The sequence below is a fragment of the Ovis aries genome, chromosome 17, assembly GCF_016772045.2.
Source record: "Ovis aries strain OAR_USU_Benz2616 breed Rambouillet chromosome 17, ARS-UI_Ramb_v3.0, whole genome shotgun sequence".
Classification (NCBI taxonomy): domain Eukaryota; kingdom Metazoa; phylum Chordata; class Mammalia; order Artiodactyla; family Bovidae; genus Ovis; species Ovis aries.
This window is the reverse complement of record NC_056070.1, coordinates 35153962-35226050: the sequence shown is the minus strand read 5'-3', so window position 1 is coordinate 35226050 and position 72089 is coordinate 35153962. Positions and strand designations below refer to the sequence as shown.

Genomic DNA, 72089 nt, shown 5'->3' with positions numbered 1-72089 from the left:
TCCAAGCACAAATGTCATCAGTCTTACCACTACTGCCTCCTTCTTCTCTCCTTTTCTTCCCCTTTTCTTCCTAGATTACCTCTCCTTTCTCTCCCTGCTCTTTTTCATTCTCCTCTTTCTCCTTGTACTTCCATCTTTGACCTCCCCCTTTTCCAGGCAGTTCACAGTAAGGCAAATTGCTGTGTATACATGAGAAAAATAATATGGAAATGGACTAGCCTTCCATCTCAGAGCATTTTACATCCCTAGGTGTTAAAACACTGGGTCCTCTGGCTGGGCACAGGCACATCTGTGACTCTTTTTGAGTGTATCATACACTCTGAAAAATCTTATATTAACTTTTTGTGGAAGTAAAAGAATAATCCTGATACTTTGTACATCTTTAAATTCAACAGTCTTACTTTTCCTATACCCTCCCTCATGTGCCAGAAAGAATCCCAAGTGTTTAGCAAATCTTGTTTCATTTTCCTCTTCCCAGACATGAAAAGTGAAAGTGAAAGTATTAGTCACTTCAGTCTTGTCTGATTCTTTGTGACCTCATATACTATACCCCACCAGACTCCTCTGTTTCATAGAATTCTCCAGGCAAGAACACTGGAGTGGATAGCCATTCCTCTCTCCAAGGAATCGTCCTGACCCAGTTACAGGCAGATTCTTTAGCACCTGAGACACAAGGGAAGCCCCTTCCCAGGCATATAGGGCTGTATTTCCCACCTCTCTTAAAGTTTGGTTGAAGCCACATGATTGGGCTTTTGCCCAGTTCAGTTCAGTCCCTCAGTTGTGTCTGATTCTTTGCGACATCATGAACTGCAGCATGCCAGACTTCCCTGTCCTTCACCAACTCCCAGAGTTTGCTCGAACTCATGTGCATAGAGTTGGTGATGCCATCCAATCATCTCATCCTCTGTCATCCCTTTCTCCCCCTGCCTTCAATCTGTCTTAGCATCAGAGTCTTTTCTAATGAGCCAATTCTTCGCATCAGGTGGCCAAAGGATTGGAGCTTCAGCTTCAGCATCAGTCCTTCCAATGAATATTCAGGACTGATTTCCTTTAGGATTGACTGGTTGGATCTCCTTGCAGTCCAAGGGACTCTCAAGAGTCTTCTCCAACACCACAGTTTAAAAGCATCAGTTCTTTGGGGCTCAGCTTTCTTTATGGTCCAAATCTCATATCTGTACCTGACTACTGGAAAAACCATAGCTTTGACTAGCTTTGTCTAGTCATTGGGTTTTTGCCGAGTGAAAAAGAAAATTTGACCACTCAATGTCTAAGACTAACCATGTTCTCTGCCTCTTTTCATTTGCCATCACTTGCTTAAAATGGCAGTGTTCAGGATGCTACAAGGTGCTAAATCACTGAATCACTGCTTGGAGGAGAGTCCTGAAGGGGAGCCTCCAACCCCATATCAGACTGTGACTTGAGCAAGAAAAGAAACATATTGGGTTAAGCCACTGAAATTTGACAATTTTTATTGCAGCCTACTCAGTCCTATCCTGGATTTCTTCTCAGGGGTACCCTCACAAGTCCTAGGATTCATTCTGTTACTACTTGAACATACATGGGTCATATATCCATCTCCAAAACAATTATTATGGCCAAAGAGGAGCTGGCACATTGATTGTTCAAGTTTGTGTCACATGTGCTATTCCTGGAATTAGACATAGAACCTTGGCAAACAAATGGATTGATATTGAGGTAAGAGTTGATATAGCAGAAAGAAATCATGAAATCTATTTGTCTTTTTTCTCTCTTTTAAGTGAAGGAGGCAGAGAAAGACAGAGAGTAGAAGCTGGAATCTAAAAACATCATTGGCTTTTAGGAATTATGAGTAGGATATTTTATTTTAATAAATATTAATGTCAAGATTTAGTTGTAGACAAGTCTAAACTGACAAATTAAATTCAATTTTGGAAATTCTAACTCTGGAATATCAAGGTAAGTTGTCTATTCTACAAAATTTAATGAGTCATGAATGTTTTTGAGGAGGGCAGTTATGACATTCAGTGAGAGCAGTTTTTTAAAGAATAATAACTTGGCAGCAGAATGCAGACTAGGTTAAGGTCAAACAAAACTAGAGTTGAGAAGATGATAATAATCCAAGACTGCAATGGAACGAGTTCCCTGGCAGTCCGGTGGTTAAGACTCCACACTTCCACTGCAGGAGGGCACGGGTTCAGTCCCTGGTCAGGGAACAAAAATCCCCCAAGCTGTGTGGCACAGCCAAAAAAAAAAAAAGAAGACCAAACAATAGGTGATATTAGCAGTGGTAGAGGGAGTAAAAAGGAATTGATACTTTGAGATCAGAGATGAGATGAAATGAGAAAGGAAGAATTGACATTTCTTCATGTCTGACTTGATATGGGGAGATAAGAGGGAATTAAAGATGATTTAGAGGTTTGAAGAGACTGTATTTGGGGAAGTTGGTATGCTTCATTCAGTGCAGTCTGAGATGCCTAATAGATATTTAAATGGAAATTAAACAGTTTTACAGCTGAAATCTGGGGAACAATCTGGTCTAGAAAGAAAAATTGGAGAGGCATCTATATAAAGATGTTTGCTGATGAAATTAGTCAGTGATAGTGGAGATTATGTGAAGCAGAGGTCTGAGGACAACTCCTTGGGTGATAACCACCATTAGGACAGAGTTGAGGTAGGAGAAATTGAATGAAGAAAGAGAGGAGTAGGAGGAGGAAAGTAGAGTGACAGGGAAGGGGAAATCTCAACGTCTCTTAAAATTGCTGAGCACTGCAAAGAGTGACACTGAGTCACTGGGGATCTTCGAGTTTCAGCAGAGTGAAGATGAAGTTGCTGGAGAGCCAAATTTTGAAGTGTTAATGAAATGGCAAACAGTAAGGAAACCGTGTTATAAAGCAAGGAGGAAATAAAATGGTAGATTGAATGGCACATCACCATCAAACCAAGGTTTCCCCAGGACTGAGAAGACCTGTGCATTTTAGATTGGAGAAAAAGAAGCCAGGGAGGAGGAAAAGTATTTGTTGTTGTTTTGTCTGTTTGTTGGTTGGTTTTTAAGAAAAACTGGTAATAATATAATAACACTACCTTTTATTGTTACCTGATATGTGTCAGGAACTGTGATAGGTACTTTTCAGTTATATTTTCCCAGTTATTGAATGTCATTTTATAGATGAGAAAATGAAATGCAGGAAGGTTAATAAGTAAGTCAGCAAGATCAATCAGCAGTCAAGAGGCTCAGCAGAATCCGTCCCACGTGATCAGAATTCCATTTCAATGCTGCCCCCAGTCTCTGAAGTACCCAACAGTGCTGGTATGAGATGACCCATCAGAAAGTTCTCAGAGACCAGGAAGCAGGTTCTCACCAGACACTGAATCTCCTAGCACCTTGATCTTGGACTTCCCAGCCTCCAGAGCTATGAGAAATAAATTTCTGTTATTTGTAAGCCAAAAAAAAAAAAGTTCTTGGAGAATGGTAGGTGAGGTCTAAGACCCTAGATAGAATATGAAAAGATTTCTGGGGATTTCTAACAAAGGTCCATGAAGTTATCTTGGCAAACCAATCAAGCCCTCTGAAGGCTTCTCTTCTGTGTTAATGTGTAGTTACACGTGGTTTGATTTTTGTATCAGGGATGAATTCTTTAAATGTAAACAAGTTTACTTTCTTTTATCAGGTAAAAAATAATGATATAGCTCTTTTGCCTTTTAAATTAAGAAAAGCCCATAAACAAATTAAGAACTCTGCTGAGATGAGAGATCAACCCAAATACTTGAACACAGGTCTTCTCCTGTAACTATTTTTTTTCTTTCATTTGTTCTGTTTTGTATTTATTTTTATTTTTTTCAAGTTGTTTGGGGTTCCTCTGGGAAAGTTAGTGGTATGCATGTGGATTTTTATGTTGTATATATTGGGGTATGCTGACTGGTTCTTCTCTCTGGAGAGATCTGAAGGATGTGTAGGTTTTCAAAAGGAGCACATGCTGGTGAGAGGGACACATTCCAGGAGAGTTCGGGCCAAGTGCCTTATACTTCTGGTTGGAGAGAAGTAAATACAGTCTTCATCCATGGTCCACATGACATATGCGGGGGAACAGGACGGGAATGGGGGTGGAGGCAGGGAAGGCAAGTCTGAGGACTGTGAATGCTCATGAATGTCAGGCTGAGAAATCTGAAAATCAGAAGCTCTTGTGGTGGATGTCCAGCTAATTAGCTCTGTAGATAATATTTCTTATTCGATCTGTAAAACTTGTTCATTGATGCCTCCTGTGCCTGAACTTGGGAGATAGTTGCCTCTCTCCATACCTCCTGGCACTTCTGCTCCCACCATCTGAGTTCCGGGCTGATCAAGAATTAGTTACCTGCCCACAGGCTGTTGGTGACTTCTTATATATGTAACTAGGATGTGTGCGTGTGTGCTCAGTCATGTCCAACTCTTCACAGAATACCGTAATTTAATTAAATGCTATGTAACCTGATGAAATATGAATGTGAGAGGGAATGGTGAGGGGGAGGGGATAATCTCTATGACAGTCTATAAACAGACTGCTTTGGAAAGAATTGATTAAAGTGAAGACCTTAAAAAATTCATGTTCAACTAGCTATGAGGGAGAAAGTTATCTTGAAAACTGGAGAAAATATATAAAACTCAAGAAGGATTCTAGGCTCAGGTTGCCTCAGAGATGTCTTTCAGATCTTGTCCTACTTTAGAGAGCAGGCTACAATGCAGCTGACCACGATGTAAGTAAGGAGGCTCCTGTGGGCTCCACCAGAGGACCCCTGCTCAAGGCGAAATCCTGAGTCCATAGCCCATGTGGCTGCCCATGTTTCATGTTCAATATAAAATATTAGGGTGCGTTTACAGCACTTTCCTCATTTTAATTGATTTCGTCAAAGGATCACTTAGGTATGGGTCAATAGGGAATCACTGGAGATTTTGAAGCAAGGAAATGACATATTCAGCAGAATTACAGTACAATTTGTTGCATTTAATAAGCATTTTAATCTACCTCTCAAACAGGAACTATTTTAATACACTTGCACTAAAAAAGCTATCAGCTTGAATTATGAGTTTAATAGAATTCTCTCCACAACTTGACTTGATATCAAGGTACAAACGCAATATGATATCTTGGATCTGAAGAAGACTAGTGGGTTCAAGTCCTGGCTTGTTTTAGCACCTACCAGTGGTGGGAGTAGAATCTATCCGAGAGGAATGAGATATACATTAGCACTATTATTATTAAAAAAAAGGTCACAATGAGTACCTCTGCTGGCTACCAAGTGGGCTGAGATTAGAGATATCCATGCCAGAGACTCAAGAGTATAGTATATTTACCTAATGCAGGTAGACGGGATTTTTGTGAATTTGTACTGTATGTTTTGAAAATATTATTAGAAATAATTTCCAATATTTCTAAAATATCTACAAAGTGAACACAAAGCCCTAAGACCACTACTGTGTCATCTTCCTGCTTCATTATATGCCAACCTGGCCAGTTGTCAGCTCCTCTGAGTCTCTCCATGTATAAGGGTGATCTTGTCAGTTGGATATCTCCTGTACAACAAATGAAGTCTCAGCTTTCCCCCAGTTCCTAATGCTGGGGCCGACTTTCTCTCTAGTACTGTTTAGATACGGCATTTGCTACATAAATTTCAGCACAGAAAAGACAGTTTAATATGTCAAAAACAGTCATTATAATCTCCCATTGACTGAAGATCATATCATAAACAAAATACAAATGTTTTTCCACTATGCTACAGCTTTTTACAAGGTAAACTAAGTATCAGATATGTCTTTAGTAAAGATAAAAAACACAAATGATCCTATATCAAAAATACTGATTTTTCTGAAGACTCAATCTTCTTTTAATATTTATTTATTTGGCTGTGCCAGGTCTTGGTTGCAGCACATGGGATCTCCAATCTTTGTCACAGCGTGTAGCATTTTTCAGTTATGGCATGCAGGATCTAGTTCCCGAACAAGGGATGGAACCTGGGCTCCCTGGATTGGGAGTTGAAGACTCAATCTTGATATCATTCTTTGAGACTCATAAAAATAATTTTTTAGTGCTAGTGTGTGTATACGTGGGTACAGAATCTACCTGCCAATGCAGGAGACACAGGAGAGACAGGTTCAATCTCTGGGTCGGGAAGATCCCCTGGAGGAGGAAATGGCAACCCACTCCTGTATTCTTGCCTGGAAAATCCCATGGACTAAGGAGACTGGGGGCTTACCTGGTGGCTCAGAGGTTAAAGATCTGCTTGGAATGCGGGAGACCTGGGTTCGATCCCTGGGTTGGGAAGATCCCCTGGAGAAGGAAACTGCAACCCACTCCAGTACTCTTGCCTGGAGAATCCCATGGAGGGAGGAGCCTGGTAGGCTACAGTCCATGGGGTCGCAAAGATTGGGACAAAACTGAGCAGCTAAGCATGCACGTGAACATGTGCATACCCAGAATAAAAGACATGCAAAATTCAGAATTTATCACACCCTTAAGAAAATATTCTAAGTCACACATCTCACAACTTTCATAATTAAAATGCCTTTTGTCAGTGTCCCTGAGCTGTGTAGATGCCCATTAAATTCAGTCATAGAGAGGGAAGCAAGGGAGAAAGGGGGTGAAAGACAGAGAGAGATTCATTGCCGATTGTTACCATAAGTGGAAAGGAAGAGAAAGTGTAGGTGGGGTGAGCCTTTCTGGGACATTCCTGCATATACACAGTCCCCCAGACACCAGCAGCTCCCTGTGGGCACCTCTCCTTCCCTCTGGTTCCCTGCTAGCTAGAGCTCAGCACTAGGAAAGCCCCAGCAGAGGGAGGACAGAAAAGGTGTGAAGCAGCCGGCTTTTCCATTTCCCTTCTTGGGCTCTGTTTTTCCACCTTACAGCTTGCTCTGATTCAGATTGAAAAGGTGAAAACATACAGAGGGAGATGGCACTAGCCTCTTTCCCCACTCTGACCAGACGTCACCACAGCCACGCCGCAACACCAAGATGCCTGTGAAACCAGGGCCCAGCCATTTAGGACAGACTTGTTTCAACTCCTGCTCCAGTTTTGCCCCATGAATGTTAGACTGTCCCAAAGGGAGGAATTTGGAGCAGGTGTTGAGCAAGCTTCCTGGGAGTGGTAGAGGCACTGGACTCTCTAATGCACACTCGCAGCCTCGCCCTCACTGACACTGCCTCCACTTGCCCTGACCTTGTCTCAAGCCACTGATGCAGGCTTTGTTTTCCTTTTACTCATCAGCACCCAAATCCATGGGGCTGTGATAGGTTGGCAGATGTTCTTATAATTAGAAGTTGGTTGGCCCTGTGGCTGCATAGGCAAACTGAATTATGGTTAAAAGTATTCATCTCCCCCCTCCTTTGGTATATATGGTGCCATCATTTAAACCATCTAAATATGGAAGAATCTCTCTCATTTGTAAACCCTTGAAGAGAAAACTTCAGTTTGAAACTTTCCTTAATTATACCAATATTTAACAACAAACTTTGTCGTATGGCAGTCTCACTTCACTTCCTAGTATATTCAATGACTTTCTTTTTTACAAAAAGAGTAAAGTATGTTTAAACTTTAATTAAACTTTCTTTGCTAATGCCAGGGCTTAACAAAAATATGTGTGTAATCTAAAAATCTAGGATCAATTATTCAATGCATTTACTGCTTGTGGGTTTTTTGTTTTGTTTTGTTTTTTAATTTGTCATGTAATCTTTTTTAAAATTGCAGTGTAGTTGATTTACAATGTTGTGTTCATTTCAGATGCACAGCAAAATGAATCAGTAATATATATATAATTATTATTATTGTTCAGATTCTTTTCCCTTGTAGATTATTACTGAGTGTAGTCCCCTGTGTTCTACATGTCCTTGTTGTTCATCTATTTTATATGTAGCAGTGTGTGTATGTTAATCCCAAATTCCTAAGGTATCCTTCCCCCTACCTTCCGCCTTTGGAAACGGTAAGTTTGTTTTCTATGTCTGTGGATCTATTTCTGTTTTGTATGTTAGTCCATTTGTATCATTTCTTTAGATTCCACATATAAGCTATATCAAAGATTAAAAGAGACAGTTATAAGCAAAGGGTCTCTCTTGGCAGCCCAGCGGTTAGGACTCCATGTTTCCAATGCAGGGCGTGCAGGTTCAATCCCTGGTTAGGGAACTAAGGTCCCACATCTCATGCAGTGAGGCCAAAAAACAAGAGACGGAATTATAAGCAGAGAATAATGTTATTAGAACTAATGTTACTTTCTGAAACTGTCTGAAATTGCTATTCAAGGATTGGTAGGAATCCTTTATTTTAAAATATTAGTCTGTGGCCTGAGGGGAAGGATAGACATTTCTACCTCACTCTGGCTCTTTCCTCCCATTTTCAGAGGCCCCAGTCCCATGGCATTGCTGCCCTCTCTGCCCCTTTACTCATCTGTCCCGGAAGAGGACGTGGATTTAGGGAAGACTGTTTACCAAGGGGGACACAATAATTCCTCCCTCTCCAGGTCCTTGATAATGTGACTCAGCCTCTTCTCCTGCCAGGAAGCAGAATTAATTTCCCCACCCTTCCCCTTCAATCTGGGATGACCGTATGATTTCCTTTCACCAACAGAATGCAGGGCAAGTGTTAGGTTGTGGCATCTGAACTGCTCTGCCTCCAGCAGCATTGCAGCTTCTGCACTAGTCCCGGGACCTCTAATGCTGCCACTGCAAGAAGAAACCCAATCTAGACTTTCCAACAATGAGACAACACATGAGAGAAAGCCTCAACCAACAGCCAAAACCAACCATCAGCTGTGTAAGAGAGCTCACCTGCAGAACTCATCTGCAGATGACTGCAGCTATGTGTGTGACCCAGACAAAACCAGCAGAAAGACCTCCCACTGGCTCCAATGCAAACTGATGACCCACATCATGTAATTTTTTACTGAGATACAATGTCCAACACATGCAGTGTGTTGATTTGGTTTATTTACATATTACAGTATGTTTAGCACCATTGCTTAAGCTACCATCCTTATCATGACATACAATTATCATTTAATTTTTTGTCATGGGAATATTTAAGATGGAATCTCTTAGCAATGAAATATGTAAACTGTACAGGTGACTGCAATCATCATGCTGTGCATTAAACTGTCCGGAACTTACTCACCTTCTAGTTGCAAGTCTTTACAACATCTCCCCAGTTCACCCAACCCCCTAGCTCCTGGTAACCACCATTCTATTCTCTTTCTACAAATTCTGCTTTTGTAGATTACAATATGAGTGATACCATACAATATTTGTCTTTCTCTGTCTGTGTTATTTCACTTAACATAGTGCTCTTAAGTCCATCCTTGTTGTGGTAAATGGCAGAATATCTCTCTTCTGATAGAATATTTTATATATATGTATATATTTGGCTGAAATCAAGGTCAAAACCAAACATTGCCATGAGAGAAAGAATGAACAACCAATAATAAATCTGAAAAATAATTTTAAAACTTAGAATTATTAAAATAATTTTAATAGTCACAAATTAAAAGTTGACTAGTGAAATTGCAATGGATTTAAAATTTTTTTTCTAACAATGTATTCCATCCCCTTTCTCTTTACATTCTTTATTATGTCAAAATGGAAAGTAATTTATCTGGATTTTGAATTCATTCCCTCTCATGACATTTTAAGGAAGCAAAAATGATATATTTATTTTTTTAATTGGACAATAATTGGTTTACAATATTTTGTTACCATACACCAGCATGAATCAACCACAGGTAGATATATGTCCCCTCCCTCTTGAGCCTTCCTCCCACCTCCTACCCCATCCCACCCCTCTAGGTTGCCACAGAGCACCAGATTTGAGCTCCCTACATCATACAGCAAATTCTCGCTGGCTATTTTACGTATGGTAATGTACATGTTTCAGTGTTACTCTTTCCATTTGTCCTTCCCTTGCTTTCTCTCACTATGTCCACAAGTCAGTTCTCTATGTCTACATCTCCGTTGCTTCCCTGAAGACAGGTTCATCAGTACCATCTTTCTAGATTCCATATGTATGTGTTAATATTTGATGTTTATCTTTCTCTTTCTTACTTCACACTGTGTAATAGTCTCTAGGTTCATCCACCTCATCAGAACTGACTCAAATGTGTTCCTTTTTTATGACTAAGAAACATTCCGTTGTATATTTGTACCACAGCTTCTTTTTCCGTTCATCTGTCGATGGATATCTAGGTTGCTTCCATGTCCTACCTATTGTAAATAGTGCTACAGTGAACATTGGGATACATGTGTCTTTTCAATTATGGTTTCCTCAGGGTATATGCCCAGTAGTGGGATTGTTGGGTCATATGGGTAGTTTTATTCCTAGTTTAAAAAATGGTAGTTGAATTCATCCTCACAAGGTGTAAAAATTCTCAAATAGGACTTTTATTGAAAACACATGGGACCTTTTGGATTTGACCTTGACATTTTTCTGTTACTCATTTTTATGTGAATTTAGTTTTCCTATCAGAATATTTTCTTCTAGCAACACCTGTTGTTTCTTGTAGTGTTAAGTATATTTTTTAATGTAAAAAATATTTTTTCTGAGTTTTTCTTCCTCTGTTTTGTCTGCCTTACTTTTATCTGGACCTTCTCTTTACTTCATCTTTTTGTTCCTTCCTGGTCAACTTTGATTCAGCTCCGACCGTTCTACCAGAGTGTAGGGCCCTGTGGAAGGTGGGCAGGGCATGCTCTAAGCCCATTAACCCGGCTTACTGCAAGCCCTTGCTAAGCAAGGGGTAGACCTCTCTCATTCCTGCTGTTGCTCTCACTAGCCCACCACCTCCTGAGTATCTGGCAGCCAATTTTGGTGTCTCCTATTCCCGTATACAGGTTTCTCAGGAGACAGGTAAAGTGTTCTGATATTCCCATCACTTTAAAAATTTTCCACAGTTTGTTGTGATCCACACAGTCAAAGGCTTTAATGTAGTCAATGAAGTAGAATTAGATGTTTTTCTACAATTCCGTTGCTTTCTCCATGATCCAATGAACGTTGGCAATTTGATCTCTGGTTCCTCTGCCTTTTCACCCAGCTTGTACATTTGAAAGTTATTGGTTCATGTATTGCTGCAGCCTAGCTTGAAGGATTTTGAGCATCTTGGCTACAAAGTGAAATGAGTGCAATTGTACGGCAGTTTGAACATTCTTTCACATTGCCCTTCTTTGGGATTGGAATGAAAACTGACCTTTTCCAGTCCTGTAGCCACTGCTGAATTTTCCAAATTTGCTGACATATTGAGTGGAGCACTTTAACAGCATCATCTTTCAGGATTTAAAATAGCTCAGTTGGAATTCCAGCACCTCCACTAGCTTTGTTCATAGAAATGCTTCCTAAGGCTCACTTCACTTCACACTCCAGGAGGTCTGATCACACCATTGTGGTCATCCAGGTCATTAAGATCTTTCTTCTGTATTTCTTCAGTGTATTCTTGCTGCCTTTCTAAATCTCTTCCGCTTCTGTTAGGTCCTTAATGTTTCCATCCTTTATTGTGCCCACAAAATGTTCCCTTGATATCTCCAATTTTCTTGAAGACATGCAGATGGTGACTTGCAGTCATGAAATTCAAAGACACTTGCTCCTTGGAAGGAAAGCTATGACAAACCTAGACAGTATATTAAAAAACAGAGACATTACTTTCCCAACAAAAGTCTGTCTAGTCAAAGCTATAGTTTTTCCAGTGGTCATGTATGGATGTGAGAGTTGGACCATAAAGAAGGCTGAGTGCCAAAGAATTGATGCTTTTGAACCATAGTGCTAGAGAAGACTCTTGAGAGGCCCTTGGACTGCAAGGAGATCAAGCCAGTCAATACTAAAGGAAATAAACCCTGAATATTCATTAGGACTGTTGCTGAAGCTGAAGCTCCAATACTTTGGCCAGCTGATGCAAAGAGTTGACTCATTGGAAAAGACTCAGATGATGGAAGAACTGAAGGCGAAAGGGAAAAGGGAAAACAGAGAATAAGACGGTTAGATAGCATCACCGAATCAATGGACATGAATTTGAGCAAACTCTGGGAAATAGCGGACAGAAGAGCCTGACATGCTGCAGTCATGTCGCAAAACAACTTAGTAACTGAACAACAATTTTCAGGTTGTCATTTGTCCCCTGGCCTCCCTCTTGTTTCTCTTGAACAATTGCTAATTATGTGCTGATCTTGTGGTTCTTGCTGGTTTGCACTTTGGGATTCACAGTGAATCCCTCATTACCTTGTTTTGTTGTAAGTGTTTTCCACGGATTTTTTTTAATTTCACAGTTTTCTGTATACTAGGATTTGGGAAGATCCAAAAGCTTGCTACTCCTACAACTGTCATCTTCCCAGAATTTAATGATAAGAATTAACACAAGTTCAATCTCGACTGCTTACCCATAATTTTAAAAGGACTATCCAAATATTCATTCAGATCAGTTATAAACCCAAGTGATATCTCTTGTTCACATCTCTTGTTTACGTTACTGTCAGTGTTACACTGATCATCTATGATGGTCCCCTGTGACTATATCACACCATCTTTGATCACCCACGGGTTCTAGAATGTGAGAAATGCTGTGAAAGTAACATCTGTGTGGATCTTTCAGCAAAATACCAGGGCCAAGATCAAACTTGGGTGTATCTTTATTACATCGGTGACATATGTGTGATCTTGCTGTCCTGCCTCTGGGTGGGTGAATCAGATTCTTCACTGTTGGAAGCCCTGCATAGAAAGAAACCATGTCCTTCACTGTTGGAAGCCTGCATAGATAGAAATCACGTCCTCCAGCCTGGTCCTTACTAATTAAAAATTTTAGATTTTACCTCAACTGCCAGCTTACTCCTTTATTACCTTGGAATGTGATCAGGAAGAATTTTTCTGGTTTAAAAAATAAACTGAATAAAATATTGGAAAGCACCTTAACACCTGGAGATTGAGGTATCTGACAGGGCCAAGGAGGGTAACTTTAACTTTTGGTGGCTCTTACTAAGTGGAAAAGACTCTTGAGAGTCCCTTGGACTGCAAGGAGATCCAACCAATCCATTCTGAAAGAGATCAGCCCTAAGATTTCTTTGGAAGGAATGATGCTAAAGCTGAAACTCCAGTACTTTGGCCACCTCATGCGAAGAGTTGACTCATTGGAAAAGACTGTGATGCTGGAAGGGATTGGGGGCAGGAGGAGAAAGGGACGACAGAGGATGAGATGGCTGGATGGCATCACTGACTTGATGGACGTGACTCTGAGTGAACTCTGGGAGTTAGTGATGGACAGGGAGGCCTGGCATGCTGCAATTCATGGGGTCACAGAGAGTCAGACACAATTGAGTGACTGAACTGAACTGAACTAAGTGTTATGGTTCAATTGTGTCCCCTCAAACTAGATATATAAAGCTGTCAGGAAGCAACACTTAGAACTGGACATGGAATAATAGACTGGTTCCAAATAGGGAAAGGGGTATGTCAAGGCTGTATATTGTCACCCTGCTTATTTAACTTATATGCACCATGAAAAATGCTGGGCTGGATGAAGCACAAGCTGGAATCAAGATTGCTGAGAGAAACATCAATAACCTCAGATACGCAGATGACACCACACTTATGGCAGAAAGCAAAGAAGAACTAAGGAGCCTCTTGATGAAAGTGAAAGAGAAGAGTGAAAAAATGCTCACTGATCCAACAAACTTAAATTAGATATAGATACTGCTCCTTCAGTCCTAAAGGAAATCAGTCCTGAATATTCATTGGAAGGACTGATGCTGAGGCTGAAACTCCAATACTTTGGCCACCTGATGTGAAGAGTTGACTCATTTGAAAAGACCCTGATGCTGGGAAAGATTGAAGGCAGGAGGAGAAAGTGATGACAAAGGATGAGATGGTTGGATTGCATCACTGACTCAATGGACATGAGTTTGAGTAAACTCTGGGAGTTGTTGATGGACAGGGAGGCCTGGCATGCTGCAGTCCATGGGGTCTTAAAGAGTCGGACATGACTGAGTGACTAAACTGAACTAAAGCCTCTGAACCTCAGAAGGTGAACTTATTTGGAAATAGGGTTGTTGCCAATGTTATTGTTTGGGGGATGAAGTCATACTGGAGTTGGTGGGGACCTACTTCAACGTGACTGATGTCCTTAGGAGAATATGGCCATGAAGACAGACAGAGAACACCATGTGACGATGAAGGCAGAGACTGGAGTTACATAGCTGCAACATCAAAGACTGCCCGCGAACGACCTGAAGCTAGGAAGAAGTCAAATTACAACAGTCTGTTGCTTGCAACAGAGAACATAAATGAGTTTGAGGACAATGCTGCAGAAACATCAACTTAGAAAAATCTTCTGCCGACCAAGAGAAATTCTCCACAAAGTAGAGGAAAAAGAAAGCCGTTTTATTATTGTGTAACATTAAACCAGAATGTGATGTGTATCACGGGCAGTCCACTGCGAGACTATAAAAATAGAAAGAAATCTCACCCTTTTACATAGCCAGGCAGAGAACAACCCATTCTATAATGTTCTCAAGGTAAACCGTAAGTAGCCCCCAGAAAAGAAAACTTGACACCATTTATCATGCAGAGATCATCCAAATGCATCTGGTAATAGAGGTGACCCTCCGCATTAGCTAATTGGTTTTAATCAAAGGAAAAACGAAGTTCTCATTATCTTTATGTAATGAGGTCATTTTGTAATTTGGAGGAAGGTGCCCACTGAAGTTAGGCTCCTACCTGAAACTGGGAGAGAATTCTTTCTTGATGATTACATTTCAAAGAAATGGCTTCCCAAGTGCTTGAGGAAACATTCTGCTTTCAAGTAAATTGTAATTGTTAGATGTCAATGAAGCAACATTAATTCTTCCTTTCATGCTCTGGTTCCTATTAGAATGCCTTAGTAAATCAACTCTCCAGTCCGGCTTCTCAGGCTCTTCCAGTGGATTGCCTTGGACACTGATTCCTAGCAGTTAAGAAAATACTGAGAAAATTGACTAATATACATCAACATGTCCACACCTTTATTTTGTGAAGTGTTTCCTTAAATAAAAAATGTCAAGGTTTTTGCAGAGACTGTTCATGGTGCCCCTCCTCATCCTCCATAGAAGCAGAATTTTTAAATTTCTTTTTGGATGCCCTGGGTCTTCTGTTGCTACACAGGCTTTTCTCTACGCAGCGAGTGTGAATTCCTCTCCGTTGCAGTGTGCTGGCTTCTCACTGCAGTGGCTTCTTTTGTTGCTGAGCATGGGCTCTGGGGTGTGTGGGCTCAGCAGCAGTGGCATGTGGGCCTTGCTGCCCCATGGCATGTGGGATCTTCCCAGACCATGGATCAAACCCACGTTCTCTGCATTGGCAGGCAGATTCTCATCCACTGTGCCACTAGGAAAGTCCCCAAAGTAGAATTTTTAACCAGGCTCATGGTTGGCTGCATAGAATAAAACCTACATTTTTAGCCCTCTTTTTCAAGTAGATGTCATCATGGAATTAAGTTCTGATCAATAAGGTGTAATCTATAATCACTTTGAAACCTCCAGGAAGTGTTCTTGAAGGGAAAGGGGCTTCTCTTCTCTTTTCCATTTCCTCCTTCCTGCCAGACAGAATATGGATGTATAAGTTGGAGCTGGAGGGGCCATGTGGGACCATGAGGCGGTCTTAACAATGGAAGCCTGACACCCTAAAGAGCTGAAGCAGCTCTGGAGTATCTATCTCTGGAATTTTACACTTAAGAAAGAAACCAACTTTAAGATGTTACGATGATGATAATTTATATTTTTTTCTGTCACTCTTAGTTGAGTTTAATCTTAACTGACATCATAGTCAAATATATTAGGAAAATTCTGCTTATATTTTCTCCTGCATTACTAGGAGATATTGGCATTGTTGTTGTTTGTTGTTCAGTCGCTCAGTCACGTCTGACTTTTTGCGACCCCATGACTGCAGCACAGCAGGCTTCCCTGTCCATCACTGTCTCTCCCTGAGTCTGCTCAAACTCATGCCCATTGAGTCAGTGATGCAATCCAACCATATCCTCTGTCATCCCTTCCTCCTCCTGCCTCCAATCTTTCCCAACATCAGGGTCTTTTCCAGTAAGTCAGTTTTCACATCAGGTGGCCAAAGTACTGGAGTTTCAGCTTCAGCATCAGTCCTTCCAATGAATATTCAGGACTGATTTCTTTTAGGATTGACTGGTTTGATCTCCTTTCAGTCCAAGGGACTCTCAAGAGTCTTCTCTAACACCACAGTTCAAAAGCATCAACTCTTTTCTTTGGTGCCCAGCTTTCTTTATAGTCCAGCTCGCACATCCATATATGACTACTGGAAAAACCATAGCTTTGACTAGATGGATTTCCTTGGCAAAGTAATGTCTCTGCTTTTTAATATGTTATCTAGGTTGGTCATAGCTTCTCTTCCAAAAAGCAAGCATATTTAATTTCATGGCTGCAGTTACCATCTGCAGTGATTTTGGAGCCCAAGAAAATAAAGTCTGTCACTATTTCCATTCCCAAGTGATGGGACCAGATGCCCTGATCTTAGTTTTCTGAATGTTGAGTTTTAAGCCAGCTTTTTCACTTTCCTCTTTCAACATCTTCAAGAGGTTTAGTTCCTCTTTGCTTTCTGCCATTAGGGTGCTGTCATCTGCATGTCTGAGGTTATTGATATTTCTCCTGGCAATCTTGATTCCAGCTTGTGCTTCATCCAGCCTGGCATTTCACATGATGTACTCTGCATATCAGTTAAATAAGCAGGATGACAATGTACAGCCTTGACCTACTCCTTTCCCAATTTTGAACCAATCCATTGTTCTATGCCCAATTCTAACTGTTGGTTCTCGACCTGCATACAGGTTTCTCAGAAGGCAGGTAAGATGGTCTGGTATTCCCATCCTTTTAAGAATTTTCCACAATTTGTTGGGATCCACATAGTCAAAGGCTTTAGCATAGTCAGTGAAGCACAGTAGATGTTCTTCTGGAATTCTCTTGCTTTCTCTGTAATCCAACAGGTGTTGGTCTCTGTTTCCTCTGCCTTTTCTAAATCCAGCTTGCACATCTGGAAGTTCTCCGTTCATGTACTGTTGAAGACTAGCTTGAGCATTACTTTGCTAGCATGTGAAATGAGTACAGTTGTGCAGTAGTTTGAATATTCCTTGTCATTGCCCTTCTTTGGGATAAGCATATAAAGACTTTTAGAAGACATGCAGCAAAATGATATTTTGAATTTTGTTTAATCCTCTCTTCCCCAGTGTTTTTTTTATTAACGCACTGCAAGGAGAGTTGATTTCCATCTTATTATTACACAGTGGAGGCCCCTGAATATAAATATAGTAGACTTTCATAGCAATATGACTTTACTAGTTTTGCTGCCATTTTAACAGCTAAGGTCTCCATATCCATCATCCATATTCTGATGAAGACATAACTCAGTACTTTGTTCAGGGTGCTCTTTCAGGTGCACTTTATGCCACCTGAACCCTAGGAGCAAAGAAGAGTGGGAGGGTAATGCTTCTACAGCCTGAATTAAGTCATTGCTTAAATGATTAAGGCATCAACAGACATTTTAGACATCTATCTACTGAATTCTGCTAACTCTGATGTCAAGAGCTTGTATTGAGCTTATATGCATGTGTTTCTATAAAAGGTGGTCTCACTGTCTAAAATCTGTTTTTGGATCAAAAGGAATTAATGGACGACTTTATCATCAGCTGCAGCTGTAAGTCAGTCTGGTAACATGTCATCTAAGAGATACTCAAATTACAGTGTTGAGACTTAACCTCAGTTCTTCAGTAAATATAGCTTTTGCCAGACCAATAATGCATTTTATTTGAGGAATTTTAACATCTGGTGTTATAGAGAAGAATGTCTTTAAATAGTTCCACCAAGTGCAGTGAAGTGATAGTTGCTTGGTTGTGTCTAACTCTTTGTGATCCCATGGACCATACAGTCCATGGAATTCTCCAGGCCAGAATACTGGAGTGGGTAGCCATTCCCTTCTCCAAGGGATCTTCTCAACCCAGGGATTGAACCCGGATCTCCTACATTGCAGGTGGGTTCTTTACCAGCTGAGCCACGAGGAAAGCCCAAGAATAACGCAGGATAGGTAGCCTATCCCTTCTCCGAGGGATGTTCCCGACTGGAATCTGCTGCATTGCAGGCAGATTCTTTACCAGCTGAGCTACCCAGGAAGCTCAATAGATCCACAAGCTCATCAGTATAACTGTTAAACTAATGTGACGGTTCCTTGAGGGCCATGACTAATTTTTCTCTTTGGCCCATTCAGTGACAAGCATGAGGCACAAAACAGAACTCAGTTATCACTAAGTGGGATGTAGGGGAAGCACCTGGGTTATCTTAACAAGCACAAAGGCAGTTTTGTTACAAGCTCTATTTCAACAGTTTGTTTCAACAGTGCCTCCTTTTCTCTTCATGGAATGGTTACGATATTTTCTTTTAACACTGTACAGAATCTGTTTTGGTTCTTCAATACTTGAGCCAGTCTGGATGCACACTGACATGAGAGGCAGGAGCATTTTGAATTACTCTGATGTCCACATATTCTGTATCTAATTAATGTAAATATTATACTGATGTTTTTAAAGCTGTTAAGACCAGAGGTGCATTCAGAGTGCTCTGCCCTATAGTCTGTCTGACCCTCATACCCGGGATGGTCCTGAGGAATGACAGTTTGCCTTCCTACATTTTTCTGTAAGGATAACATTATTTTCTGTCACAGAAAAGTTTGTTTGACTTTACAGGACGGGTGAACTTTGGGCATTACCTCTCTTGGAAATAGTGTTTTATGTTTAAAAAGGTGTTTTTAAATAGTTTTTATGTTTAAAAAGATTTTTTTCTTTCTTTGAAAAAATATTTATTTATTTATCTGTGCCAAGTGTTAGTTACAGCGAGAGGGCTCCTTATTTGTGGCATGCAAACTCTCAGTTGCAGTATGCGGGCTCTAGTTCCCTGACCAGGGATTGAGTCCAGGCCTACACTGGGAACACAGGGTCCCAGCCACTGGACCACCAGGGAAATTTCCTAAGTTTAAGTTCTGACTCGCCAAACAAACAAACATAATCTCAAGGAACTTCAATTTTTCTTGGTTAATTTCATTAGAGAAGGATGCTGACTTTAATTCTTCCTTATTGAAGGAAAGGCTGCTTAGGGTGGGTTCTGCAGTAATTGTTAGAAATATCATTGAAGGTAGTCTATGGGGTTGCTAAGAGTCAGACACGACCGAGCGACTTCACTTTGACTCTTCACTTTCATGCATTGGAGAAGGACATGGCAACCCATTCCAGTGTTCTTGCCTGGAGAATCCCAGGGACAGAGGAGCCTGGTGGGCTGCCGTCTATGGGGTCACACAGAGTCAGACACGACTGAGCGACTTAGCAGCAGCAGCAGCAGCAGCAGCAGCAGTAAGACCTTTATTGGGCTTGGAGAACTATATGAAAACACTCTCAGGTAGTTTCTGGAAATTAAATAGAAGATAATCTTGCCTAAACTATACCTGCATTGGAAGTGATTATACCATTGGACTTAGGGTATATTTCTATGGGTCATTCCCTGTGAAAATTCAAAGTAGTTCAAGGTTAAAGGGCCTTCTCCTCTTGCCCCATTTAATCCATGTTTCAACTTCCTTGTTATAGTCTCAAGAGTATTTAATGATTCTGAAACAATCATTTTCAAACCTGAGTGTGCATGAGGCTCATCTTTTATTTTTTAAGATTTATTTATTTCTTTTTGGCTGTACCAGGTCTTTGTTGCTGCAGGTGGGCTTTCCCCAGTTACAGTGAGCGGGGGCTCCTCTCTAGTAGCAGTGCTTGGGTTTCTCATTGCCATGGCTTCTCTTGTTGCTGTGTGTAGCTTCGTAAGTTACAGCGCATGGGCTAAGTAGCTGTGGCACAGAGGCTTAGTTGTCCCGAGGCACGTGGGATCTTCCTGACCCAGGGATCAAATCTGCATTGGCAGGCAGATTCTTTATACCAGTGAGCCACCTGTACCGAGCTATCACATAGCTCCAAGACTAGTCTCAGACCGCTGTAGAACTAGACGACCCTGAAAGGTATATCAGACAGGACACCCAGCTATGTTGTTTTCCTAATTAAATGTCTTTACATTTCTTCCTGACAATCAAAGACCTAAATTTCCTTACCAGTAAAATGAGAGATTTGGACAAGCTACTTTTCAGACCCTTCAGTTCCAACATCCCATTACTCCAATTCCTTGGCCATTATCTGTATGTGTGAGTAAAATTCATGAAATTATTTTGCTGTATGTTAGAACTATCATAGTCATGTGTATTAGTTAAAATCAGCCATAGCTATGAGTGCATCCTCATGTAATCTCTATCTAATAATGAAATCAAACACGAATTTTGCCTCTCTTCCAGTTACTTTTAAGGTCTCTGTGTGTGTATATACTTGTAAATGAAAGTAGAACATGAGCATAGTTGGTCTCCATATTTTAATTCACTGTCTTCACCAAATGCTCTATAGAACACCCTAGTAACATTGTCAGTACAAGTCAAGACAACATTGTGCAGATTTCACAGGGACTTTAAGAAGCGATGAATCAAGATTTCTCTAATTCTTGTATGGGGAGGGAGGTGGGAGGGGGGTTCAGGATGGGGAACACGTGTACACCTGTGGCAGATTCATGTTGATGTATGGCAAAACCAATACAATATTGTAAAGTAATTAGCCTCCAATTAAAATAAATAAATTTAAATTTAAAAAAGAAAAAATAAATAAATTTTTCTTTTCTCCTGTGTTAGACTAAGCTCTAAACTTTGAAGCACTGGAGAAGAGGGACAGAGCTTCTTTAGCTTTGTAACTTAACAGATGTTTTTTGAATGAATAATTAAGCTACCTTTCCTTTCTCTAAACATAAAACCCAAATATCCTAAAAAGCTGTCAACCTACTAAGTTTTTCTAAAAGCTACCGTATTTGAGGGTATAAAATCATGAGTAATGATTATGATTATGTACAGCTGATATTTTTTGAGGGTAAATATTCTGCTTTGTAGATGTTATCAGGTAAAACCCCATTCAGTCTAGAAATCAGCATGAAAACTTTTTTATTCAAATTTGTTTATTTTCATTTGAATGGTCTCATTTGAACTAAAGCAATAATCCTGATGGTAAGACATAAAAACAATCACATTTCTTTGTTTTAGTCTTTCTTTTCTTTCATCCTAGTCATTTCTGTAAAAACAGAGACCAAAATGACTGGATAGCATTATGGAGGGTAAGAATTTCTGGTAAGAAAACACCTACACAAATGTGCTGCAGGAAGTAGAAGTCCATACCTGTTACCCTTGTAATTTATGAGTTGATGAGTCATATAAGAACATAGGACTACTGCTACTGAATGTTGAAAATTTATGTCCCAAATATATTTTTCTGCACCAATAACAAAACATGGATTCAAGGGGCAAAAACATTAAAGGCATAGATTTTATATACATATACATTTATATTTGTCTGTACAGATGTATGGGCTTTCCTGGTGGCTCAGAGGTTAAAGCATCTGCCTGGAATGCGGGAGACCTGGGTTCAATCCCTGGGTCGGGAAGATCCCCTGGAGAAGGAAATGGCAACCCACTCCAGTACTCTTGCCTGGAGAATCCCATGGAGGGAGGAGCCTGGTAGGCTGCAGTCCATGGGGTCGCAAAGAGTTGGACACGACTGAGCAACTTTACTCACTTGCTTACTCATACAGATGTACTGGGGCTACCCTGATGGCTCAACAATAAAGAATCCACCTGCCAATCTAAGAGATGCAGGTTCGATTCCTGAGTTGGGAATATCCCCTGGAGGAGGAAATGGCAGCCCACTCCAGTATTCTTTTCTGGGAAGTCCGATAGACAGAGGAGCCTGACAGGCTACAGTCCATGTATAAAGAAGAGTCAGCAGGACTGAGCAATTGAGCACTCACTTACACAGATATACACATGCGCAGAGGTGGTTGCAAGTGTTGCTGCTGCTGCTGCTAAGTTGCTTCAGTCATGTCTGACTCTGTGCAACCCCATAGACAGCAGCCCACTAGGCTCCTCTGTCCCTGGGATTCTCTAGGCAAGAACACTGGAGTGGGTTGCCATTTCCTTCTCCAATGCACGAACGTGGAAAGTGAAAGTGAAGTCGCTCAGTCGTGTCCGACTCCTAGCGACCCCATGGACTGCAGCCTACCAGGCTCCTCTGTCCATGGGATTTTCCAGGCAAGAGTACTGGTGTGGGTTGCCATTGCCTTCTCCGGGTTGCAAGTGTTAGGTAGATAGAATAGGAAACAGGAGTCCAAAATGGTGGTGGCTAAAAAGACAAGGAAGGGAAAAGCCCAGAAAATAGAACAAAGGAAGGTCAAAGGAAGATCCGAGGACCAGAGTGAGGACCTCAGGTAGAACAAACAGCACTCCTGGCTAGCCAATTTACATAGGGCAGGCCCAGAGGGAAGAAAACACATATGAAAAGACTGGGCTCCCCAAGGGCTGGGGCTCTCTCTCCCCCATGCGTGTGCTCTCTGTCTCTCTCTCGATATGTGTCTCTCTTTCTCTTCTCTTCACGTCTTTGGGTCGGCATGCCCCCAAGCCTTGAGGATGTATTTTCCTGCTATTTTCTAAATAAAATAGAACTGTAACACGGAACTGTAACACTGATCTAAGAGCTATAACACGGTCTGTCCAAGACCTGAGAGCTCTAACAACTATCTGTCCGAGAGCTTTGACACGCTGAGGGCTCTAACGTCCGTTGCTTCAAATTTTTGTTGAGACAAGACAGAACCGGGGAGAATACACTCGCCTGACATAAGTAAGGTGTGGGAGGTGGACATGGAGGATGAGATGATGAGAAATGATAATGTTAATGAGCACCTTTTATGTATGAGCCAAACGACATTCATTTATTGGTTTCATCATCACAATAAATGGTTTCTAGTAGCACCATTTTACAGATGAAGAAAATGAGACTCAATAAAAGGTAGAGCCCAGTTTTGAAACAAGTTTTACCTGATTCCAAAGCTAATAAGACATATGACAAGACTTTTCCTGTTGTCCCTGGACTGCAATGGGGGTTCTAGCCAAAAGTCCATATTCAGTGAGTATGTCCATGTTTTAAAATCAGAATGCTGCCTGGAGCCAACCACATTCTGCCAGAGCTTCAGGTAGCAGAATTGCTCCCACCACATAACTGACGCACCTTCCACCTCTGCTCCCCTCCCCACAACCCTCTTCTCTGGCAACTAAGAGGACTGAGAGGAAGGAAAGTGTGATTTTTCCTCTCCTCAGAGCTAATGGAAAGGGAAAGGGGAGGGGGAGAATTTTTTCTAAAGGTTGAGGGCCTGCAGGAAGAGAGAACCAACATTTTTATTCCTATAATGGAATTTAGTTCAAAAGTTGACATGTTGGCCAGTATGTGATCTGAATAGGAGCAAAGAGATCTGGGGAGAGAGGGTATAGTGACGTCCAAGGACCACTCTACCTGTGAGAGTGACCTGTCCGTTTCCATTAGAGGATGGATCCTGTGTTGACTGCTGACCTCACAGTCTGTGAAAGGTGAAAACCGAGGTTATGGTTTGGGGTAGTGTCAGCAGTGTGTGAACAGGTGTGTTCTAGAGAGCAGGATGATGGCAAAGAGGCGCATACATTGGAAGTAAATGCCACAACTAAGGGTCACTGAGACTAGATGGCTAGACCCAGCCAGGGCCTAAGCGAGTTGCACCAGAATAAGCTCCCTCCCCACCACATCTACAAGAGAGGTTGGGGCCTCCTCATCAGTTATGTAGACACTGAACAGAAGTGTAGTCATAATCAATCAAGAAGAAGACTGCAGCTCTGCCCCTCCCTCCTACCCCCACTTGAAACACAGCTAGAAGAGGGAGGCAGATCCCTCCCTAGGCAGATCTAGCCTAAGCTGGAGGAAGGAGATGAACTTTGAATCAGGTTTGAGAAAAGGATTAAATCTGAAAATGCCAGAATTAGACTGTGCTAATAATCAAAATCGGTTGAAATTTGTAAAACTAAAATGTGCTGAAGTGTTAATTAAAGAAGCCAGTACTAGAGGGAAAGATTCAGGAGATGGGGTCATTTAGCACAAGTGCCAGGAGAGTTATAGGAAAATAGAAAACTTTTGTATTTATATGCTCTTCCGAACAAAAGTTCAGCATCATCACCAAACCATTTTTTTCCTCTTAAGTGATCCTGGTAAAAGTAGTGAGACAGAGGCATATCTGTAGCGCCTCAGGGCCCTTCTTAAGACATCCCCAAAGAACTGAGGCTCCTCAAAGCTGCTAAGAAAGTGTAGCTATTTCTCTTAGGTACTTACCTCTTAGGTGTTCCTGCCTCTGTTGAACATCCACCTCCCATTAATCTGACTTGATGAGAAAGTTCCTGGCTGCCTCTCTTTATCACAGATCTGAGATGGAGACTGAAGCCCCCAGCTCCTAAGCAGGACCAGTAGATCAAATGCTTTAAAATACTCTCAGATTCAGGGAGTCTTGAATCTTTAAATGGCAGGTTTAGGTATTGTGTCTTTGGAAGACATGCCACTCAAAAATTTGCCCTGCTCTCCCGTCCCTGATCCCAAGCCCCCATGTATTCACAGAGATACTTGAGTTTTTAAGGAGCAGTCGGTTCAATCACTCAGTCATGTCCGACTCTTTGCGACCCCAGGGACTGCAGCACACCAGGCCTCCCTGTCCATCACCAACTCCCGGAGTCTACTCAAACTCGTCCATTGAGTCAGTGATGCCAACCAACCATCTCATCCTCTGTGTCCCCTTCTTCTCCTGCCTTCAATCTTTCCCAGGATCAAGGTCTTTTCAAATGAATCAGTTCTTCACATCAGGTGACCAAAGTACTGGAGTTTCAGACTCAGCATCAGTCCTTCCAATGAATATTCAGGACTGATTTCCTTTAGGACTGGAGGAGCAGTATCTATATCTAATTTAGGTTTGTTGGGTCAGTGACCATTGTGGTAGCTTGTATCACTGCTTCTCATTCACTATGCCTTCCTGTGCCCATATCTTTTGCCACAGACCTTACAATTCTTCCCTCTAAGGGAGCAGAGTATATTTTCCCATCCCTTGACCTTAGATTTAGTCATGTTATTTGCCTTGAACAATGGAATGACAGGGAAATGAGCCCAAGCTTAAGAGGCATTGAATATTGGCTCTCACAGACACGTGAGTCGTGTAGTTTTTAAGCCACTGAATTTTGTGATGGGGTTTATAATGCACTAAAAAATCACAACAAACTAGAAAATTCTTTAAAGAGATGGGAATACCAGACCACCTGACCTGACTCCTGAGAAATCTGTATGCAGGTCAAGAAGCAACAGTTAGAACTGGACATGGAGCAACAGACTGGCTCCAAATTGGTAAAGGAGTACGTCAAGGCTGTATATTGTCACCCTGCTTATTTAACTTCTATGCAGAGTACATCATGAGAAACGCTGGGCTGGATGAAGCACAAGCTGGAATCAAGATTGCCTGGAGAAATATCAGTAACCTCAGATATGCAGATGACACCACCCTTATGGCAGAAAGCGAGGAAGAACTAAAAAGCCTCTTGATGAAAGTGAAAAAGTGAAAAAGTTGGCTTAAAGCTCAACATTCAGAAAACTAAGATCATGGCATCTGGCCCCATCACTTCATGGCAAATAGATGGGGAAACAGTGAGAACAGTGACAGACTTTATTTTGGGGAGCTCCAAATTCACTGCAGATGGTGACTGCAGCCATGAAATTAAAAGACACTTGCTCCTTGGAAAAAAAGTTATGACCAACCTAGACAGCATATTAAAAAGCAGAGACATTGCCAACAAAGGTCTATCTAGTTAAAGCTATGGTTTTTCCAGTAGTCATGTATGGATATGAGAGATAAAGAAAGCTGAATGCTGAAGAATTGATGCTTTTGAACTGTGGTGTTGCAGAAGACTCTTGAGAGTCCCTTGGACTGCAAGGAGATCCAACCAGTCCATTCTAAAGGAAATCAGTCCTGAATATTCATTGGAAGGACCGATGCTGAAGCTGAAACTCCAATACTTTGGCCACCTGATGCGAATAACTGACTCATTTGAAAAGACCCTGATGCTGGGAAAGATTGAAAGTGGGAGGAGAAGGGGACAACAGAGGATAAGATGGTTGGATGGCATCACCAACTCAACGGACATGAGTTTGAGTAAACTCCGGGAGTTGGTGATGGACAGGGAAGCCTAGCATGCTGCAGTCAATGGGGTCACAAAGAGTCGGACACGACTGAGCGACTGAACTGAACTGAAAAAACTAACTGATGCTATTATTTTTCTAGTACAATGAAGAAATGTGGTAGAATTTAAACAAGGTCACTGTATTGAAAGACGATGAAGACTCCTCCCTCCAACACACACACACACACACACACACACACACACACAACTGCACACACACACTGCTGCTCTGCCCTGTCTCCTGCCACAGGACTGTTTGAGCTCATGGATTTGGAGTCCACTCTGCAGTCTCTCTCTCTCTTCCTCTCAGACACACTTGAACCTACAGTTCTCTTGTTTCATACTTGCAAAGGCAACAGGAAATGCCGCTTTAGTCTTATACCTAAGATGGGGTCTCCATCACAGAGGACCCAAAATCCTATAACAAGGAAATTTTTTTTTAATGCTTGTGCAGATCAATAAGTGCTTAATTTCTCTCATTTGGTTTGATCTTTGTTGGAGACATCATCAGTCAGATAGCTAAGGGGATCGGGGGGAGCTGGCATTTAGAAGTCCTAAGACCCAACCCCTTCTGTTCATTATTTCTGTTGCAAAATTCTTCCTGTATTCCAACTTAAGAAACCTGGGCACTCTTGAAAGCATCTTCTTTTTGTGTCTTGAAAGGAAAATGCTTACATTTCACAATAATTCATCTTTTGGAAGAATCTCCAGTTCTTTCTTGGAAGAGGAGTAGTTATATTTTGTTAGAAGAGGGACATAAAAATTGATTTTGGGGAAACTAAAAGTGGTAGTTAAAAGCATATGTATATTGCATTTCCTCAAAAATCACATAAAAATACATTAACTTATTCTTAGTTCAGAACTCAGAGATTTAATTGCTCCCTAATCTTAACTTCAACTGATACCAATTTCAGTTCAGTTCAGTTCAGTTGCTCAGTCGTGTCCGACTCTGTGTGACCCCATGAATCACAGCACATGAGGCCTCTCTGTCCATCACCAACTCCCAGCATTCACCCAAACTCATGTGAATCGAGTCAGTGATGCCATCCAGCCATCTCATCCTCTGTCATCCCCTTCTCCTCCTGGCCCCAATCCCTCCCAGCATCAGGATCTTCTCAAATGAGTCAACTCTTTGCATGAGGTGGCCAAAGTATTGAAGTTTCAGCCTCAGCATCAGTCCTTCCAGTGAACACCCAGGACTGATCTCCTTTAGGATGGACTAATTGGATCTCCTTGCAGTCCAAGGGAAGCTCAAGAGTCTTCTCCAACACCACAGTTCAAAAGCATCAATTCTTGAGCATTCAGCTTTCTTCACAGTCCAGCTCTCACATCCATACATGACCACTGGAAAAACCATAGCCTTGACTAGATGGACCTTTGTTGGCAAAGCAATATCTCTGCTTTTTAATGTGATTTCTAGGTTGGTCATAGCTTTCCTTCCAAGGAGTAAGCGTCTTAATTTCATGGCTGCAGTCACCATCTGCAGTGATTTTGGAGCCCAGAAAAATAAAGTCTGACACTGTTTCCACTGTTTCCTCATCTATTTCCCATGCAGTAATGGGACCAGATGCCATGAGCTTCGTTTTCTGAATGTTGAGCTTTAAGCCAACTTTTTCACTCTCCTCTTTCACTTCCATCAAGAGGCTTTTTAGTTCCTCTTTACTTTCTGCCATAAGGGTGGTGTCATCTGCATATCTGAGGTTACTGATATTTCTCCCGGCAATCTTGATTCCAGCTTGTGCTTCTTCCATTCCAGCATTTCTCATGATGTACTCTGCATATAAGTTAAATAAGCAGGGTGACAATATACAACCTTGATGTACTCCTTTTCCTATTTGGAACCAGTCTGTTGTTTCATGTCCACTTCTAACTGTTGCTTCCTGACATGCATATAGGTTTCTCAAGAGGCAGGTCAGGTGGTCTGGTATTCCCATCTCTGTCAGAATTTTCCACAGTTTGTTGTGATCCACACAGTCAAAGGCTTTGGCATAGTGAATAAAGCAGAAATAGATGTTTTTCTGGAACTCTCTTGCTTTTTTGATGATCCAGCGGATGTTGGCAATTTGATCTCTGGTTCCTCTGCCTTTTCTAAATCCAGCTTGAACATCTGGAAGTTCATGGTTCACGTATTGCTGAAGCCTGGCTTGGAGAATTTTGAGCATTACTTTACTAGCGTGTGAGATGAGTGCAATTGTGCAGTAGTTGAGCATACCAACTTACTGTAGCACAAACTCAAGACATCATTTTCTGAGAGAACTCGGACATTCTTCAATAAGATCACTGTTTTACCTAACATTAGTCTTTTCTTCAGTTAAAACTTTATTTTTTTCCTCATATCGCTAAAGAACCAAATTATTTACTATAGACATCAGGCCATTCTATTTATTACTAGAATTTCCCTCTTAAATTTATTGAAAGCCATTTTTCTCCATAGTCTCTGTCTCATAAGAACCTCATGAGCTATATGTATATATATGAAAATATGAGTTTTCATTTTCCCTATCAGTTTTATAACCAGTAAAACATACTATTGATAGTCATGTATTTTAACTATAAAAATGTATTAAAGTTTATAAAAAAACTATGAGATTTTCTAGTCTTCCTTTAATGTAACTGGTATTTTTAAAAATGAGTTTAAATCTATGTACCATGTCTTACATATGGTCCAAATATTTGTTAAGGGCCTGGTGACACCTCACCTCTAGATAAGAAGTATCTCAAGCCAAGAGCTTAAAGAGTAAGTGAGGTCACCTTGTGAGTCAACTGAGTACCTCTGAAAAGCACTTTAAAAACCCTCTCAGGAATGCCATCCTTTTACACACTCTTGAGTGGTTTAGGATTAGCATCTCCACTCCTCAAGCTGTGCCCGTGGAAGCTACCACCTCTAGCCAGTCAACTGTACAGGTCCTAGCCTTCTCTGTGGAAGGTAGAGACAGGAGGCTTTGGTGCCATGAGCAGCTGATCTTCCCCTGTGTGAAAGCAGCTCATCTGCTCTGCTGCAGGAGAGCCCAAACATTCTGAGAGAAGCAGGGACAAGCAAGGGAGAGAAAGCTCGGGCTGAATTTGATCCTGGCTCAGTTATACCCCTCAGTTACAGAAGTGACACAATTCTCTTTAAAACACATCAAAATATGTCTCTCTTTGAATTATAGAAAGAGAGGATTTGTCTAGAGCCTAACACTACTTTTGGTCGCTCCATGAGTGCTCGAGGGTCATGAGCCACCAGCTGTCAGGGAGCCAAGGAGGGTGGGCTTCCAGAGTCAGGCAGCCGGTAGAGAGTGGGAACACCAACATGCACTCTCCTGAGATGTCCGTTCTCTGAAGCTTTGGGTGAAGCAGGGATGCCATCGTTACCCTAGCACCGCTTAACTTTCACCTGTTTCTTTTCTTTACAAATTATAGAAAAACTGCTATAGTGATAGTGTACAAGTCATAGGAAAATCTCTTTTGCTGTTTAGGGAGCCTGAAATGTACTATAAATATGAAGAAACCACCAACTAATAAGTATTTCAATATTAAACTGGGACTTTCTTATTGTTATTACCAACAATATTAACAGACAAGTAGAACACCCTGCCCTTTTGGGGCTCCAAGGACAAAGAAACATGCATCCAAGGAAGCAAAATGAAACCAAGAAACCATAGATCCAGATGATTTGCCTCGTAAGTGTGTGAATGCATATATATACATTTACAAGTGTGTATACACTAGTGGCAACCCACTCCAGTATTCTTGCATGGATGGAGGAGCCTGGCAGGCTGCAGTCCATGGGGCTGCAACGAGTCGACACGGAGTGATTGAGCACACATACACTAATCAACTATTAGTGTAATAGGGACTACACTATTACACTATTACCAAATGTAATAGGGATTATATGCCTACAGCTCCTTTGTAATGTTTGACCACTTAGAAGGTGGCTCCTCATGTTGACAGCTTGACTGAGGACAACTTGGGGAGAAATTTTGCCACACTGTTAACAGATTTTTATGTTTTTCATCCATTTATGTAGGAGCTTCCTTCCAGAACTTGTTTCTTAACAAATAATGGCAGAGTTTACAGAGTATTTTTAAGATTATCATACATTGTGAATAATGAAATATAGTTATCCTTCGGTATCCCTAGGGGATTGGTTCTAGGACACCACCCACCCCAAGCCTTGAATACCAAAACCTGCAAATTCTCAAGTCCCTTATCTAAAATGGCATTAGTAGCATTTGCATATAACCTATGCACACCCTCTTGTGTACTTTAAATCGTCTCTAGATCACTTATAATAGCTAATACAATGTAAAGGCTATCTAAGTATTTCCCACATGAAGCAAATTCAAGTTTCATTTTCTGCAGCTCTCCGGAATTGTTTTTCCCCAATGTTTTCAATACATGTCTGACTGTATCTGTGGATGATATGGAACCCATGGATATGGAGGGCCAACTCTAAAGAGACTTGGTAAATAAGTGCTCAGTCACTTCAGGTGTGTCCAGCTCTTTGTGACCCCATGGGCTGTAGACTGCCAGGCTCTACAGGGAGAGCCTGGGAATTTCCAGGCAAGAATACTGGAGTAGGTTGCCATTTCCTTCTCCAGATAAATGAGTACTTGGGAAATAATAAATGAGAACTAAGAACACACATCAAAGAGACAATTATGTTGCAATGGTATGCAGAGTTTCATTCTAGATAGATAACTGCCTTAATTCTCTGTTTCCCTTGACCCTAATAAAGGAGCTGATGAATGACTGAATTCTAACTAGTTATTCAGTGATTTTAAAAGAGGTGTCCTCATAATGATCAGACCAGTGTCTCAAATTAATTTCTAACTATAAAAATGATGTTTATTTGCCACATTATGTATATATTTTATTTTTGTAAATATGTAAATAAAACTCTAAGATCCTTTTTATATAGAAGAGCTCCTAGGGAGTAGGACTTAAGCTTGTGGCCATCAAAAGCCAAATAGTCTGATATGCAGAAATATTCAGGTTTGCCTTTGAAGGTGGCAACCTTAAACCCAAGTCTTTTTGTCTGTATTATGTGTATCTCCCAACAGTGTGGCATAGACATGTTTCCTCCTCCTTTCACAAACAGAGGCATTATAGTGATTTCTTGATATTTCATACCAAAGGTAATGGTAGATTATCTTAAAAAAAAAACTTACTTGAATATGAGAGAAATGCTCTAAAACCTCACAGTCTTTGAGAATAAATAATAAACATCTAGGTCAGGAGAAACTGGAAACTGTTCAGTTGCCCCACATTTAGCCCGGGTCAGAAATCTTTCTTTTACTCAGGTGATGCAGGGAGTCTGCACCGCACTCCTTGGACAGGCGTTTATTGGCTCATCACTTAGAGAGCCACATATATAATGGGATTATTCATAGCTGGTACATGTATTCACTTTAAAATACTTTTCCAGTTCCTTCTGGTTTAGAGAGAATATCACATTAAGGTGGAAAGAACAAGAAATGGATAGACTGACAGACATGGAAAAAGGGAGCAAGGGACGGTGAAAGGGAAATGGATTCATTATGACACAGATGTAAAATTCCCTAGTTAAGAACAATACAGTATTATAAATATACATGTAAAGGTATGGTTTGGTACTTTTCCATTAATTTTTCAATTGACCTCTTTGACCTCCTAAAGAAGAGTTTCTGACTAAAAGGGGGTTTCCTCACCACTCAGTTCTCTCTTCGGCTGGGTCCTACAGCAAAACAGCAATCCTATATTTGGCCCTTCGGACAGTTGCCATGGAAATGAGAATGGCAAACACTTTCAGCTTTCTGGCTTCACTGTGGGATCCAGCATACAACATGATTAAGCTGTCAGAGAACCTCCTGAAGTTAAGTTTTACCTGATAACTAAAAGTTTCCAGAAAAATGGTGACACATACGGGAAGGAAAATAGATTGCTTAACTCACTCTGAAAAATCCCTTTGATTCATAGACTGTCTGCATGATTGAAACATAAGAAAACCATGTCTTTCTCTCAGACTCTTCTCAATTCACACATTTGTACCTCAGGGAGCAAGTAAAACCTTCCTATGCTGTGTGAGGAGGAATCACATTAACAAAAGGGAAACAGGTCTCCTGAGTGCTGAAGAAACAAGAAAGCAAGATGCTAAATCAGGGATGAGAAGTGACAGAGTGAATGAGAGGGAGGGAATCCAATGCTGTTCAAACCATTTTTAAAGAAAATTGCATATCTTATTTGTGGGGTGGAGGGATGTGAATGTCAAAGAATACTGGTTTTTCATAGCTGGAATCAGAGATGATTGGGAGCTTGAGGGGCTGCACTACAATGGATTTGAAACTCTATTCCATTTGTCCCCAGCAGACAAGATCTGGCTTCTCTGGGAAAACACTCTAGCTATCACTTTGAATCCATTGAGAAGTTCTGTTCTACATCATTGCCTCCTAATGAAGCTCGATCAGACAGAGTAAGGTCAGCAGTTTTTATACTGGAATTAAAGAGGACAGACCACTCCATGCAGTACCATGACTACAAACAAAAGAGCTGCTTTGCAGAGGCCAATAGAGAGCTACTTGCAAGAAGACTTTCCAGATATTGGTGGAACAGGAAAAAGAAGTTATAATTTGAAAAAGATGATGTGCTCTACGTTCCATTTGGGATTATTTAGTTCTTCTAGTTAGAAATATCCCTTCATCTGTATACTTGCTGGAGAGTGTGTAAATTATTATAACCACTTTGGAGATCAATTTGGAAACATCTAGAGAAGCTGAAAATGCAGAGTTCATATGACCCAACAATTTTACTACTAGATGACTACTATGGAATGGATTGTGTTTGCCCAAAATTCTTATGTTGAAGCCTTAATTCCCACGGGACTGTATCTGGAGGTGGGGTCCTTCAGTTCAGTTCAGTCACTCAGTCATGTCCAACTGTTTATGACCCCATGAATTGCAGCATGCCAGGCCTCCCTGTCCATCGCCAACTCCCGGAGTTCACTCAAACTCACATCCATTGAGTTGGTGATGCCATCCAGCCACCTCATCCTCTGTCGTCCCCTTCTCCTCCTGCTCCCAATCCCTCCCAGCATCAGTAGGGCCCTTAATAAGTAATTAAGGTAAAATGAGATCATTAGGGTGGGGCCCTAAACTGATAGGATAAGAAGAGGTAGGATCTCTCCTCTCCTTCCATCTGCCATGTATGGATAGAGCTAGAAGTGACCATCTACAACCCAAGGAGAGAGCATTCAGCAGAATCCAACCATGCTGACACCCTTATCTTGGACTTCCAGCCTCTAGAACTGTGAGAAAATGAATGTTTGCTGTTTAAACCACCCAACCTATGGTTAGCCAAAACTAACTACAACAGTGACTATCCTAAAAAAGTTCTTATGCATATGCATGAAAGAAATATATAAAGATGCTCATTAGAGTATTGTTCCTAATAGTAAAAGTAAGAAAACCATGTGATTTCCATTAGAGAAAGAAATATCTTGTTCACATAACAGAATTATATAGATCAGTTAAAATGAATGAACAATATTAACATGTACCAATGTAAATAAATCTCAACAATATGTCAAGTAAAAAATTCAAGCTGACAAAAGATATTTATATATGCTGTCATGAAATAGTCAAAACACCCAAAATAATAGTTTATAAATTTAGAGGTACATACTTATTATAGTTAAAGCACAAACATATGCCTGGAAATGATACACACCAAGAACTTCTGAGAAGGGAGGTAAAAATGATACCTAAGGCAAGGGGGTGATTTTTACTATATCTGTAATGTTTTATTTTTCAATACGAAATGAGATTTGTGCCAGTTTCAGCAGATTGTTCACATCTTTCAAATCTAAGTGGTAAATGCATAGTATCTGTTAATTATTTGTGGGTCTCACATATTTCATAAATAAAGGTTGTTTTCCCTTATCATCTAGGTTTCAAACAGTACAAGAGTACATTTTAGATAGATAGTTTTCTTATCTACCTTTTATATATGCTGCAATAGAAAGCCCCAGAGAAGGTATCTGTCATGACCAAAGTCACCAATTGGTAACTCGAGGATTAGAAAGTAGCTGTTTTTTTCTATAGTGTACCTTCTGTCTGTGAATGCTTGTTATGGGGACAAGGACTCCAACTTGATCATCTAAGCCAGAAATACTCCAAATCCTGTCCAACTATGGAAGGGAATGCTTGAACCCCCTCCACCCTCCCTGTCCTCCAAACCACATTCCATGATCGCATCTCCTATTTTACTCACTCACGGATGTCAGCCCTCCTGAGGAGCATTCAGATTTTCCAGTTTCAAACAAAAGAATATATAGAAGCAAGATTACTGATCTAGAAATTTTCCAAAGCGATTGAAAGGTTGGTAAATCTAAACACAGATTAACAGCATGAGAAAGAGTCTTCATTATACTGAATTTCTAAATTAATCTAAATAATTGAATTTTTTTAAAAAAGAAAAAGGATAACATGAAGGATTCTACAATATAATTCTTAAATAATAAGTAGAAAATATTCAGGGACATTAAGAATATGAATTGTTTTTGCAACACCTAACATATACAGACCAAAGAAGAAAAAAAATCCATTATCAGATGCATTATATTATGTTTTATGTAGTTGGGGTGAGGAATTTTGCCTGCATTGATTAGGTTGTGTTGACCCACTTCAGACACTTGATGGTATCCTTTAACCTACATTTCCTAGAAGATAAATAAGTAAATAAAAAAGACTTTGAGGAAGACTGAACTTATTTTGAGAAATAATGACTAAATATGCAAGTTATGCATAGTTTCATACTACAAATTTACCAAAAATACACACTTGGGGGAAAGGTGCTATTACTCACGTACAGTGACTGGGTCACACACACAGACACACACCCTAGGCCAGCCATAGATAAGAAAATGGTCTCTCATCTTGCTCAAATCAGATTACCTTTTTTTTTTCCCATTGTCTGGATTTTACTGCTTCTCCAAAGTGTGTTTTCCACAGTATTCTCATCTGTTGCTTCCATCATCGGAGCCCTATCTCTGTTTCCCAAAAAACCCCCACACAACTTAGCCTCCTGTTTATCTGGTTGTTTGAAATTTGTTGTTTAACTCTATCTTGATAATTAGTATTCCTAAAACATTCTCTTTGTACATGCTCTGTGTCCCCAGGGTCGATGCCTCTGTGACATTTCCCTGCTGGGTTGGAGAACAGATGTTTTAACTCTAGTTCTCTGGGCAGGAGGGATGGCCATAGTGCTTGGGTTAGCAGTGAAAACGCCAAGGCCCTGACAGTTTCCATCCCATCATTAGACACTTCTCAGAACACAGCAGTTCGAGAGTGTTAACCAGTGATAGCATGAGGTGGTTATTCGCATTTATAGCATTTTACTTTTTATATTTTATGTGGTTTGATATTTGATTTATCCACAATATATTCCTGGGCTTCCCAGGAATGGGTGGCTGGGAGGATAAAGCGTTTTTCCACAATGCGGGAGACCCAGGTTCGATCCCTGGGTAGGGAAGATCCCCTGAAGGAGGAAATGGCAACCCACTCCAGTACTCAGCAGTGAAAACATGAAGGCCCTGACAGTTTCCATCCCATCATTAGACGCTTCTCAGAACACAGCAGTTCAAGAGTGTTGGCCAGTGATAGCATGAGGTTGTTACTCACACTTACAGCATTTTACTTCTTATATTTTATATGGTTTGATATTTGATTTATCCACAATATATTCCTAAGAGAAGTAAAAGGTATTTACATATTTCTAATAAAATGACAGAAGGAAACAATGTAACCAATGCACCTGTATGTTTCCCTTTAATTTTAACGTTAAAGGACCCCATTCTGGGACATAATTTACTTTGACTGTAAGTGTCCATTTTTTTGTTTATATGTAGTTAGTTCTTTTGTATGTTGCTTTTTCCCAAACTGAGTGTTATAGAACTGTGTTATTGACTCTTCCGTTAAGCATGAAGAAAAAGAAGTGTTCCACTCTCAACTAAACTGGAGCTAGAAAAAATTAAATGTTTCATTTTTCAAGAGTTCAGAGTCTGTCTGACTATCCAGCACACAACCCAAGAGATGCTGAGGTAAACAGTGTAACAGCACCCTTCCTTCCTTCCTGATGTTGTATTGTGGGATGCTTGTTAATACCACTTGAACACTGTATTTGAAAATCCTTAAGCAGGTTATATTGACTTATATTTCTTCTTCTTCTTCTTCTTCTTCTTCTTCTTCTTCTTCTTCTTCTTCTTCTTCTTCTTCTTCTTTTGCCATGCCTTGTGGCTTCTAGGATCTCAGATCCCCAACCAGGGACTGAACCTGGGCCCTCAGCAGTGAAAGCACAGAGTCCTAAGCACAAGAACACCAAGGGATTCCCTTGACTTATATTTCCAATTCGTTTTTGTGATAGTTTCCTAACCAAGTTTTAAATGCAATTGCATTTTAAAAACTTTAAATTATAAGCTTTATGTTCATAAAACTTTAGCTCATACACAGCTATGGTGTATAAAATGTAGACATCTTCACCCTCTCCCTAATCACACTCTCCTCTCTTAGAAGTAACCGTTGTCAATAGTCTATTGAGCCCCATTTTAGTCATTTTTTCATGAAATAATTGGATTCTTACCTCAGAGGAAAATGTCAAATGTCTTCAAAATTGGGTTGGAGGGAGAATTTAGCCATTTAAAAAAATCTTCAAATAGTATATTCTGTGGCTTACATTTTGAATAGTGTCAGATTTAGTTTTAAGTGAAACTCTTGACTTTTTATTAACATAAATAGCTACTTACCCAGAAAGTATGTTAAATAATAATACAGCTTCTATACATTTTCCCTCAAATTGTGCTAGATAAATTATATCTTTAATTTTGACCTTTCTTTAAATCCTTCACTAATTTAGGTCAAACTCTGAGGATAAGCATAAATCAAACCGGGCCATCACTCACCAAACTGAGACAAAACCTCAACGCCCTCTAGTGGAGAGACTGTTCCATGCTCCATTACGGGGGACCAACCCTTTGACTCCCATGAGTAAGAGAAATTTATATGAGTTCATTTTTTTAAAATATTGATCTATTTTAATTGATTGGTGATTGATTTACAATATTGGTTTGATTTCTGTCATACATCAACATGAATTAACCACAGGTGTACTATATGAGCTCTTAATATTAGAATATTACTTCCTTCTTTTGTTTATTTAACAAATATTTAAATTTGTAATTAAAAATTTTCTGGTTAGAATGAACCATCACCAAGAACACAAGGGAAAATATGGGGGGGGGTGCCTATACACAAAATATCAATAACTTTGTTACTGTAATTAGTCTCTGATCTTCCAAGTTACCTGCTTGTCTTGACTGCCTACTCTTGGCCATATCATGACTCTCTACTACTGAATCTACAAAGAATTAAATCTATTCCTTTGTTTTTAAAAGTTACTTTTTTCTTTTGTTTTATTTCTCCAGATTTATCACTTCTCTTAAGTATCACTTCATTAATTTTTCCAAACAACAGCAAAAATAACCACTGAATTCATTTTCTGTTTTTCTCCTAAGAACATGGTTTATCAGCCTTTCCCATTTATAACATGATGCCTGTTCCAAGAAAGGACGAGAGCAGCCGAGCACAGTGGTTAAGAATAGAAGGGTGGAGCTAGACGCACTGACTCCAAGTCCAAAGGAGCCATTTACTGTCCATATGATCTTGGACTAGTCACTTAGATCCTCATTTCTCAGTTCCCTCATCTGTAAAGTCAAAACGACGGTGATAGTACCTAGAAAGCCTAGAACTTAAGAAAATCCATGTAAAGGAGCTAGAACAGTGCCTAACACGTAATAAGCACTCAATGGCTGTTACTTAATATTGCTATTTCATTAGTCTTATGAGTAAATAATAACGTAGCATGAATAAAAGATTTGAATCCAACCTCTTTTTCCAAATGCAGTTGTTCACTAGTCACCTTCTGTATTTTACATACCTACTAGAAGAAAACTATCTTCTGTGGAGAAATATCACAGCATTTATTAATATTACCTCTCCAAGTTTTTTATCTATAATATCTGGCTAAAAAAAACCACCAAATAACTAAATGCCACAATTAAAAATAACAATAATAAAAAACCTGGGATAATGAAGATATTAAAGTAATCAGAAGATTTAAAATTAAAATAATAAATGGGTTCAATAAAACAGAGGAAAATATGAAGAATTTCAACAGAAACCTGCAATCTATTAGATATGGCAGAACAGAGAACTTCTGGCAAACTGGAAAACAAATAACTGAACTATAGTTTGAAGCCAAGAGAGAATAAGAGATAGAAAATACAAAAAAGAGTGTAAGAGTTATATGAAGAATAATGATACAGTCTAACATGCATATTGGAGTTTTGGAAGTAGAGAGGAAATGATAGTTCAGAAACAATATTTGAAGAAATATTAGCTAAAAATGTTTCAAAGTTAACAAAAGACATTAAACCGCAGAATCTAGATATGCTATGAGCCTCATGTAGAATAAAAGTATAAAGAAAACCACACCTGGCTACATCAGAGTTAAGCTGCTAATAACAAAGACAAATGGAAGCATCTTAAAGCACTCAGAGGGGGAAACAAAAAACCCACACATTACCTTCAAAGAAGCAACAATAAAGCATGTGCCTACTTTACGACAGAAATTATGGAAATTAGAACAAAATGGAATGGCATGAAAATGTAAAAGAGCAAAAAACCTTCCTACCTTCTCATCTAGAATTGTGTACAAGATAAAAATATTACTCAAAAAAAGAAGGCAAAAGTTAAGACCTTTCCAGACAAAGAAAAGCTAAGTTTATCACCAGTAGATCTTTATGTTAACAAATACTATAGAGTTATTCAGGCTTCAGAGAATAATCTCAGGTGGAACCATCAGGAATGAAGAGCACCAGAAAGGTATGTGGGTAATCTAAATGAATACAGACTGGTTTATAATATCTTGTAGGGATTTGAATATGTATAGAAGTAAAATATATGACAATAGCACAATAAAAGAGAGAGATAAATGGAGTTAAACTTTTGATTATAATTTAATATAAAATGCTATATGGGGGGAATTGGTAAAAGCACTAATTAAAGGTAAACTGTAGTAAGTCTAGGATGTATGTTGTATTCTATTGTTACTTAACAAACCACTCCAAAATTTACTGGTTCAGAACAATCATAGCATTTACTTTGCTTACAGATCTGTAGTTTAGACAGAGTTCAGTGGGGACATCTTGTCTCCACTCAGAATCAGCTAGAATGGCTCAAAGTCTGGACTGTGGAACCGTCTGAAGGCTCTCTATCTTGCTTGGCTAGTTAGTTAATACTAGCTATTGGCTAGAAACTCCACGGGGTCATGCCCAGAATATCTAATTGTGGTTGGTCCACATGGCTGCTTGACAAAGCATGGTGGCTGGGCTGGATGCTTAGAGAGCCTGACAGAAGCTATATCATTTTACTAATCTATCTTCAGAAGTCATGTGTCATTCCATTATATTCTGTTGGTCGGAAGCAAGTCACTAGGGGCAACCCATATTCAAAGGAAGACTAAAAGTCTTCCTGTTGATAGGAGGAATATCAAAGAACTTGTGGACATATTTTTTTTTTCAGCTATACCAAAAGAATCGCTATTTTCCTTGTTCCTTTTTTTAAAATTGAAGTATAGTTGATTAACAACGTTGTGTTAATTTCTGATAAAACACTTAGAGGAAAACATAGGCAGAACACTCAGTGACATAAATCAAAGCAAGATCCTCTATGACTCACCTCCTAGAGTAATGGAAATAAAAACAAAAATAAACAAGGGGGACCTAATTAAACTTAAAAGCTTTTGCACAGCAAAGGAAACTATAAACAAGGTTAAAAAACAACCCTCAGAATGGGAGAAAATAATAGCAAAGGAAACAACTGACGAAGGATTAATTTCCAAAATATACAAGCGGCTCGTACAAGTCAATACCGGAAAAACAAACAACCCAATCAAAAAGTGGGAGAAAGACCGAAATAGACATTTCTCCAAAGAAGACGTGCAGATGGCTAGCAAACACATGATAAGATGCTCAGCATCACTCATTATTGTGCTGTACTTAGTTCGCTCAGTCGTGTCCGACTCTGTGATCCCATGGACTGTATGTATAGCCTGCCAGGTTCTTCTTTTCATGGGGATTTTCCAGGCAGTAATACTGGAGTGGGTTGCTATGCCCTCCTCCAGGGGATCTTCTCAACCCAGGGATTGTTATTAGAGAAATACAAATCAAAACTACAGTGAGGTATCAACTCACACCGGTTAGAATGGCCATCATCAAGAAGTCTACAAACAATAAATGCTGAAGAAGGTTGGAGAAAAGGAAACCCTCTTGCACTGTTGGAATGTAAATTGATACAGCCACTATGGAAGACAATATGGAGATTCCTTAAAAAACTAAGAAAAAAACACTATATGACCCAGCAATCCCACTCCTAGGCATATACCCTGAGGAAACCAAAATTGAAAAAGGCACATGTACCCCAGTGTTCATTGCAGCACTATTTATGATAGCTATAACTTGGAAGCAACTTAAATGTCCATCGACAGATGAATGGATAAAGAAGCTGTGGTACATATATACAATGGAATATTACCCAGCCATAAAAAGGAATGCATTTGAGTTAGTTCTAAGAAGGTGGATGAACCTACAGCCTCTTTATGACTTAAAGTCATAAAGAGAAAGATAAATATAGTATACTAATGCATATATATGGAATCTAGAAAGATGGTACCGATGAATTTATTTGTAGGGAAGCAATGGAGAAACAGATATAGAGAAAAGACTTATGGAAAAGAGCAGGGGGAGGAGAGGGTAAGATGTATGGAGAGAGTAACATGGAAACTTATATATTCCCATATGTAAAATAGATAGCCAATGGGAATTTGCTGTATGAGTGAGGGAACTAAAACAGGGGCTCTGTAACAACCTAGGGAGGTGGGATGGGGAAGGAGATGGGAGGGAGTTTCAAGAGGGAGAGGATATATGGCTCAGTGGGTAAAGAATGTGCTTGCAATGCAGGAGACCTGGGTACAGTCCCTGGGTTGGGAAGATCCCCTGGAGAAGGGAAAGGCTACCCACTCCAGTATTGTGGCCTGGAGAATTCCATGGACTGTACAGCCCATGGGGTTGCAAAGAGTCAGACATGACTGAGCGACTTCTACTTTCGCTTTAGATGGCTGATTCATGTTTGACAGAAAACAACAAAATTCTGTAAAACAATTATCCTTCAATTAAAAATTTAATTTTAAAAATGTGTTAATTTCTGCTGTACAGCAAATTTGTTGAGTTATGTAATATATACATATACATTATTTTTTAATACTCTTCCATTATGATTTGTCATAAGATCCTGAATATAATTCTCTGTGCTATATAGTAGGTCCTTGTTTACTCATTTGAAAAGACCCTGATGCTGGGAAAGATTGAGGGTGGGAGAAGGGGATGACAGAGGATGAGATGGTTGGATGGCATCACCAACTCAATGAACATGAGTTTGGGTAGACTCCGGGAGTTGGTGATGGAGAGGGAGGCCTGGTGTGCTGTGGTTCATGGGGTCACAAAGAGTCGGACACGACTGAGCAACTGAACTGAACTGTTGTTTACTCATCCCATATATATAAAAAGCTTACATCTGCTAACCCCAACCTCCCAGTCCATCCCTCCTCCAACCTCCTCCCCCTTGGCAACCACAAGTTTGTTCTGTATGTCTGTGAGTCTTCTATTTCATAGGTAGGTTTGATATTGCTCAGTCATGTCCGACTCTGCAATGTCATGGACTATATAGCCTGCCAAGCTTCTCTGTCCATGGAATTCTCCAGGCAAGAATACTGGAGTGGGTTGCCATTTCCTTCTCCAATAGGTAAGTTTGTTTGTGTCATATTTTAGATTCCACATGTAAGTGATATCATATGGTATTGTCTTTCTCTGTCTGACTTACTTAGTATGATTATCTCTAGTTGCATCCACGTTGCTGTAAAGGGCCTTATTTCGTGGCCAAGTAGTATTCTGTTGTATATACGTACCACATCTTCTTTATCCACTCATCTGTGGATGGACATTTAGGTTGTTTCTATATCCAGGCTACTGTGAATAGTGCTTCTATGAACACTAGGGTGAATGTATCTTTTTTAATTAGAGTTTTGTCTAGATATATGCCCAGAAGTGGGATTGCTGGATCATATGATAATTCTATTTTTAGTTTTCTGAGGAAACTCCATGGTTGTACCAACTTACATTCCCACCAACAGTGTAGGAGGGCTTTTCTCCACATCCTCTCCAGCATTTGCTATTTGTAGAGTTTCTAATGGTGGCCATTCTGACTGATGTGAAATGGTACAATAAAGCTAGAGTTAACAGAATAGAAAAGATACAATAGGATGGTGGTGGTGGTTTAGTCACTAAGTCGTGCCCAACTCTTGCGACCCCATGGACTGTAGCCCGCCAGGTTCCTCTGTCCATGGGATTCTCCAGGCAAGAATATTGAAGTGGGTTGCCATTTCCTTATTTATATAATAGGATAAACAAACTCAAAAGTTTGTTCTTTGACAGTTCTAATAAAACCTCTAGCAAGATCAATTAAGTAAAAAATAGGGCATCAATAAACAATGTTAGTATTGAAAAAGGGATCTAACTAAGATTCAACAGAGCTATATTTAATTAAAAAGGTTTTCATATTCATTACAAACAGTTTCTTTCCGGTATTGGCTCTGATGCTTAATAGGAGTGGACAACAAATGAAGGTTCACTAGATCCTTCTGCAGCTGAATGTTTAGCAGCCTGCTCTAGTCTATCAACATGTTGGCTAATAACTTCCCTCACACAGGACTCTCTCCACATTACCAGTGTAAGTGACACAAACTTATGATGCCTAACAGTGTGGACATGAATGGTTTTTTTCAACTTTTTTTTATTGAAGTACAACATTCACACAAATGCACAAACCAAATAAACATCTCAGTGGATTAAGGCAATGTAAGCACTTGTGTAATGACTACACAAGCCAAGGTATATGAAGTTACCAACACTTAAGAAATCCTCTGCAAGCTCCCGCCTATCTACTGCTTCTTCCCTCTTCCCCAAGGTAATCACTATTGTGACTTCTAACTTTAGAGTTTAGATATGCCTGGGTTTTGAACTTTAGAGAAATTGCATTTACGGAGAACATATACTTTTGTTCCTGGCTTCTTTCAGTCAAGGCTTTTTGCAATTTTCCCATGCTGCTGCATATAGGTGACTTTGCTGTTTTCATTATCATAAACTAGCTAGCTAGATAACTATATAAGTGTATTTTTATACATTCTACTATTGATGGATATTTATTTTTAAATAACTATAAAAATGTATTTTTATGGGAAAAAAAGCTAAGTGCCCTCCTGAAAGTTGTGTTTTCCTCTCGGCCACTTTGGCGTTCTCAGTCTTCTGAGTGTTTCATCCCAAAGGCTGAGAGGTTTGAATGCAGTAAAACGGTGAAGTGCCCCATAGGGAAACTTTTCCTTAGCCTTGGCTGTCAGGTTGTTTTTCTCGGAATCCTCAGGAGTAGAAGTTCAGAGAACCACACCAGGATAAGGGCTCCAATTCCCCTTTGAAGACCCAGTGTCACCTTAGTGGGTGTATCCTACGAGCCAGTGAACCTCTGTGGGTGTCCCTCAATGTGGAGAAACTTTTCATCTCTAACCTAGATGTTTTATCATCGATGCTGTATAGATGCAGAAGTCTTGAGGCTACAGTAAAAATAAAACTGAAAACCAAAAGCAGGAGGCTCAAGTCCAAATCCTGAGAACATCAGAGAACTCCTGACTCCAGGGAACATTAATCGATAGGAGCTCATCAAATGCTTCCATACCTACACTGAAACCAAGCACCATCCAAGGGCCAACAAGTTCCAGAGCAAGAGGTGAGGTGAGGTGAAGTCGCTTAGTCATGTCCGACTCTTTGCTACCCCATGGACTGTAACCTACTAGGCTTCTCTGTCCATGGGATTCTCCAGGCAAGAATACTGGAGTGGATTGCCATTTCCTTCTCCAGGGGATCTTCCCGACCCAGGGATCAAACCCGGGTCTCCCACATTAGAGGCAGACACTTTAACCTCTGAGCGACCAGGGAAGCCCCCAGAGCAAGACATACTATGCAAATTCTCCAGCAACACAGGAACACACCCCTGAGCTTCAATATACAGGCAGCTCAAGTTACTCCAAAACCATTGACATCTCATAACTTATTACTGGACACTTCATTGCACTCCAGAGAGAAGAAATCCAGCTCCAGCCTCCAGAACTCCGACACAAGCTTCCCTAACCAAGAAACCTTGACAAGCCACTGATACAACCCCATCCACAGTGAGGAAACTCCATAATAAAGAGAACTCCATGAACTGCCAGAATACAGAAAGGCCACCCCAAACGCAGTAATATAACCAAGATGAAGAGACAGAGGAATACCCAGCAGGTAAAGGAACAGGAGAAATGCCCACCAAACCAAACAAAAGAGGAAGAGATAGGGAATCTACCTGATAAAGAATTCTGAATAATGATAGTGAAAATGATCCAAAATCTTGAAATAAAAATGGAATCACAGATAAATAGTCTGGAGACAAGGATTGAGAAGATGCAAGAAAGGTTTAACAAGGACCTAGAAGAAATAAAAAAGTCAATATGTAATGAATAATGCAATAAATGAGATCAGAAACACTCTGGAGGCAACAAATAGTAGAATAACAGGAGGCAGAAGATAGGATTAGTGAAATAGAAGATAGAATGGTAGAAATAAATGAATCAGAGAGGAAAAAAGAAAACGAATTAAAAGAAATGAGGACAATCTCAGAGACCTCCAGGACAATATGAAATGCTCCAACATTCGAATTATAGGAGTCCCAGAAGAAGAAAACAAAAAGAGAGACCATGAGAAAATACTTGAGGAGATAATAGTTGAAAACTTCCCTAAAATGGGGAAGGAAATAATCACCCAAGTCCAAGAAACCCAGAGAGTCCCAAACAGGATAAACCCAAGGTGAAACACTCCAAGATACATATTAATCAAATTAACAAAGATCAAACATAGAGAACAAATACTAAAGGCAGCAAGGGAAAAACAACAAATAACACACAAGGGGATTCCCATAAGGATAACAGCTGATCTTTCAATAGAAACTCTTCAGGCCAGGAGGGAATGGCAAGACATACTTAAAATGATGAAAGAAAATAACCTACAGCCCAGATTACTGTACCCAGCAAAGATCTCATTCAAATGTGAAGGAGAAATCAAAAGCTTTACAGACAAGCAAAAGCTGACAGAATTCAGCACCACCAAACCAGCTCTCCAACAATTGCTAAAGGATATTCTCTAGACAGGAAACACAAAAAGGGTGTATAAACCCAAACCCAAAACAATAAAGTAAATGGCAAGGGGATCATACTTATCAATAATTACCTTAAACGTAAATGGGTTGAATGCCCCAACCAAAAGACAAAGACTGGCTGAATGGATACAAAAACAAGACCCCTATATATGTTGTCTACAAGAGACCCACCTCAAAACAAGGGACACATACAGACTGAAAGTGAAGGGCTGGAAAAAGATACTCCATGCAAATAGAGACCAAAAGAAAGCAGGAGTAGCAATACTCATATCCGATAAAATAGACTTTAAAGCTAAGGCTGTGAAAAGAGACAAAGAAGGCCACTACATAATGATCAAAGGATCAATCCAAGAAGAAGATATAACAATTATAAATATATATGCACCCAACATAGGAGCACCACAATATGTAAGACAAATGCTAACAAGTATGAAAGGGGAAATTAACAATAACACAATAATAGTGGGAGACTTTAATACCCCACTCACACCTATGGACAGATCAACTAAACAGAAAATTAACAAAGAAACACAAACTTTAAATGATACAATAGACCAGTTGGACCTAATTGATATCTATAGGACATTTCACCCCAAAATAATGAATTTCACCTTTTTCTCAAGTGCTCACGGAACCTTCTCCAGGATAGATCACATCCTGGGCCATAAATCTAGCCTTGATAAATTCAAAAAACTTGAAATCATTCCAAGCATCTTTTCTGACCATAATGCATTAAGATTAGATCTCAATTACAGGAGAAAAACTATTAAAAATTCCAACATATGGAGGCTGAACAACACGCTTCTGAATAACCAACAAACCACAGAAGAAATCAAAATATGCATAGAAACAAATGAAAATGAAAACACAACAACCCAAAACCTGTGGGACACTATAAAAGCAGTGCTAAGGGGAAAGTTCATAGCAATACAGGCATACCTCAAGAAACAAGAAAAAAGTCAAATAAATAACCTAACTCTACACCTAAAGCAACTAGAAAAGGAAGAACTGGAGAACCCCAGGGTTAGTACAAGGAAAGAAATCTTAAAAATTAGGGCAGAAATAAATGCAAAAGAAACAAAAGAGACCATAGCAAAAATCAACAAAGCCAAAAGCTGGTTCTTTGAAAGGATAAATAAAATTGACAAACCATTAGCCAGACTCATCAAGAAACAAAGGGAGAAAAATCAAATCAATAAAATTAGAAATGAAAATGGAGAGATCACAACAGACAACATGGAAATACAAAGGATCATAAGAGACTACTATCAGCAATTATATGCCAATAAAATGGACAACATGGAAGAAATGGACAAATTCTTAGAAAAGTACAACTTTCAAAACTGAACCAGGAAGAAATAGAAAATCTTAACAGACTCATCACAAGCATGGAAATTGAAACTGTAATCAGAAATCTTCCAGCAAACAAAAGCCCAGATCCAGACGGCTTCACAGCTGAATTCTACCAAAAATTTCGAGAAGAGCTAACACCTATCCTCGTCAAACTCTTCCAGAAAATTGCAGAGGAAGGTAAACTTCCAAACTCATTCTATGAGGCCACCATCACCCTAATACCAAAACCTGACAAACATGCCACAAAAAAAGAAAACTACAGGCCAATATCACTGATGAACATAGATGCAAAAATCCTTAACAAAATTCTATGATCAGAATCCAGCAACATATTAAAAAGATCATACACCATGACCAAGTGGGCTTTATCCCAGGGATGCAGGGATTCTTCAATATCCGCAAATCTATCAATGTACTTCACCACATTAACAAATTGAAAAATAAAAGCCATATGATTATCTCAATAGATGCAGGGAAAGCCTTTGACAAAATTCAACATCCATTTATGATAAAAACTCTCCAGAAAGCAGGAATAGAAGGAACATACCTCAACATAATAAAAGCTATATATATGACAAATCCACAGCAAAGATTATCCTCAATGGTGAAAAACTGCATTCTCTATCAAGCTACCAGTAGTATTTTTCACAGTATTTTTCACAGAGCTAGAACAAATAATTTCACAATTTGTATGGAAATACAAAAACCTTGAATAGCCAAAGCAATCTTGAGAAAGAAGAATGGAACTGGAGGAATCAACCTGCCTGACTTCAGGCTCTACTACAAAGCCACAGTCATCAAGACAGTATGGTACTGGCACAAAGACAGAAGTATGGATCAATGGAACAAAATAGAAAGCCCAGAGATAAATCCACATACCTATGGACACCTTATCTTCGACAAAGGAGGCAAGAATATACAATGGATTAAAGACAATCTCTTTAACAAGTGGTGCTGGGAAAATTGGTCAACCACTTGTAAAAGAATGAAACTAGAACACTTTCTAACACCACACACAAAAATAAACTCAAAATGGATTAAAGATCTAAATGTAAGACCAGAAACTATCAAACTCCTAGAGGAGAACATAGGCAAAACACTCTCCAACATAAATCACAGCAGGATCCTCTATGATCCACCTCCCAGAATACTGGAAATGAAAGCAAAAATAGACAAATGGGATCTAATTAAAATTAAAAGCTTCTGCACAACAAAGGAAACTATAAGCAAGGTGAAAAGACAGCCTTCGGAATGGGAGAAAATAATAGCAAATGAAGCAACTGACAAACAACTAATCTCAAAAATATACAAGCAACTTATGCAGCTCAATTCCAGAAAAATAAATGACCCAATCAAAAAATGGGCCAAAGAACTAAATAGACATTTCTCCAAAGAAGACATACGGATGGCTAACAAACACATGAAAAGATGCTCAACATCACTCATTATCAGAGAAATGCAAATCAAGACCACAATGAGGTACCATTTCACACCAGTCAGAATGGCTGCGATCCAAAAGTCTACAAGCAATAAATGCTGGAGAGGGTGTGGAGAAAAGGGAACCCTCCTACACTGTTGGTGGGAATGCAAACTAGTACAGCCACTATGGAGAACAGTGTGGAGATTCCTTAAAAAACTGGAAATTGAACTGCCTTATGACCCAGCAATCCCACTGCTGGGCATACACACAGAGGAAACCAGAACTGAAAGAGACACATGTACCCCAATGTTCATCGCAGCACTGTTTATAATAGCCAGGACATGGAAGCAACCTAGATGTCCATCAGCAGACGAATGGATAAGAAAGCTGTGGTACATATACACAATGGAGTATTACTCAGCCATTAAAAAGAATACATTTGAATCAGTTCTAATGAGGTGGATGAAACTGGAGCCGATTATACAGAGTGAAGTAAGCCAGAAAGAAAAACACCAATACAGTATACTAACGCATATATATGGAATTTAGAAAGATGGTAATGATAACCCTGTATACGAGACAGCAAAAGAGACACAGATGTAAAGAACAGACTTTTGGACTCTGTGGGAGAGGGTGAGGGTGGGATGATTTGGGAGAATGGCATTGAAACATGTATACTATCATGTAAGAAATGAATCACTAGTCTATGTTTGATGCAGGATACAGGATGCTTGGGGCTGGTGCACTGGGATGACCCAGAGAGATGATATGGGGAGGGAGGTGGGAGGGGGTTCAGGGATGGGAACTCATGTACACCTGTGGTGGATTCATGTCAATGTATGGCAAAACCAATACAGTATTGTAAAGTAAAAAAATAAAAATAATAAGAAAATAAATTCAAAATGGACATTTAGAATATTTTTAGTTTTTGGCTATAATGTATACTGCTACCATGAGCATTTTTTACATGTCTTGTGGCCCATAGGTGCGCACATTTCTGTTGGATATGCTCCTAGGAATGCATGCTGATCATATGTTCCTCTTTATTGAATAATGCCACCTGTTTTCAAAGCAGTTGAAGCATTTTACACTCTTAACAGCAGTAGTTGAGAATTCATGTTGATTCACATTCTTGTCAATACTTTGAATTATTGGTTATTTCAGTTTTAGCCATTCTGGTAGATTTATAATGCTCTCATGTGGCACCCCACTCCAGTACTCTTGCCTGGAAAATCCCATGGACGGAGTAGCCTGGAAGGCTGCAGTCCATGGGGTCGCTGAGGGTCAGACACGACTGAGCAACTTCACTTTCACTTTTCACTTTCCTGCATTGGAGAAGGAAATGGCAGCCCACTCCAGTGTTCTTGCCTGGAGAATCCCAGGGACAGGGGAGCCTGGTTGGCTGCCATCTATGGGGTCACACAGAGTCGGACACGACTGAAGTGACTTAGCAGCAGCATGGTGACATTAATTTGCATGGCCCTTGTATTAGTTTCATGTGGCTGTTGAAGCAAATTATCATAAGCCTGATGGCTTAAAGTAACAGAAATTTATTCTCTCACAGTTTTGGAGTCCAAAAGTTTGAAATCAGTTTTTGAATCAAGATTAAGAAGTTGTCAGGGATACACTGCTAACAGGTGAGAATCCACTCCTTAAGTCTTCCATCTTCTGGTGGCTGCCAGCATTCCTTAGCCATGTCACTCTGCCTCCATTGTTACATTGCCTACTCTTCTATGTGTCGAATGTCCTTAACACTTGTGATTACATTTAGGGCCCACCAGATAATACAGGAAATCTATCTCATGATCCTTAGTTGTATCTGCGAAGACCTTTTTTGTCATAGAAGACGATAATATTCATATTTTTCAGGAACAAAAATATCTCCTGAGAAGCCATTATTCAGCATAAAACATTCCTTATTTTGATTAATTTTCATGGGTTTTTGATCACTTGGGTGTCTTCTTCTATGATGTCTGCTTTAAGTCTTTTGCTCATTGTATTAAATTGGGCTATCTTTTTATTGGGGCTTCCCAGGTAGCTCAGTGGTAAAGAATCCACCTGCCAATGTAGGAGACTCAGGAGATGTGGGTTCGATCCCTGAGTTGGGAAGATCCCCTGGAAGAGGAAATGGCAACCTATTCCAGTATTCTTGCCTGGAAAAATCCCATGGACAGAGGAGCCAAACATGACTGAGTACAAGAGCACATCTTTTTCTTCCTGATTTTAAAGCAGTTATTTATATATATTCTACATACAAGTATTTAGGCAGGTATATTTATTTAAAATATCTCTTTCCATTTAGTAGCTTACATCTTCAGATTCTCTCTGTCCTGTTGTGTTTTTTTTTTTTTTATTTCTTTTGGCCACACCATGTGGCATGTGGGTTCTTGGTTCCCCAACAAGGGATTGAACCAAAGCCCTGCAGTGGAAGCTTGGAAGCTTAACCACTGGACTGCCAACAAAGTCCCTTCATATTTTCTTTTTATGAAGAGAAGTTCTTAGTTATAATATAGTCCAATTTATCAGTGTTTTCCTTTAAAGTTAGTGCTTTTTTGTATCCTAATTAAGAATCTGATTTCAAGATTATGATGATATTTTCTTAGATTATCTCCTGAAAGCTTTATATTCTTTCCATATATAGATCAGCAATTATTTACATTTAATTTTAATGTATGATGGGAGTTTGAGATCATGTTTTCTTTTATTCCTGTGGATATTTTGTTGACTCAGAACCATTCATTATAATGAAAATGTCTCACTGATGTGCACAGTCAAGATTCCTCTTAAATCAATGTATTATTCTGTTTCAGGACTTTCTGTTCTATTCAATTGGTTCATTCCTCTTTCCTAATTAACCCCATACTATTTTATAGGACTTCCTTGGTGGTCCAGTAGTTAAGACTCAGAACTTCCACTGCAGGATACACAAGTTTGATACCATGTCAGGGAACTAAGATCTGCACGGCATGCAGGTGTGGCTAATAACAAACAAAAAATCACACAGTATTTCACCGACTGTGGCTCTATAGTAAGTCTTGATATTCAGGCAAGCTAGTCCTCTCACCTTGTTCTTCAAGTGTGTATTGACCTCTTGGATTTCTATAACATTTTATGATTCATAGAGCATGATAGTACAGGTCATCCACTCTGAGGTAGGTCTCTTTTGTCTTGCACTGTATAGTATACTGTAATCACTCTGGGAGAACATCAGGATTCATTCTTTTATAATACTCCATATGAGTCATCTTTAATCCATGGAACATGAACATTTAATGTGTCTCTTTATTCCTCTTATTAAAGTTCTATTTCTTTTAATTTTTGTTCTCATAGTCTGTACTATTGCATTTGTAATAAATTTTAGATTCAGCTTGTCAGGTTCCACTCAGGCTAGGTTTTTGTTTGCACTATATCTATAATCAATACTGGGAGAACTGGCATCTTTATAATATAGAGTCTTTTAATCCATGAACAGAATTTAATATTCCTCTTTTTATTAAAGTCTTCTTTAATTTGTCTTCATATTCTTTAATAAATTTTGATATAGAAGACCTCTGTATCTTCATTAGATTTACCCATGGGATTTTTATATTTTTATATACATTTATATTTTATTTTATAAATTTATATATAAATTTTTATAAAAACTATTATATTAGTCACTTAAACTGTTCATTTTCCAGTTATTTGTACCTGGTATGTGAAAATACAATTGTATTTATATTTGCGTTTAATATAACCACCTTGCGTCCAGCAATGTCTAAGTTCTTTTGAATATTCTGTGTATACATCATGTCATCTGCAAATAAAAAGAACTTTATTCTTCCTCTGCTGAATGGCTCATCAGTACAGTGTTGAACAGAAGTTAGCAATAAAGGATATTCTGTTCTTATTCCTCAGCTCAGAGAGGAAGATTAGAATGTTTTGCAATTAAGATGATGTTTTAAGGTTTTGAAGATACCTTCATACATTTAACAGAAATTCTCTCCTATTCCTGGTTTGCCACAGTTTTTATAATGAATAGAGTTTAAATTTTATCAGGTGCAACACTTTTTTCCCTACTGAAATGATTACATGATTTTTGGTTTTTATTCTAAAATGTGATACATTAATTACATTGATCAAATTTCAAATGCTAAACAAATCTTGTTTTTCTGAAAGAAAACTAACTTGGTTAAAATGCATTGTCATTGTAGCTTCTGGTAAAAAAGGTTTGCTGACCTCACAAGCCAAGTTTGGAAGAGTTATTTCTATTCCTGTTCTCTGGAAAAATTAAATACTCTCTTCATTAAGTGGCAGAAATCACCAACACACTCTTTGGAATCGGAGTTTTCTTTGTAGAAACATTTTAATTTTCAGATTCAATTTAATAATTAAAGAATTGTTTAGATTTTGCTACATATTCTTGTTTCCTTGGCTTGCTGCTTATTCCCAGGCCTGATTGTGATCCATCCAATATGCATTTTCATCCATTTTTAATGTGCTTGTTAGTCTGTTTTTATAGTTGCCAAGATTCTATCAGCACCAGCCTTGAAATCATCCCCTATTTTAGTGCTGCCTGAAGCCCAGTAGTTACTTTCACTGCCAACAACCTGCTTGTTAGCAACTAAAATATCAATCAGAACTCCAGAACATTTATAACAATCAATGGCTCTAAGTTAAGGGTCATTTGAGTGTCAGCCTCAGGGTTGCAGGAACAACCTTTAATAGAAAATTTTTAGGAGTCCGCTCATTTGTGGGCTGAAGTTCTCTTAATATCCAAGTGCTATGGTCTGAATGTTTATGTGTGCCTCCCCCCACCCCCCAATTCTGCATTCATATGTTTAAATCCTAACCCCCAAAGGTGATGCTATTAGTTGGTGGGGCCTTTGGGAAATGATCAGGTCATGACGCCAGACCTCTCATGAATAGGATTAGTGTTCTTATAAGAGATCCCACAGAGCTCCCTAACCTCTTCCAGTGAAAAGCCTCCAATGGAGAAAGCCCTTACTTGACCATGCTGTCCCGCCTGATCTCAAACTTCCAGACTTCCAAACCATGAGAGATATATTTCTATGGTTCATTCTGTGGTATTTTGTTATAGCTGCCCAAACAGACTAAGGCACCAAGCTACAAAGATGAGGGAGAAAATTTGCTGAGTTTCATATATGTGGTTGAAAGTGAGTAATCAGAAAACAGAAGCATCCTAATAAATGGTGTTGCTATATGGTTATATTCTCATGTGATAAGTCTAATTAATCTTCTCTTGATTTAGCATTGGTTCAGTTCAGTTCAGTCGCTCAGTTGTGTCTGACTCTTTGTGACCCCACGGACTGCAGCACACCAGGCCTCCCTGTCCATCACCAACTCCCGGAGTTCATTCAAACTCATGTCCAGCCATCCAGCCATCTCATCCTCTGTCATCCCCTTCTCCTCCTGCCCCCAACCCCTCCCAGCATCAGAGTCTTTTCCAGGGAGTCAGTTCTTCGCATCAGGTGGCCAAAGTATTGGAGTTTCAGCTTTAGCATCAGTGCTTCCAATGAATATTCAGGACTGATCTCCTTTAGGATGGACTGGTTGGATCTCCTTGCAGTCCAAGGGACTCTCAAGAGTCTTCTCCAACACAACAGTTCAAAAGCATCAATTCTTTAGTATGGATAGTTGTAATTGTTACTTGGTTGAAGTGAAGTGAAGTCGCTCAGTCGTGTCTGACTCTTTGCGATCCCATAGACTGTAGTCTACCAGGCTCCTCTGTCCATGAGATTTTCCAGGCAATAGTACTGGAGTGGATTGCCATTTCCTTCTCCAGGGGATCTTCCCAACCCAGGGCTCGAACCCAGGTCTCCCGCATTGTAGACAGATGCTTTACCATCTGAGACACCAGGGAAGTCTGATATAGTCCAGTCCCAGACTAAAATAATCTGTACTGTATCGATAGTGGTGATGAGAGCTAATTCTGAAACCCCAGAGGTTTAATTAGTAGGAGAGTGGCATTTCCCCTGGCAAGATTACTGCAACAACAAAACCATTAGCTCTGAATACAGGAATTCCCTGGTCCATTGATGTTTGATTCTATGAAAGATGCCTAAACATGGTATGTGGCACACTACGATCTTGCCAGTCAATTTCTTATCAGCAAAATTATGAAGTCTGTTCCCAAAGACTTCCAGGCCTCCTAACATTCTTTTAGAAATGTAAAGCAGCATGGTTACTTGTATATTAAACAATTCAACTGGTAAGATGTCAACACCGGAGCTTCAAGATGAGGGACTGTGTTATTCCTTGCTATGTAACTAATTACTCCAAGACCTAGTAGCTTAAAATAACCTTTATCACCTCACAGTTTCTGAAGTTCAGGAGTTCAGACATGGCTTAACTAAATCCTCTGCTTCAGGGATTCTCACTGGTTGTACTGAAGGTGCCAACAGGTGCTGCAGTCTACCTCAAAGATCAACTAGAGAGGGATCTATTTTCAAGCACCTTCAAATGGTTGCTGGCAGGATTCAGTTTTTTTCTTGACAGACTGAAAGCCTAGGTTCCTCCAATGCTTACCTCTTTACCATTGGTTCCTTTTCATAGGGCAGATCAAAACAGAGCTGCTTGCTTCACCAGAGCAAGCAAAAAAAAAAAAAAAAAAAAAAACAAGGCAAGAGAGTGCCAGTAGAGGGAAGTCACAGGCTTTTAAGACCTAATATTGGAAGAAACAGCCCATGATTTTTGCCATATTCTGTTCATTAGTAGCCATTCACTAGATCTTCTCCACCCACACTCAATAAAGGGATTACACAAGGGCAGGTATACCAGGAAACTAGGGTCATTGAGAACCACTTCAGAAGATGCCTACCACAGGAGCTACCAGCCAACTTAGACATGGTAAGATCCACATCTAATTCATTGGATCCTTCATAACCCTTTCTACCAACAGACAATCCAAAGATCTTTGATGTTGATTAGTGATTGAGATGATTTTTCTTTTAGTAAGCATCACTCTAATGTCAACCACCTTGTTGGAAGGTTCTTAAATTGTCTCTCTACTGTTGGATTTGATTTTGCTCCCAGGAGAGGAAGGAAAATGTGGAAAACCAGGTAAGTTTTAATTTGTTCTGGGATAAAAGTGAATTTTGAGATCTTTAGAAATTTTAAAATTTAAGTTCTCTGACCTTTAGTTTTCTCATATGTAGTAGGATGGAGTTAATACTGTGTGTGTGAGTTTAGTACTGCTTCTACATAATAACTGAGACAACATAAGTAAAATCTCTAGCACCTGTCCTAGGGACATAGCTATTAAAGAAATGTGTAGGAAAATCTGGAAGATGTAAGTGCTGTTTTAAATGTCTTTATAAGAAGAAAATTAGCAAATAATGAAGCTCCCAGACAGTTTTATTTAAGACTTTACATATCTGAATAATCAGTTAAAAAGCAAATGTTCATTTTTAGAGTTGCACAAAAGGAAAATAATAGGGAAAGTAATGGCTGGATTGCCAAATTCATATGATGTGGGGCCAATTTCCATAAATTAAAAAAAAATCTAAGTTTTAGAACCTGGAGCTCCAAAAACAGCACTTGTAATTAATACTGTTCTTCAGATTCATAGTTTAAGGAAGTCACTACATTTTATTTCTTGATGTTATAGATTTAACAACATATTGGTAGCAACATGTAACTTCTCACATGGATTAGACATCAAGAGTTTGTGTATATAAACTTAAACACTGAAAATGAATACATTCAGCTATTATGGCACTTAAAACAAATACAAACTTGTTAACAACTTTCCAGAAGGCACAAAAGACAGCATTAACAAAGAGTGGTCTTTTGCATCATTTTCAAAAATTCTTCCTTGTTTATTTCTCCATCCCCATCATGATCAGCCTCATCAAGCATTTCCTGTAAAATGAAAGGTAAATAGGATATGTGAAATCTGCTAAAAAGGGATGATATAAATGAACATTCAAATACACACTCAAAACCAAATTTTAAATTAATATAACCAAAGTAAGGATATAACTAAAAATTATACAAATTGTATAATTATAAATTATAATTATACAAATAAGTGAAGTTTACCTGAAGTTCATCATCTGTTAAATTTTCCCCTAGTTCCTTAGCAACCCTCTTGATATTGTTCAGTGATATACTTCCTGTATCATCATCATCAAATAATTTGAAAGCCTTCAGTATTTCTTCTTTTTCATCCTTTTCACTCTTTAAAAACAGAAACAACTAAATGTCATTAGTCTTTCATTTATTTATTTGATCAGTCTAGATGCATAGGTGTTTGAGGTCTAAAACAGAAATATAGCAGGTAGACTGAGCTTTATTTACTGCTCTTCTGACTTTTGGCAGTTATTCCAGTGCATTCACATCTGCCCTGAAGGTACTGAAACTCAGGGTTTATTTAAGTGCAAGAGCCACAGAATGACAAAGAGAATCTATCTCTTATTGACCTCAGGTAACTGAGCTCCCTTATCAAAAATGTAAGCTCCAAGACAATAGGGATGTTGTCTCATTCAGTGCTCTCTAGGATTATGCCTGAGAAAAAGAGGCAATAAGTTGCTGATTTCAAGGCTTCAAAATGCTGGCCCCATTCTCTCTATCCAGCCAAATATCCTTATTATTTCCTAACAAAAATCCTCTTCCCACACTGGACAGTCTTCATTACTACCCTGAAAATGTCTTTAATCTTGTTATTCCTATCTGTCTAAATACTACCCATCTTTAAAGATGGGTATATTTTCCTCTGATTGCTCCAGCCAAAAAATGTAGAAGGCTATTGCTTGTATTTCACTGAAAAACAAAATCACTACCATACCATTTTTACGCTCATTATGGCAAAAAATTCTTCAAAACTAATGGTGCCAATTCCTTCTTTGTCAGTTTCAGCTATTATCTTTTTAATTTCTTCTTTCTTTGGCTCAAATCCTAAGGCCCGCATTGCAATCTGAAATAGAAAGTAGATAAGTTATAATAGGCCATAGTCTCATTCCTAGCTCTTAGATTACCTGTTAATTACTAGAGTCTCTCTTTTTCACTCTGGACTAGCTTAAACCTTGGAGAAGGCAATGGCACCCCACTCCAGTACTCTTGCCTGGAAAAATCCCATGGATGGAGGAGCCTGGTAGGCTGCAGTCCATGGGGTCTCTAAGAGTCAGACACCACTGAGCGACTTCACTTTCACTTTTCACTTTCATGCATTGGAGAAGGAAATGGCAACCCACTCCAGTGTTCTTGCCTGAGAATCCCAGGGATGGGGGAGCCTGGTGGGCTGCCGTCTATGGGGTCTCACAGAGTCGGACACAACTGAAGTGACTTAGTAGCAGCAGCAGCTTAAACCTAGAAAGTCAGGTCAGCATGCTTAGGTTCCAAATCTCATGATGGGCTTTGGCCTGTGTGCGTGAGTGCTAAGTCACTTCAGTCATGTCTGACTCTGTGTGACCCTATGGACTGTAGCCCGCCAGGCTCCATGGGATTCTCCAGGCAAGAATACTGGAGTGGGTTGCCATGCCCTCCTCCAGGGGACCTTCCCGACTCAGGGATCAAACCTCCACTTCTTATGTTTCCTGAATTGGGAAGCAGGTTCTTTATCACAAGGCTTTGACCTACTCATTCATAAAACAAGAGTAAAATGCTTAACAAGATACTCTTTCGGTTAGTGCAGGCCAGGTCTATACACTAAAGGGGTAGGTGTCTGCACTTAAAAGAGATTTTATATCAAGCTTTCAGAAAGCTACTGTTAATGAAAGACTTAAAGATTGCAACAAATCAATGATAAGGTTTTTAAATGTTTCAGAATTAGAAGTAATTTCAGAACCTTCAGTTCTTTCACATCTATGGTTCCAGACCCATCAACATCGAATAAATCAAAGGCCTCTTTAATTTCTTGCTTTTGAGTTTCATTCAATTCAATTTTTGCTGCATTTTTTTTCCATTGGTCTGAACTTGGTCTGGATGCCTGTAATAAATACACATGTGGGTGAAAGATAAACTGTGTAACTGGGAGAAGTACCAGAACCAGAATTAATGGACTAACTAAATATAATAGACATAGTCAAGCATCCTATTCCATATAATGAACCTCAAGAATTTTCCCCTTTCCCTTTGCTAACATTTATGCTTTTAGTTATAAATATATATCTTGCTGGAAAGCCTGGTTCTTTTTAACATCTTGGGTTTTTCTTTCAACTTAGTGCCCTTTGAGAAGCAGAAAAGGCAAAGAAGACATGCCAGAATAGTAGATGTTATATGGGAAAAAATTGGCCTTACTTGGTATATCCGAACAGCAGTGTTTAAGACATATTTACTTTCATCTGTGCCTGTATGTCTCATAATAAAATGTGTGAGATATGGTTAATTGAAACATCGTATCTTTTCCCACCTTCTCACATACTTTTCTACACTGCAGACTGGGAAATGAAAAAAATACATTTTTCAGGTTAAAAAAATTACTCCAGGGATCTGGAGAAGAATAAAGGTTGGACCAATTATCAATATCCAGGGAAGATGGAGGTCATCTTCCCGCTTCCTGCCATTTTCTGCTGTAGCCTCATTTCAGTATCTTGTCTTCAGCTCTGGGATAAGAGGCAGTAGTATCAGAGATTCCATGTTGCTGTGTATCTAGACACCAGCTTCACATATCTTAAGAGTTGGTCGTGGTAGCAGCGCATTCTTCATCCCTGGACGGCAGCTACACTGGTGTCGTCTTCAGTAGTTCCAATAGCAGAGGTCGTAGCTTCCCCGGCCAGTTTTTCAGAGTTCCGGATGTCTTTCCTAGAGGCCCATATTCTTCAACAGTTTTAAAGCCTCTTATTCTCTGTATTCAACTCGTTTCTGGCTAGCGAGTGGTTCCTGTCTCCAACGCCTTTGGTAAGACGGTTGCTGGGGTTAAAGAGGGGAAAAAATAAACTGGAGAACCGCTCTTCCGTTCCTAGAGCTACGGACAGTGCGCTTCTATTCGGCGACGAATGGAGGGGTTACTAATGACACTCGAGGATAATTTAGAAAGGAGGCGAATAATACATTTCCAAAACCAAACAAAACTTCCTTATTTCAGGGAGAAATTTCAATCTCAGCCCCAGTAAGAAGTTGCATTCTCGCACTCACCATGTCTCCAATCGGCGCCCCCGGCGGGCACCTCCCAGCTTTACCCGCCAGCCGAGCTGCCCAACAGTAGCTCACCGCCCGCAAACCGTTGCTAAGGCCGCTTTCGCTGATCTCTCCTGCAGCCCCGCCTATCCAGGCTTTTTGCCCCCACTGACTGACAGTTGTTTCACCCAATAGTCAGAAAAGAAGACCCTCGAGGCCCGCCCCCTCTCTCTGGTCTCTACCAGTAGCGTAATGGTCTGCCTTTACCCGCCTACCGTTAAGCGGAACTTTCCCTCTGGTTTCTTAGCAACCAAAACTACCAGCCCGCTCAGCTGGGCTTGCTGCGCGCTTGCGCAAAATACGAGGCGTAAGGGAAGGTTCTTTACCCTGGCGTTTTGGCTTCCCAGTGCCAGCCTGACGGCGGCGAGCGTCTCGTAGGGATGGAGACGAGAGCGAGGTTAGTAGGGAGGTGTTTCTACCAAATGGTAAGTCTTTGGTGGAGACGTGAGGGAGCTCTTGTTTCTTTTTCTGACCCTTTGGGGCTTGGAGGAAAGGATGAGGTTCTAGGGCCTGGTAAATTGGTCCAGGTTTAGGTTTACCATCCGGCCAGATTACGAGAGTCCTTTGCTTGCGCCGCTAGACGTCCCTCAGCCTCCACAGAGTGCGGGCCTTGACTTTTGTAACTGCTTCCCTCCTCCGTGGTTTGCCGGGACTCTCGTCTAGTTGGCAACATTTCTTTCCAGGAGAGGCGTGCTGTGTTCTTGGGCCCTTGGGATTCACCTGAAAACTCCTAGCATAGGAAAGAGTTTTTACCTGTGTTGTAGCGTTTCTTTGCACGTTGGACTCACGTATAATCGCTATCAGCCTTTTCTACTGCCCCACCCCCACCCCCAAAACACACACACACACACACCACCACCACCACCACCACCACCACCACCACCACCACATTATCACATTCAACTGTTCCACTGGGAAGATTTTTTTTTTGCCAAATTTGGCCGGTTTTCCAACCATTTCCAGCATAGATCCTCACTTGAGTCCAGCATAGGTAGCCTAATAATCCATTTGACTCAGTAACCGTCGAGATTTAGACGTCCAAAGCAAATTCTTGTCCAGAGGGCCAGACTTACTGGTTCAGCCCAGGTCTAAATCTAGTCAGGGGCCAGCTTAAGTTTGGGGGGTAGGAATGAGGTGATAGTCTCTTAAAACTTCTAACGCTTATTTGCTTACACGGCTGGACTCTATACCTCCTGCAGTGCCTTCTCTAGAGTAACTTCCAAAAATCATACTGGATTCTCCAACACTGGGTTCAGGAAGAATTAACTTTTGCAAAGGGTTTTCCCTTTATCTCCCTTATCTTCTTGAAGGTAAAGAAAGAAACATGTGCAAAGTATATTCTTGAAGTAATCTCCCAAATCACTTCTATTTCAGTAAGTAGAAACGGCACGTTTTCCAAAGCCAACATCTTGTTTTGTTTACATTATATCCCAGGTGCATTACAAGCACTGTAATCATTGACTGGAAAAAAAAACAACTCATTAGGATTCTGGAAAATAGGTGGGCTGTTCTAATGTTAGAAGTGATTTTTATGTGTAAAGTTACCCAGTGGAAATTAAAATGATGCAAATTCAAGATAGTTTGTGAACTAAGTAAAATGTTCAGTCACTTCACTATACTATATATGGATATTTCAGGCCATTAATCTCACTGAGAAAGTTGCTCTTGATTGGTTTCAAGAACATACACTTCATCTTTTTTTTTTTTTAATTTATTTTTTTTTTTTACTTTATTTTACTTTACAATACTGTATTGGTTTTGCCATACATTGACATGAATCCATCACGGGTGTACATGCATTCCCAAACATGAACCCCCCTCCCACCACCCTCCCCATAACATCTCTCTGGGTCATCACCGTGCACCAGCCCCAAGCATGCTGTATCCTGCGTCGGACATAGACTGGTGATTCGATTCTTACATGATAGTATACATGTTACAATGCCATTCTCCCAAATCATCCCACCCTCTCCCTCTCTCTCTGAGTCCAAAAGTCCGTTATACACATCTGCATACACTTCATCTTTACAACTAGTATTAAAGGGATTTCTGAAATCAGAAATGAATAATGACCAAGTAGAAGCAATTCAAATTTTTAGACTTTGCTGGATCAAGTTTGATCTTATGGCAATTAAAAGACTGAGTAATGTGTTAACCTGTTTTTGCATCATTTTATAATTTAGGCTTTTATATTTGGGATATTATAGTGAAAATGATTTTTCAATTATGGGTGTAGATTGCAGTTTCAAGGTCTTAGGAAGTACTCAGGATTGAAAAATAGCTTTTACTAATCTAATTTTACTCTAGAACATTAATAATATTAATCTAGAAAAATATTAAACCCATATCACTCTTAAATCTACTAAATTTATTTAATGCTTTCTGTGTATCACATACTATGCCATTTATTGGGTGAGTTTGAGAGAAACTGAGTGTAGAGTATAAAGATGAAAGAAGGCAGGGAACCTAGAGAGTAGTGAGGGAGAAAGGCACAGACGTAAACATACCATTTTTAGTTCAGGATGCTAAGTGCCTTAGTAGATGTATATAGAAAGTACTTTGGCAGCCCAAGAAGGAGATACTACTACTCCTTGAGGAATTGGAAGAAGCTAAGAGTTGGACACGACTGAGCGACTTCACTTTCAGTTTTCACTTTCATGCATTGGAGAAGGAAATGGTAACCCACTCCAGTGTTCTTGCCTGTGGAATCCCAGGGATGGCGGAGCCTGGTGGGCTGCCATCTATGGGGTCACACAGTCGGACACGACTGAAGTGACTTAGCAGCAGCAGTACCAAAAAAGTGAGGCATTTGCCTTAGGTCATGAAAGATGTATAGCATTTGCCAAGGTGAAGAAAGGGTAGGATATTCAGAGTAGAGTATAACATGTGCAAAAATGAATGTACATGTGTGTTGTAGTGTGGTAAGATCATGGGATTTATAAGAAAAGGTGGAAGAGATTAGTCTTATAAATTAGCTGGAAGTCAGATATATCAAGCTAGGAATAAAGATTCTTTTTTCTAAGATAAATGTTTTTAGGTAGTGGAATGATCTGATTAGGTTTGTGTTTTTCAAAGCTAATTCTGACAACCACGTAAAGGAGGAACATTTTGGAAGCAGTTAAAGGGCCTCAGCTAAGTGCCAAGTAAGAATTATGTTGACTCTAAGGGTGGCTGAACCTTAAATTTATGGTTGAGGAATGCCGACAATGGCATCTGTTTAATCTTGTTTCACTTCTGTACTCAAATGTGAGATAATAAATGTGGTGAAAACCATTCATTTATTTGCCTGTCAGATAGTTGTTGAGTACTTGTAATATGTCAGACAGTGTTCTCAGTATATGGGGTACATCACTGACTAAAACTGCCCTCCTAGGAATTACTTTTCCAAGAGAGGGACATAGTCAATAGATAGTAAATTAAGTAAGTATACTGTACTATTTTATAAGGTGATAGGCCTGGCCACAGGACTGGAAAAGGTCAGTTTTCATTCCAATACCAAAGAAAGGCAATGCCAAAGAATGCTCAAACTACTGCACAATTGCATTTATCTCACACGCTAGTAAAGTAATGCTCAAAATTCTCCAAGCCAGGCTTCAGCAATATGTGAACCATGAACTTCCAGATGTTCAAGCTGGTTTTAGAAAAGGCAGAGGAACCAGAGACCAAATTACCAACATCCACTGGATCATGGAAAAAGCAGGAGAGTTCCAGAAAAACATCTATTTCTGCTTTATTGACTCTGCCAAAGCCTTTGACTGTGTGGATCACAATAAACTGCGGAAAATTCTGAAAGAGATGGGAATACCAGACCACCTGACCTGCCTCTTGAGAAACCTATATGCATGTCAGGAAGCAACAGTTAGAACTGGACATGGAACAACAGACTTGTTCCAAATAGGAAAAGGAGTCAAGGATGCATATTGTCACCCTGCTTATTGAACTTCTGTGCAGAGTAGATCATGAGAAACACTGGACTGGAATAAGCACAAGCTGGAATCAAGATTGCCGGGAGAAATATCAATAACCTCAGATATGCAGATGACACCACCCTTATGGCTAAAAGTGAAGAGGAACTAAAAGCCTCTTGATGAAAGTGAAAGAGGAGAGTGAAAAAGTTGGCTTAAAGCTCAACATTCAGAAAACGAAGATCATGGCATCCGGTCCCATCACTTCATGGGAAATAGATGGGAAATAGTGGAAACAGTGTCAGACTTTATTTTTTGGGGCTCCAAAAGCATTGTAGATGGTGACTGCAGCCATGAAATTAAAAGACGCTTACTCCTTGGAAGAAAAGTTATGACCAACCTAGATAGCATATTCCAAAGCAGAGATATTACTTTGCCAACAAAGGTCTGTCTAGTCAAGGCTATGGTTTTTCCAGTGGTCATGTATGGATGTGAAAGTTGGACTGTGAAGAAAGCTGATTGCCGAAGAATTGATACTTTTGAACTGTGGTGTTGGAGAAGACTCTTGAGAGTTCCTTGGACTGCAAGGAGATCCAGCCAGTCCATTCTAAAGGAGATCAGTCCTGGGTGTTCATCGGAAGGACTGATGCTAAAGCTGAAACTCCAATACTTTGGCCACCTCATGCAAAGAGTTGACTCATTTGAAAAGACCCTGATGCTGGGAGGGATTGGTGGCAGGAGAAGAAGGGGACGACAGAGGATGAGATGGCTGGTTGGCATCACCAACTCGATGGACATGAGTTTGGGTAAATTCCCGGAGTTGGTGATGGACAGGTAGGCCTGGCGTACTGCAGTTTATGGGGTCGCAAAGAGTCAGACATGACAGCTACTGAACTGAACTGAATTGAGCTGAATGTTATGGGAAAAAAATTAGAGCAGATAAAGGGAGTCCAGAATGTAGGAATTTCCATAAGGGAAAAGAGGAGTTTGCATTGTTAAATAGCGTATTCAGGATAGACCTCGTTGAAAGGGGGATATTTGCATAAATATAAAGGAAGTGAGACCATAGATTTCTTGGAACAGAGCATCCCAGAAAGATAGAAGCAGCAGAACAGAAACACTAAGGTAGGAGGCATGCCTTATATGTTCCAGGAACAGAAAGGAGGCCAGAGCAGAGTGGTCAAGGGATAGAGTAGTAGGAGACAGAGAGGTAAAGGGGAGTACAGATTCTTAGCACACTGTAAGGACTTTAACTTTCACTTTCGCTTGAGTAAAATGGGAAGGCTTTGCAGAATTCTGAACAGAGAAGTGAAAGGATTTCAGATTATTTTTATAAGGGACTCTTGTGACAGGTATAAAAGCTTTATTTTCCAGGTTGGAGGTTTTAAGCAGTGGAATGAAATGATTAGACTGTATTGGGAAAGGATTAAAGTGAGTGAAGTCGCTCAGTCATGTCCAACTCTTTGTGACCCCATGGACTGTAACCCGCCAGGCTTCTCTGTCCATGGGATTTCCCAGGCAGGAATATTGGAGTGGGTTGCCATTTCTGATTCATAAAGAGTCAAACACAACTGAGCACAGCATGGTTACAGTCAGTGACTTTCTGTAACTTAAACATAGTATAGCGTAACTTCCCTGGTGGTCTGGTGACTAAGACGCTGAGCTCCCAATGCACGGGGTCTGGGTTCGATCCCTGGTCAGGGAACTGTGCCGTAACTAAGAGTTCTTGTGCTCCAACTAAAGATCCCACATGCCCAGAGCCAAGTAAACAAACATAGTATAGAAAGCATAGTACAGAAACCATCAACAGAGACACTGACACCTAAGAGAAAAAAAAAAAAAGAAAAGGCCTATCCATGTTAAGGGTATGAACAAGGCTTGGAAGAAAGCATAAAAGCTTTGAAGTGGGAAGTGCAGTGGAAGATTCTACAAAAGAGAGTGAGTTACTATCATGCTGGGTAGAGGGGCCCCCAGAAAGCAATATTGTACAGTAGTTAATAACCTGGGACTTAGGCATTAGACAAACTTGTATTTTAGTTCTCAACCTTTTACTTACTAGCTGTAAAATTTAATATATTATTTAATTATTATTCATTTTGTACATAATTAAAATAGATTAATGGCAGTATATTTATATGTGTGTGTGTTAATTACAGTACAGTAATAGGTTAATCATATTGTTGTTGTGAGGACTACATTCTGTGATGCAGGTAAACTGCCTCCTACTTAGTAAGCTCCCAAAGTGTGTTAGAAATGAAAAACAAAAGCAAACAGCAAGTTTTGGCTTTTCAAGCTTATCTTTTCAACAAATTTTTCTGAAGCAGTCAGTGCGAAAGGTAAGCAGAGATTGGCGTCGTGCTGGCAAAGCCAAGCACCTCTGGGAACAGCCAGAGGCTGGAAGAGGCACAGAGGATTCTTCCCTAGAGCCTTCAGAAGGAGTGTGGCCCTGCAGATACCTTAATTTCAGACTTCTAGGCTCCAGAACCATGAGATAGTAAATATGTGTAGTAGTTAAGCCACCCATTTGTGGGTAATTTGGTAAAGCAGACTTAGGAAACTAATAGAGCAAGGGTGTGGAGAAATTTAAAGGCCTGTACATTACTGGTAGGAAAGTGGAATGGTTTGGGTGCTACAGAAAAGTTTGGCAGTTCCACAGAAACACATACAGAATTAGCAAATGTCCACTCCTAGTTGTGTACCTACCCCACAGAATTGAAAGCAGATACTCAAACACTTGTGCACAGATGTTTTAGTATCACTTTTCACAATAATCCAGAAGTAGAAGCAATCCAAATGTCCATGAATGGATAAACAAAATGATAGCCACTGACCTACTTACATAAAAAGGAATGGAATACTGGCATATGCTCCAGTGTGGATGAACTTCAGAAGCATGATGCTAAGTGAAAGAAACCAGACACCAAGGGTCCCTTGTTATATGATTCTATTTATGTGAAATATCCAGAATAAGTAAGTCTGTAGAGATAACAAAGCAGGTTGGTAGCTGCTGGGGCTGCGAGTAGAGGGAGGGATTACTTAACACCACAGGGTTTTCTCTTGGGGGATGATGGAAATGTTCTGGAACAAGATAAAGGTAGTGATTGTACAACACTATCGGAGAAGGCAATGGCACCTCACTCCAGTACTCTTGCCTGGAAAATCCCATGGACAGAGGAGCCTGGAAGGCTGCAGTCCATGGGGTTACTGAGGGTTGGACACGACTGAGCAACTTCACTTTCATGCATTGGAGAAGGAAATGGCAACCCACTCCAGTGTTCTTGCTTGGAGAATCCCTGGGGGAGCCTGGTGGGCTGCCATCTATGGGGTTGCACAGAGTCGGACATGACTGAAGCAACTTAGCAGCAGCAGCAGCAGTACAACACTGTGAATGTTCAAAATGCTGCTGAAATGTATACTTTTATTTTTATTTTTTTTTTTAGTTTTTAATTTTTTTAATTGTAAAATCTTTAATTCTTACATGTGTTCCCAAACATGAACCCCCCTCCCACCTCCCCTCCCCATAACATCTCTGTGGGTCATCCCCATGTACCAGCCCCAAGCATGCTGTATCCTGCGTCAGACATAGACTGGCGATTCGATTCTTACATGATAGTATACATGTTAGAATGCCATTCTCCCAAATCATCCCACCCTCTCCGAGTCCAAAAGTCCGTTATACACAGCTGTGTCTTTTTTCCTGTCTTGCATACAGGGTCGTCAGCCAATGATGGAAATGTATACTTTTAAATGGCTAGGTTTATGTTACATGAATTTTTTAAACCATAAAGCTTTTAGAAGAAATATGAAATATCCTTTGTACTCAGTGGTAAATGAAACTTTTAAAAATAGAACCTAATAATAATTTTTAAAAATGGATTACAAAAATGGGTTGCCAGGCAGTATTAAGGGCCACTTACAGTTTGAAGTCATGAACTTAAAATGATGCCAGTCAGCATGGTTGTTTGTTTCTCTGTTTATTTTCAGTTGCCTCAATGTAAGCACGGAGTAGACAGAGTTGGATTTCATCAAGATTAGTGGTTTTGCAAGGTGAGTAAGATGAACCAAAAGAAAGACAAAGGCTTTGAGGGAGAATATACTGGAGAGTGATTGTAATAACTGGCAAATGGGAATTTAAACTGGATAAGTAGAGAATTGATACATGGGTTTGTTGTTGTTCAGTTGCTAAGTCATGTCTGACTCTTTGTCTGACCCCATGGACTGCAACACGCCAGGCTTCCCTGTCCTTCACTATCTCCCGGAGTTTGTGCAGATTCATATCCATTGAGTCAGTGATGCCACCTAACCATCTCATCCTCTGCTGCCCTTCCTCCTCTTGCCTTCAGTCTTCCCTGTCTGAGGTAGAGGTCAGCAGAAATATGGTAAAATGAGGGAACTGTAAGACAGGATGGGTCTCAGCATGCTCTCTAGAGACATAACTGAATATATCAGAGTTTTATTTTTATTTACAGAATTGAAAATTTCACAGAAGAGGTTTTGAAGCCAAGTTCAAACAATTTGTTATATTAATATATTTTCCTTGGCTCTACTGGCTTTTCTCCTTAGCCCTTGAAAGCCTATAGGAAGCTGCTGTTGAGCATCAGTTATGCTGTGGCTTCCTGCTGATCCTGTGGTGTGTCTGAACTGTGGTACTCTTCAGCTTCAGAGATGTATCTCAGTAGTATAGGTACTATACCAGTGTCAAGACCAGCTTTAGAGGAAAAGCAAAACTCTGAGAGTTGTTTGCTTTTTGATATTTTTAATTTAAAAGATTGTGATAAAAATATATAGTTAAAGAAATTAAAGGCTTAGAGTTGGAAGAGAAGTGTATGTTATCTACAGTTTTAGCTTTAGTACTTTAAGTGCTCATACCTCACAACTCAGGTTATTTTATTACAGATGGTTTTTCAATTAGAGGGTACTTTGTTAAAAAGTTCTTTTATTGGATTAAAGACTTCCTCTTATAACTTCTTCGTCTAATTTTAGATGTGAATTCTGAAATATTATGTGAAAAAGTCTAATTGCTCTTGAACTTCCTTTTAAATAGTACTTGCTCCCCCTACCTTTATATTCTAATCAATAACCAAATCCATCCTTTCGCTTCCATCCCTCTTGCACAGTTGTCATCTGGATAACCATGACCTCCATGCCCCCAGTCTGGCACCCATCCAATCAGTGGTCTACACTGTTACCAGTCTGGTAATATATCCAGAGCACTAATAATAATAAAGTTATTATTTTTATATTCTTTAATTTTATTTTTAATACTTTTTGCTTTATTTTATGTTATAAATGTATTATTATTATTGCAAGTACTCATAAGCACTAATTATGTGCCAGGGACTATTCTAAGAACTGTCTACTCACTTAACACCTTATAATAACCCTGTGAAGTAGATTCTGTTATTATCCTCATTTTTCAGATATGAAAACAGGGCAGAGATGTTAAGAAACTTGCTGAAGGCCACACAGTTTAAGCAGTAGAGACAAGTTCAAACCCAGACTTCTAGATTCAGAGTATGTGCTTTCAAACACTACATCAAGGTGTTTCTTCTTCTTCTCCCCTTAAAACACTTCCGTATTTCCCATGATAAGTAGGATCAGGTTTGACACGGCACCTACTACCTTTCATGATCCAGCCTCTTTCCTTCTATCGCTTTGTCTTACTACTTGCTTTATATTCCTGTGAAACTAAATTATGTGTGTTACCCCAATAAATTGTTTTTGTCACATACAGTGCATTTACTACTACTTCCTTCAGCTTGCTAGTTATTTCAGATTATTCATGTGCAGCATTACGTTCTTCTGGAAGTATTGCCTCTTGCCTGCTTTATAATCCACTTCCCCTGTTGAATGAAGTGTTCCTTCTCCACACACCCATGCTTTTATCATTAATGCTGTGTTATTGCACTGGCTGTATTTAATGGAAACTACATATATCAGAGGGGCTTCCCTGGTAGCTTAGAGGTTCCCTGGAGAAGGAAATGGTAACCCACTCCAGTATTCTTGCCTGGAGAATCCCATGGATGGAGAAGCCTGGTAGGCTGTAGTCCACGGGGTCGTAAAGAGTCGGACACAACTGAGCGACTTCACTCACTCACTGACATATGTCAGAAACTCATCAAAAGCAGGAACTATATCTTATTTTTCCTTTTAATAAGCATCTTTTAGAACCCTGAATTACCCTGAATAAAGTTCCAAGTTTTCATTTTGTTTGCAGATGATGATTCTTGGTGATGGATTGCAGGGTCATAAACAAAAGAAGGCACACAGGACTGCAACAACTTTCCTCATTTGCCAAAACAGGAAGGACTTTCCTAGGCCCAGTAAAATCATCCAAATTTATTGTAGATGAAGAGTGCCATGAAAGTGTGTTAATTAGCTCAACAGTAAGGCTTCTTGAAAGTTTGGATTTAACCAGTGCAGTGGGACAACTTCTCAGTGAAGCAATTCAGGCACAAAACAACACATACAGAACTGGAACCAGTACTCTTTTGTTTCTTGTTGGTGCATGGAGCAGTGCTGCCGAAGAATGTCTTCATTTGGGTGTCCCCATTTCATTAATAGTGTCTGTGATGTCAGAAGGCTTGAATTCATGCATTGAAGAGGTAGAATCCCTTCAAGTACCTGTCCACAGTGTATATGACCATATAGACAGCACAGACACGTTTTCTGGACTTGGTGTCAGCTTGTACCCTTCTCTACAGATCCCTTCAGGTACTGGTTTGGTCCAGAAAGAGCATGATCTCAAAGATGTTGCCTCTCAGCCACTGGCCTTTTGCAGTCTTTCTGGGAGACCTGTTAAATCACCTCAACTGTTTAGGCTTCAGGCTAAGTTTGAAGCAGATGAGAACACATCACGAACTCCTCAAACTCTGAAAAACAACCTGCTTGCAGACACCCACTGCCGAAAGTCAGTCCTAACCCACAGTAGACATTTCAGTAGGACAGATCATCATCAGTGGATAAGCAAGTCAGGTGGATTTCTAGAACAACTTAGTGCAGCTGCTCCGAAGACTTACAGATGTAGTGATCTGGCAGAGTTGGAGGTGGGTTTGAGTCACGGAGACCCCAGCAGCATGAGGCTAGTGGACGAAGCAGTACGACTGCAGCATCAGAATGCAGGCACTCAGCGAGGAAGCCGTACCATGCTATTCCCCTTTGACATTTCAAGAATCTTCACCTGCTGCTTACCGGGCTTACCTGACACTTTGTCTTGTGTCTGTCCAGGATACATCACCATTGTGTCAATGTCCAGTGCTACTCTGGTCAAGGAATTGCAGAATCAGCTGGTCCGTGTAGTTCTTGTTGAGGGTGACCTCACTGAGAATTACCGCCATCTGGGATTTAATAAGCCTGCAAATATTAAAACAGTGTCAGAAAGCGTCAAGGTTCAACAAGACAGCTCAGAAGAACTGTGGACAGATCATGTATTACGGGTGTTAATCAAGTTCAACGTGAACCTTGTCCTGGCACGAGGAAATGTGTCTGAACACTTAGCTGAAAAATGCACAAATAGTAAGCGGCTGGTAATTGGATCGGTGCATGACAGTGTGCTGCAGGCTTTCGCAGAGGCTTCGGGAGCAGTGCAGGTGGCCTACTTCACACATGTGAATGAAAACTGTGTGGGCAGTGGGGTCTCTGTAACCATGTGGAGAAGCGTTCCCTCAGACGCTGTAGATGGGATCAGCAGAATGGCAGTCATGTTAAAAACAGAAGGAATTAATTTGGTTACAGTAGTGCTGACTAGCCCAGGCACAGCCCAGATGCAAACCAAAGAAGACAGGTTCTGGACTTGTGCCTCTCGTCTGTATTACGCTCTGAAAGAGCAAAAGGTCTTTCTTGGAGGTGGCGCAGTTGAAATTTTGTGTCTTGCCCATCTTCAGGGTCTCGCGGGACAGTCTGTGAATAAAGGAGATCAAGACTCTTCAGGGTGGCTGCATAACACTTCCTCTTGGCTGGCCTCATCTGCAGCACTATACAGACCTACAGTGCTTAAATGCCTGGCAGATGGATGGCACAGTTACCTCTCAACTCTCCTGCGTAACACTGCCGTTTACTCATCAGACTCTGAAGCTGCTACGTCCATTCAGTGTCATCTACAAAATGCTGCAGACTCTGGCTCTCCTTCATCCTACATCTTGAATGAATATAGTAAACTTAATAGTGTAATTTTAAATTCAGGCATTTCAGATAAGCTGGAACCAATTCCAAGAGTTTATGACGTTGTTACACCAAAGATCGAGGCATGGCGCCGAGCTCTGGATTTAGTACTGTTAGTACTTCAGACAGACAGTGAAATTATCACTGGACTTGCACACACACAGAAAAGTTCACAGGAAGCAGAAGGCTTTTTATTTTTGTAAAGTTATTGGCTAAGTCTTTGGAAAATTGTCTTTGGTAACATGTCATGCTAATAATAAATTTTCCAGTAGTTAAGTCTCAGTGTCTGAAATGTCAGCTTTTACCAAGAAGAAGATAATTGATATATGTCAATACCTATACAGGATATGAGATTTTGCCCTACTTATAATCTCACAAGTTAGCCTGTTACTTTTCATGGAATGCTACAGAATACACAAGATGCTTGGATCAGAGACAGGACTTCTGTTATTCACAGCAAAAGCAGTACCCAGAGCTTTGGGTTGGTCTATGTCAGGTCCCCATTTCTCTAAGTCCCACAAGAGCAACGAAAGGGCCACTGATGGAAACCAGCACACTCAGTGTGTGTGTTAGGGCAGAAGAACACTGAGCTTGGGGTCGCCACTGCTTTTATAGTAAGCAGAAACA

At 40.0% G+C, this 72089-nt stretch overlaps 2 protein-coding genes across 8 annotated transcripts; one reads left to right on the top strand and one right to left on the bottom strand.

Moving 5' to 3' along the window:
* Window positions 1-55617: 55617 nt before the first annotated feature.
* On the bottom strand, window positions 55618-59460 carry LOC101104012 (centrin-4). 4 transcript variants are annotated; one of them, XM_042234370.1, is made up of 5 exons: window positions 59356-59460; window positions 58519-59130; window positions 57068-57196; window positions 56323-56460; window positions 55618-56142 (listed from the first exon to the last, which is right to left on the bottom strand). In XM_042234370.1, the coding sequence occupies exons 2-5, from the start codon at window positions 58579-58581 to the stop codon at window positions 56053-56055; spliced, it is 420 nt and encodes a 139-aa protein (XP_042090304.1). In that variant the 5' UTR covers window positions 58582-59130; window positions 59356-59460; the 3' UTR covers window positions 55618-56052. The 4 variants fall into 4 exon arrangements, with proteins under 4 accessions (XP_042090304.1, XP_004017322.1, XP_027812119.1 ...); XM_004017273.5 differs by lacking the exon at window positions 58519-59130 and adding an exon at window positions 58067-58207; XM_027956318.3 differs by lacking the exon at window positions 59356-59460 and adding an exon at window positions 58067-58207 and having other exon boundaries at window positions 58519-58601.
* A 224-nt stretch (window positions 59461-59684) lies between these two features.
* Window positions 59685-71738, top strand: BBS12 (Bardet-Biedl syndrome 12). Of its 4 annotated transcripts, none has more exons than XM_012097527.4 (3): window positions 59685-59794; window positions 67287-67349; window positions 69520-71738. In XM_012097527.4, the coding sequence occupies exon 3, from the start codon at window positions 69536-69538 to the stop codon at window positions 71663-71665; it is 2130 nt and encodes a 709-aa protein (XP_011952917.1). In that variant the 5' UTR covers window positions 59685-59794; window positions 67287-67349; window positions 69520-69535; the 3' UTR covers window positions 71666-71738. The 4 variants fall into 4 exon arrangements, with proteins under 4 accessions (XP_011952917.1, XP_060257017.1, XP_004017321.1 ...); XM_060401034.1 differs by having other exon boundaries at window positions 68420-71738; XM_004017272.5 differs by having other exon boundaries at window positions 59685-59822.
* Window positions 71739-72089: the final 351 nt, after the last annotated feature.

What these genes read in the sequence shown, in the direction of transcription:
- LOC101104012 (XM_027956318.3), bottom strand. Translation starts at nt 58,581, where the DNA reads ATGAGACATACAGGCACAGATGAAAGTAAATATGTCTTAAACACTGCT. An exon ending in TAGATGTGAAAGAACTGAAG is followed by an intron (nt 57,197 to 58,066) that starts GTTCTGAAATTA and finishes TTTCTATTTCAG; the next exon opens with ATTGCAATGCGGGCCTTAGG. An exon ending in TAACAGATGATGAACTTCAG is followed by an intron (nt 56,143 to 56,322) that starts GTAAACTTCACT and finishes TTCATTTTACAG; the next exon opens with GAAATGCTTGATGAGGCTGA.
- BBS12 (XM_012097527.4), top strand. Translation starts at nt 69,536, where the DNA reads ATGGATTGCAGGGTCATAAACAAAAGAAGGCACACAGGACTGCAACAA.